Source organism: Magnolia sinica, chromosome 12 (genome assembly GCF_029962835.1).
Source record: "Magnolia sinica isolate HGM2019 chromosome 12, MsV1, whole genome shotgun sequence".
Lineage (NCBI taxonomy): Eukaryota > Viridiplantae > Streptophyta > Magnoliopsida > Magnoliales > Magnoliaceae > Magnolia > Magnolia sinica.
The window spans coordinates 15,318,024-15,378,971 of record NC_080584.1 but is presented as its reverse complement, the minus strand read 5'-3'; the positions used below and the strand labels follow the sequence as shown (position 1 = coordinate 15,378,971).

Genomic DNA, 60,948 nt, shown 5'->3' with positions numbered 1-60,948 from the left:
AATCAATAATGAAGTTTTTATTTTGTACATGTCAGTTCATGAATTAGCAATTGCATCCAATCTTCGAAAAATGCTTAGCAGCACAACACTTGTATTGCTCTCCCACGACCCCATTTTCATGGTTTAAGGTCTTTTTGATAACTCCGAAAATTAGTACTTAACTCAAAATTGAGAAAATGCTCTGTATCAAAAGCTGTTTGTTAACGCCAAATTAAAAGGTGCTAAGTGATTTTTCATTGAATTCTTTCCATGATAAGAGTTTGGCTTAATGGTGAATGTGGAAAGTCCTCCATTAAATTTTCTTTTAACAAAATTAAAAAATAACTTATAAAATTATCCCTTTTCAAGTTACTATGTGATTTTTCCCTTTAAATTGTTTGCGTAATCAAAAACCAACTTTTAACATATGAAACTTCTTTATACCCCACCATGATTTATGTGTTTGATCCACACCGTCCATCAACTTTTTCAGATCATTTTAGAGCATGAGCCCAAAAATGAGGTACATGTAAAACTCAAATGGGCCACACCATAGAAACCAACAAAAATTGAATAAAACTGTTTTCGAAACTTTCCTAGAATCCAATGTAATGTTTATTTCTCATATAAACTCTTCATAAGGTCACACGTACCTTGTTGAAAAAGGAAAAATACAAATTTCAGCATGATCAGGGCCTTCTATGGCCCTGAGAAATTTTCAATGGTAGGCACCCAAATTTCACTATTTCCTGCAATGTGGCCCACTTGAGCCTTATATCTACCTCATTTTTAATATTATGCCCCCAAATGGTATGAAAAAGTGGATAGACGGTGTGGATAAAACATATACATCAACATAGCCACCTAGAATCCCTAGGTGGAAACTTCCTCTCCTACTTTCTCTTTACTCACCTGCCTTTACTTTCCTCAATCCTGCAGTGATATTAAATAAATCCTAGCCGTACACATGTCGTTACTCCTAATGTATGTTGTAACTCTGTAAATAGGTTATACAAATGTGTTTAAACTCAATTCTTACTGGTAAAGATTCGAAATCATATAAATGTGAATTAAGAATGGAATGTGTTTCATTGCAATAAATAAGCTAGCTAGGTAATTTCTTTCTTGTTAATTATTTTTTTTGTTCTTGAAAATTTTTATTTCATCTCTTTTGTATGCTGCTAAATTTAATAGTGTCAATGGATAAGGCTCATGAGGCAAGCTTGGGCATAATTAACTTAAAATTAGGGTGAAAGTATGCTTATGAGTGCCAAGTACAACACTAACTAAAATTTATTTTTAACTAATGTGTATGGTTAATACTTCTAAGATAAGTATATGTTAATAATATTGGTTTAGAACCATCAATTTTACTAACTTTTATATTTGTTTATTTCTGTTACAGTTACACGTATCAAAATAATTTAAATCCAATTGAGACATTAGAGGAAACTAAAAAATGTATCTTTATTTATTCTTTTAATTCATTACAATATAATTTATACAATTTATATTTTATAGCTTTTTCATATTTTCAGTGAGCCATACGATATGAAAGTGGTAAATGAATGCCTCCGGTTGAAACCTTCCTAGGCTCCACCTGGATGTTTAGATGCCATCCAAACAGTTTATAAGGTAATTTTCATTGAGATGAAGTGAAAACACCAAAAACTTAACCGGTACAAAACTTTTGTGGCCATGTAAACATTTCAACAGTGGTCACTAAATCCCCACTATTTCCTTTGGCATGACCCATTTGAGTTTTGGATCCACCTTTATTTTTAGTTGAATGTCCTAAAATAAGCTCGAAAAAAAGATGGATAGGTTGGATTTCTCACAAACATCACAGTGGACGCCACCCATAATGCTTGTACAGAGACTTCCGGCCAGAGGCTTTTTGCATTAAATCCTCCCATGGGCTATGCTGTCAATAATGAGGGATTGGACAATGCTTTTTGTGCCCCACTATAATATATGTGTTTTATCTGTACCATTCATCTATTTTTCCAAATCATTTTAATGCATTGGCTTATAAATGAGATAGATCCAAATCTCATGTGGACCACACCATAAGAAAACACTGGTGATTGAACACACACCATTAAAAACTTTCTAGGCCCACTGTAATGTTTGTTTACCATCTAACTTGTTGATTAATTAGGTCAAACACGGATGAAGGGAAAACAAAAATATTAGGTTCATCAAGAACTTTTTGTCCCCAATAAGCTTTTAATAGTGGGCAATTCAATCAACCACTATTTCCTATGGTCTAGTCCATATGAAATTTAGATCTTCCTCATTTTTTGTATCATTCCCTAAAATGATACGAAAAAATAGATGAATAGTGTGGATAAAACATGTACGTTATGGCGGGGCCACACAATACTGTTCAATAGCCACCTTACTGTAACGACGTCCATAAGCAATCCCCGTCCAGATCCAGCACGCTACTGGGAAGTGAATTTCCTGTTAATGCCTTTTTGGAGGAAGTTTCTGCATCCTCAATGGGGGTAGTACGTAATATGTGCCCGTAGGATCCACCCGAGGTGGGCACTATTGTCTCACCATTTCTTATGGTGTGGTCTACCAAAGATTAGGATCTACTTCAATTTTGAGCCATGCCTTAAAATGAGATGGCCAGGGGGATGGGTGAAGTGGATATAAAACAAATACATTATGGTGGACTCCACGATACCCAACAAATCAAATACAACAGGAAAACAAGAGTGGTGTTCACCTTCTAGTTTTGCTAAAAAAAACAACAAGCCTCCCGATTCACTTCTCTATTGCTTCATTGTTTGTTTTTTTAAAATCTTTGTAGAAGATTAGAATTTATTTTTTTTTACTTTATTTTTTTATGGATAATGTTATTTTAATTTTCTATTTAGTACTTTAGGTTATTTGAATTAAATGGAATGATTTTATTTTTATTTAATAAAAAATAATTTCTTCATAATATAAAACATTTCCAAACATGAGAAAGGCCAAATGTCTCAAATTAACAGATTTCAGATATTTCAGATGTTTTTTAACAAACAGGTTGTTTCAAATTCAATACTTAATTTTGAGACTTTAGCCATGGTAATCAAACAAATTTTTTCACTTCAAATTTACACTTTGTGTTCAGATTTTAGATTCAGGCTTCACATTTCACTTTCAGGCTTTAGACTTCAGATTTAACAAACAGTGCCTAAGATGGATAATGCGTCAACCGAGTCACCATAAGCGAGAGAGCCGGATGCGACCCGGAACAAGTGATGTATGTGGGACCTTGATTGTGGGCCCACTTTAATGTATGATTTGTATAATCTAAGCCATCCATCCATTTTTAAGATCATTTTAGGTGTAGAGCACAAAAATGAATTAGATCCAAATCTCAAGTAGACCATACCACAAGTAACAATGGTGAATGACCATTAAAAACTTTTGTGGGCACAAAAGTTTTGTACTAAGATTTTTAAAAAAAAAAAAAACAGATATGGGACTGATATACAATCCATATATCTAGGTGGTGGTCCCAGGTCCACTACATTGCTGGTTCTAGCGGACTGGGTGCTGCCCTCACCAACAGCCAGCTAGAGACTGAGGGTGATGTGTGGGTTTTAAAACTTTTGTCCACTCGCCCTAACAGGCCCTACTCTCTAGCCAGGATGGGTATATTATGGGGCCCACCGTAATGCATATGTTTATCCACACAGTACATTCCTTTTCTCGTTTCATTTTAAGGTATATTCCAAAATAAGGTAAATCTAAAGCTTAAGAGGATCATACCAAATAGTAAGTTTGGGTTACATCAAATGCATAAAGCATTAAATAGCATTAAATGTAAGAGTCATTTGTTTAAGTGTGGAGTCGACCTTACTTTCACACTCATACCTTAAAATGATATATATATATATATATATATATATATATATATATATATATATATAAATGTGTGTGTGTGTGTGTGTGTGTGTGTGGTGGACAACATGGATAAACAAATACATCACCGCGGGCTCCTCCATATACCTGAGTTGGTGGCTTAGAGACCGATGAAGTATGATGCAATCCAGTTGGCTAGTGAAGTACTATGCTAGTACTCAACACTGATCTATGGGTCCAAAATGATGTATGTGTTGTATCCAAGTTATTTATTTATTTTTATTTTTATTTTCAAATCATTCTAGAACTTAAGATTAAAAATAAAATAAAAATAAGTGAATCCAAATCTGAAGTGTTCGTACAAAAATAAAATAGTACTAATTAAACTTGGTCACTAAAAATCTCCAAAAACTTATTATAATGTGTGTTTGCCATCCAATCTATTGATTAGACCACTATGATGTGAATGAAGTGAAAACATAAATATAAGCTTAATCCAGAACTTTTGTAGCCGTGATTTTTTTTAAGTGACTAGAGTTCAATTAACATTGTTTCCGGTGTCTAGAGTTCAATTAACATTGTTTCCAGTTGTGTGGTGTTGTGTGGTCTACGTGAGATTTGGATCTACCTTAATTTCTGAATAAAATGAATTTGATAAAATATATACATTGTTGATACAAAAATTTGATCCACCCTCTCTGAGCTCTTAGATCCGAGCACCTGCACAGATGAGTGACAATGGAGACCCTAGCTAGAGCAGGGGACCCTCCGATGCCAAAGTCAGGCCTGAAATCTGGGTCTAAGTTGTGTGTATAGGGGTTTGGGTGAGAGATTTTGCGTACCTGTTCTGTTAGATGAGTTTCCTACTTATATTGCTTGGCGAGATGTGAGCATCTGTTAATCTCGGCACAATCTCAGCCATTAGGCACGATCTACGCATGTAATTGTGTTGTCAGTTACCTCATGATCGGGGCAAGTCACTCAATGCTATCGTGCATTATTAGAATGAGCTCGGCTCAGCCGTTTTAACTCAACTAGTTGACTAAAGACGAGCCGATTTGATCTCTCCTGAACCGAGCCTGTGCTATGTTAGGTCGGTTGGGGGCAACCTAAACTGTAGTCGTCAAGGTATTATATGACTATTCACTTGTGGACAGTTTGGACAAATTTACCCCCACTCATTCTACGTCATTGCTCGAATTGGTCTTATTCATTGATCTCTTTCGATGACATCTCTAGAATGCCTGTTCGTTTGGCTGAGCAGATCTTGAAGACTATTCGGTCCAGCCATTCAAAACCGTAGCTAGGCCGAGCCAAACTTAGAGGTGGTCGGATCATATTTTCCCATAACAGAAGCCCCCTACTCCCTGAGTTTGCTATACAAGCTCGGGGAGTAAATTCATGAAGCAAAGACGAGCAGATGGGCTGGTTCACTTCCCTAGTAATAGTATCGAGGATGATTCGCAATAACGTCTTGTCATTATCGAGGTGTCAGACTTTTATGGCGACCTCTTCGTCTACTGGCAAGTAGTGGATGGACGCGTGTCATGGACTGAGGAGGTGAAACGGCAGGATAGCTAAGGCCCTACCACGTGTAAAGTGGGGGGCGAGTGGGCGGCTCTTCGTTCCCTACCATCATGGCCGATCATTAAGGGTAGTGCACAGCTCGAACAGTTACGTTGGTCGGGCTAATCAGGCTCCTCCACGTGCAATCAAGTGGTCGGCTGGATGACTCTTCGCCTGCGGCAATAAATGTCTGCCATGATTGCTCTTCGGCCGGGAACAATATAAAAGTCATCGCTCCATCCATTTGCCTTATTATTTGCCTGTCGTTATTCTGCTATTGTGCCTCCTAGAGTAAGTGAATTCCTGTGAGTCTCCCCGCCCTTTTCTCTTAGTTTCTCAGTTTTTTCCCTTTCCACCACCTACAATGTCGAACGGTTCGGATGATGTCCGTGAGGTGTATGCTTTCGAAGGCGAACCACTGACTGCAGTGCCTCTACGACCTCAAGCCAAAAAGGTCAAGGGCCCGAAGACCATGGCACGCTCTAAGGGTGTAAATAGGGCAGCTCGAGCTCCAGCTGGGAGGACGGCCACCGAGCCTGTAGGTGGACGGCTTATAGAGCTCGTCCCTGGGGATTTGGTCTTGGTAGAATCCCAGATGGTGGGAATCCGGGCAGAGTTCCAAATCCTAGATTCTGTAACCATCCGAGCCCCTACTTCGCATGACGTCCCCGGGGACCCAACTAAGGGGGACATAGTTGTCTTTATTTGCACCCTTCAATGTGGGTTGCAATTCCCGATCCACCCGTATGTGTGGGCAATGATTGCGCACCTGAAGCTGGCCCCGAGTCAGCTCACCCTGAATGCCTAGAGATCGTCGATGACTACTTACAATCTAGCATCAGCTTAAGAACAAGGAGCTGACCCCGTACGAATTTATGTTCATATACCAAGCCAAGCATGACCCCTAAGAGCCGTGCTAGTATTACTTCTCGATGAGGACATATCGCGGCCCGGGCCTCATCACCAGACTTCCAACCTCTAACAAGGATTGAAAAAATAAATGGTTTTGGGCCTCGGGAGAGTTGGAAGCACCTACTGCCGAGCTCAGAGGTCTTCGGGTCAAAGTGCCCACAAAAATTTCAACCCTAGGTCAGGATTTTTGCAAAGTCATTCTTATGTTGTACATGCATTCTTTGCGGTGCCTCCAATTGACTTATCTTGTTCTTCTACAGTTTACCCAAAAGGTCCACCCGAGCTCTCCTCTTTTCTTCGAGCCCAAGTCGATAAGGCAAGGGTGCTAAAATAAGAGTCCCACATCTAGCACCACCTCATTACTTTGGATAATCTTCACCAATCCAGACTTTACAAATTTAACCATTTTCCCTCCGCTCTTGGTAAGTGTTCATCTGTAGTTTTACTTAGGTTTCTGCTTTTGGTGTTTTTCTGAGCTGAACTACACTACACGGGTATAGCTGAGCCTTTGGGAACCAAGAAGAGGAAGCAACCTCCTCCTCTTAACGAAATGATCTAGGTGAAGGTCACTACCCGAAAGAAGGGGACCCCTCTTACCGAGTCCAGGCCTGTCATCACTCTCACCTGAGCCGCCGAGGTACCTCCGGTCGCCCCTGCCTATCCGCCCGGGATGGAAAGGGATGCGGTTGCTAGAACCGCTGCTCCTTCCATATTCGAGCTTAGGAGGGAAGTCGAGGCAGGCGCAAAGCACATCCCTCATCTCACGCCCGAATAAGTCGATTACTTACTCAGCAAGACTAGTTCACCGGTCAGGGGTGTTGATGCACTGATGGCTGAGCCCTAAGCCTCGGTCGCCAATAGCGTCGGGGAGGCTGCTGGCTTTGCCCCTTCAAGTGCCAAGGAGCTCCCACCCGGCCATTATATGTCCCGCTTGGTCTGTTGAGCGGTGAAGAACGCCCCGAAAGCAGAGATCACTAACCTCGCCCGTCGTCACAAGGCCTTCCTGACTGATATAATTTCATTCTGCTATAAGGTAAATTTTTCTCTTTGTTCGATCTGCTTCCTTTGATTCCAAGCTATCTCTTTCGATTCCGATCTATTTCTTATTCTGTCCATCATTCAGGTGGTCCCCATGTTCCTATCAACCCGGGAAAAGTTGGTGGAGCTGAGCGCGAAGGAGGAGGAGAATGAGGCTCTCCGAAAGGAGAAGGTCGAGGTTGAGGCACTTTTAAAGGCTGAGAATGAGGAGCGAGATACTTTGAAGGGCCAGTTGGTGGAATCCTGGGTGAAGGAGAGGTTGGTGATGGAGGAGCTCAGCGGGACCAAATCTCACTTGGACACGGCCAAAGACGAGCTTATGAGGGTGAAGGCCCGCCTTGGCTCTATTGGGGACAATGCCTCCAAATTAGTGGCCGATCTGAAGCAATCGAAGATCGACGCTGCCGCCGAGCTGGAGAAGGCTGTTCAGGTGGCCATTGAGAAGGCTCCAGCCGCACAGCAGACTGAGTTTGATGCCTTGGCTACGTCTATCGCTATTGCTGTTGTTGGAGAGTTCAAGTCCTCGACAGAAAGAACTGCTGAGGCTAAGAGCATCTATCATTGCAGCTATGACGCCTGTCTTGGGGACGTTAAGGACCTTTACCCCGACCTTAACCTCGACGCTCTTGCTGCTGAGAAAGCTGGAGAAGGACCTCCCGAGCAAGCCCTTCCTACTGACCAACTCCCTACTGTCGACCTTCCTCCTCGGGCTGATTAATATGCCCCTGAATACGTTTTTCTTTTTTAGTTTCTTTAATCGAATGTTGTGGCAATTTGATTTTTTTTTTGGTGAATATTTTTTATTATCTTAATGTTTTCATTTCATGATTGATTGTGGTAACGTAATGGTTGCTTGAATTATTGTTGATTATAGTTGACGAGCTGACCTCTTCTTTAAGGGTCGGGTCGTCGGAGGGCTGCTTCTCTACACTTGAGAGAAGGTCCTCCGTAGACCGCGCTTGTTTTTAATAAGTTGAGCCCTTATTTAAGGGTTGCTTCATTGAACGGGCTTTTTCTCTCATAGGAGGCCCTGCGTAAAGTAGATGGGTATAAGGCTTGTAGCGTCTGACATTGCCACGTCGAGGAATTTTTCCTAATTAAAGAGCAAGTTTACTACAAAAAGATGTCGACCTTTACAAATTTTGCTATGAGTAGTAGATCTTTAGGTGCTCGGCATTCCATGGATGCGTTAATGGTCGACCCTCAATATCTTTATGTCGGTAGGAGCCTGGCTTAGCCAAGCTGGTCACCCGATATGGACCTTCCTATGTTGGTCCTAAAGCCCCCCGTGTCAGGCTTAGCAGTATTCTGGAATGTTTTGTGGAGAACAAGGTCCAGCCGCCGAAAGTACCTCACCTTGACTCGAGAATTGTAAAACTGGGCCACTTTTTGCTGCCGAGCTGCTGTTCTGAGCGCAGCCAAATCTCATACTTCTTCAAAGAGGTCGAGGTGTGCTTCCATTTGCTCAACATTTTGATCCTCATCGAATGATCACACTCGGGCCGTAGGGAGCCCTATTTCGACCAGGACCATTGCCTCGACCCCGAAGGATAAAGAGAATGGAGTCTTACCGATCGAGGACCGAGCTGTGGTCCTGTAGGCCCATAATATGAAGGAAAGCTCGTCTGCCCAGGCACCTTTTGCTCTATGAAGCCTGGTCTTGAGGTGATTATTTATTATCTTATTTACTGCATCGACCTGTCCATTTGACTAAGGATGCTGAGGTGACGAATAAGCATTCTGGATGTCGAGCCTTTGGCACATTCCTCGGAACCTTTCGTTGTCAAACTGTTTCCCATTGTCGGATACTATGGTATGCAGAATTCCAAATCTGCAAATTATATTTTTCCATACGAAGTCCATCACCTTCTGCTCGGTGATCATGGCTACTGGCTCAGCCTCCGCCCATTTAGTAAAATAGTTGACCGCCATAATCACATACTTTGTCTGACCTTTGCCTAGGGGTAACAGTCCAATGATATCGATCCCCCATTGAGCGAACGACCATGACCCACTCGTGGGGGTCAGTTCCTCAACAGGTTATCTAGGAACAGCTGCAAACCTCTGACACTTATCACATTTTCGAGCGAAGCTCTTGGAATCCTCCTGTAGCGTCGGCCAAAAGTACCCTTGTCGAATGATCTTGTGAGCCAAGGCTCGCCTACCGGAATAGTTGCCGCAGATGCCTTCATGAGTCTCTCACAGGACGTAGTCAGCTTCTTTAGGCCGAAGACATCTTAAGTAAGGCATAAAGAACCCCATTTTGTATAGAATGTCATTGAGGATCACGTATTAAGCTGATTGTTCACAACCCCAAGTGTAGGGTCGCAATGTAGTAATAATCTTGGTAAGACCAAGGTTGAATCCACAGGGACTGATCTTGTGTGTTTCTGAAATTAACTAGAAGTAGAACTAGAAGAAGATGTAAAACTAATTCTAAAGTGATTGAGAGAGTAATTGTGAATTTAGTAATTAAAACTAATTAAAAATTTAAATGTGGGAACTAAGATGCTAATGATCCACTTGTAGTGATCAGGGAGCCCTCTTACTTGATTCAAGTAACACAATTAGAATTGGAGTCCTATTCTATCTAATTGAAAAATATATCAATAAAACCAAATCTAAACTTCCATTGACTTAATTCTCAATGAAAGATAACTATGATAATTGGCAGGGATTCCATCATCAAACCATGCCCAAGAGACAATGGCAAACAATAGGATTTACCAATCTCATAATCTCAAGGCAAGAGAATTGTGAAGATTAGGAAGGATTTCATCACATTACCATGCTCAAGGGACAATGGTGAACAACAAGACTTTTCACAATCTCAAATTAGGAAAAGAAGATACTCAAAGTTATTGCAGATCTACTGTAATTTGAGTTATAATAAACCACTAAAAACCGAAAGTATTCCTTAAATATCAATTAGAATTCATGGAGTTCAACATATGAATCAAAGCAATAGAAATATCTCATCATGATACGAGCTTCACCTCTTAGCCCTGGCTAAGAGGTTTAGCCAAACATAGACATGATTGGATCTAAAACCCTAAAAGAAAGCGTGAAAACAACTAAGGAAGAAGGAAAAGACTCTTTGCGATGGCTTTTCCATCCTTTTTCTCCACTCCTTAAACCCTATAAGATGCCTAGGAACATCCTAGGGAGTCTTATTTATAGTTTTGAAACTCCAACGTTCACACCTAGTTAGAAAACTCTAGAAACCGCCTCAAATTTACGTGGTTTACTGAAATAGACTTTACTCTGCGCAGTTTTTCAAAATAAACTTCACTCTGCGCAATTTCACAAAATGACCCAGAGTTTCAGAATATGCTTTTTCAGGACGATTTCAGGATTCCTTTTCTTCACTTCAAATATTTAATTCTCTTCATTCCTCACTTGGTTTCATTAGATATTTAGCATGTGAATTCTTCAATCTTGATCTTCTAAGATCCATCCCTTGCCTTGGTGATACTTGAGCATCAAATCCATGCTTTTAGTACCATTTTCAATCCAAGTTCTTAAATTCACCTTGCAACACAAACATTAGTAAAATAGAACATTAAGCATTATCATGTTCATAAAACTAAGATGTAAATGAGGGATAATATGTAATATTTGACCCTCAACACTGATCTGAGCCTTAGTCATCACGCTTCTAGTCTATCCTCACGGAGCTTCCCTTCTCGAATGTAATCAATGATCGGATCCATCCAACTCAGGGCTACTCGCACGGGATGGACAACCTCGTGGTTCATGTGGTCAATGCTTAGATCGGCAGGGAATTCTATTGGGATGACCTTCAGAACGTCCCTATCTATTGCAGATGCTAGCTTCGCGAGGGCATCTTCCCATGAATTGTTTGCCCTCAGGATTTGGTTGATTTTACAATTCTTAAACTTGTCGATCAGCTTTCGAGCTTCGCCTAGATAAGAAATCATCCAACCCTCCTTCGCTTGGTATTCTGTCGATATCTGGTTAACGACGAGCCGTGAATCACATCGAACCTCAAGTATCTGGATCTCATGGAGGCTGCTAGCTTAAGCCCGGCTAGTAGTGCTTTATGCTAGGCTACATTGTTCGAGGTGCAGAAGCCAAGCCTTATGGCATAGTGTATGGTCATCTAGTTGGGGGCTAGTAGGACAACCCCTACCCCTCCGCGTCTCGCGTTAGACGACTCATCTACGTAGAGTATCCAACTATTCGGATTAACCTTTTCTGCCGCAGGGTCCTTGACTGGACGGAGGCGTTGGAGAGTTATGTCCTCTTGCTCAAATGTCTCTGCTAGATCAGATGATCCTCCCGAACCACCTACAACGACCTCATCATCTTGAATGGAAAGCTCTATGATAAAATCAGTCACCGCCTGACCTTTGATGGCAGTTCTAGGTTGATATCGGATGTCGAACTCACCGAGCTCGATCGTCCATTTGGTCAATCGCTCCGACACCTCAGGTTTCTGGAGAACTTGACGAAGAGGCTGGTCGGTGAGGACCATTATGGTATGGGCTTGGAAGTAGGGACGGAGTCATCTGGATGAAATTACCAAGGCCAGAGAGAGCTTCTCTATGCTCGAATAGCGTGGTTTGGCAAGGACTAGCGCTTTGCTGACATAGTACATGGGATACTATTTTCCTTTAGATTCTCGGACAAGGGTTGAGCTTACGGCTGAGACAGATATGGCCAGGTAGAGTAGCAATGGCTCTCCTTCTACCGGCTTTGACGGTAGCGGGGGCGACCCCAAGTACTGCTTTAACTGTTGGAAGGCTCATTCGTAATCTGAAGTCCATTTTGCTTTCTTGTTGCCTTTTAGCTGCTGAAAAAATGGGAGGCACTTATCTGTTGCTTTGAAAACAAATCAGTTGAGGGCTATCACTCTTCCGGTAAGGCATTGAATCTCTTTCAATGTTCGGGGAGACACCATTTCTAGTAGAGCTTTAATCTTGTCCAGATTTGCTTCAATATCCCTCTAGCTGACCTGGAACCCAAGGAATTTACCCAAGCTGGCCCTGAACGCACATTTGGTCGAATTCAACTTCATTCGGTATTTTCTCAGGATAGAGAATGTCTTGTCGAGGTCAGTTAGGTGATTAGCCGCCTTGATACTTTTTACTAGTATATAATCAACATACACCTCCATTGTATAACCGTTCTACTGAGCAAATATCTTATTCACTAGTCGTTAATACGTCACTCCTGCATTCTTCAAGCCGAACAGCATAACCTTATAACTGTAGAGACCTTTATTAGTGACGAAGGTGGTCTTCTGTTTGTCCGAGGAATGCATTGTTGTTTGATTATAACCTAAATATGCATCCATGAACATTAGGAGCTCATGCCTAGCCGTGCTGTCAACCAGTTGGTCGATTCTAGGAAGAGGAAAGTTGTCCTTGGTGCATGCCTTATTTAGGTCAGAATAGTCGAAGTAGACTCGCCATTTCTCGTTGGATTTCTTAACCAACACAATGTTGGGGACCCACTCGGGATAATAAACTTCCTCAATAAAGCCTGCATCAAGCAGTTTACCGACCTCCTCGGCGATCGTTGCGTATCGTTCTGGCTTGAACATCCTTCTCTTTTGTTTGATAGGCTTGAAGCTTGGGTCCACGTTCAATTTGTGAACTATCACCTCGGAATCGATGCCCAACATATCCTAATGAGACCAGGCGAACACGTCTCTATTTTTCCAGAGAAAGCTCATCATCCAAGCATGATGGTCAGGAGTCAAAGATGACCCGACCTGTACTGTTTTGTCGGGGTTGTCGTCATTGAGTGGGACGGTAATAAGTTGTTCCATCGAGGAGCCTTTCTCTGGCGACTCTTCTCTAGGGTCAAATGAGTTGATCATCAGGGCTTGCTTGGACACGCCCTTCCTTACTGCGATTGAATAACAACGCCGAGCTTCACGTTGATCTCATCGGAGAAAGTCAACCCCTCCTATAGCGGGGAACTTCATCATCAAGTGGTATGTTGATACCACTGCTCTCATAGAATTGAGCGAGGGTCGTCCGAGGATGATGTTATAGGTCGACGAGTAGTTTACCACTAGGAAATCCACCATCAAGGTGACTTATTTTTGTCCCTCCCCGGCCCTGACTGGGAGGATGATCCCGCCCTCGAAGATGATCTTATCCCCCGCAAAGTTGTGCAAAGGGGTTTGGATGGGTCGGAGACGCGATCTGTCGATGCCCATCTTGTCAAAGGCCTTAGAGTATAGTATGTCAGCCGAGCTTCCTGTGTTGACTAAAATGCGATACACCTTCCAATTAGCCATGGTCATAGCCACTACCGACGCATCGTCGTGAGGGTGTTAGATGTCGTGTGCATCATCCTCGGTGAATGTTAGACTTCACGGACTCATCCGTGGCTCCTTACTCTGTCTATCTGCTAAGTGGACATAATGTTTAGGATCGGTGCTCCGGGCATGAGCCTTCCATGCGGGGGTATCATTAGGTCCTAGATCCTAACCATCGTTAAAAGCTTCTTAAGAGCTAGCGAAGTTTCGGATCAAGTTGATATTTGTTACGTCTACATGCCTTATGAATAGGTTGGGTGATTTTTATTTTTTATTTTTTTTTAAAGATCATGGTGTCCCTTAGAAAGGTTTCAACGGTGGGTATCGTTATCACTGCAACGTCCTTTGGTGTGGTCTACTGGAGCTGTGGACTTTCTTAATTTTTATTATTATACCTTAAAATAATCTGAGAAAAGTAATGAATAGCGTGGATAAAACAGTTACATCACGGTGGCCCCCACAGAGCCCTACCCGGACGGATTACTGTCCGGGCAGGGGTGACACAATCCGCGTCCGGTAACGGCCATCCATGGACAGATGGAAAGAAGATGATGGAAGGTCCAAATTTGGCAAGGTGTTAGGTTGGAGAACCACTTGGTGAACAGAACATGGCCCAAAAACCACAATGTCCGTCTAATTTTAGTCCGACGGTTCATACAATATTTGCCTTAAAAACATAGACCATTTTCACTATTTGCTCACCTTTTTTAGATGTTTAGTTGCATGCCATGAACTGATGGCTAAGATGGTCTAATTGTTTTGGTGACACATGTAATCAATGGTCTTAGAATTGTGGCCCTCTACTTCATTATTTAAATTAAGTTGCTAGTGTTAATTCACAATGTTACTACTTACAAGTTAAAAAAAGGAAGAATAAAAAGAGAGAGAGAGAGAGAGAACGCTTTACTTATAATATTGAATATTTTGATTAATTTTACTTTCTTTACCTACTTTAATAAAAGTAATCACGCATTGTAAATGCTTCATCTACCTCTACTCACCTATTTTTATTAATTTTTAAAATATCTTTATCATTCATCAAGAGACGCGTGTAATTGTCCAATAAACCTCTCAATTGACTCTTTTATCCTTGGCATTCTTGAATTCTTAAATAGGTCCATGTAAAGACCTAGACCACACAAATGTGAATAAAAAATTTAATATATTTCGATGAAAAAGATGAGTTGGGTAATAGCTTTCTTTACTTCTTTTTTTTTGTTAACTTGAAAATTTTACACTATTTATTATGTATAATACCAAATTTACTTTTAGGTAAAAATTTATAATCAATTACTTTAAGAAAGATAATTTAGTAAACAACTAAAAACAATTTCATCTTATTTTAGTTAATAATGGACCTCTAATATATTATCACAAAGTTATTATATATGACAGGCCAAGATTTCTTATACATAATTAATTAATATCAAATAAACTGGGATGAACTTGTTACTAGGCATCTATGAAAAATCTCTTATGCATATGATAATACTACCAATCTAAAGTTAATTTGTTACCATCCATTAAATGACTAACCTTTTATTTTTTATATATTTTGTATTATACATGCAGATCAAGGTTCTTTAGAGTTGATTGAGATATTAGAGGAAACTAAAAAAAGGTACGTACATCAATTTTTTGAATTTTATTTATAATATCACTTTTATACTTTAGTTATATTCATCATTGGACATTGGTTTACGATATAAATTTTACTTCTATTCATACATTACAAATTATGTATATAATAGCATATTATTATTATTCAACTAATGATATATGTCTCTGACTCTTCATGATAATTTGTGTCATGCTAACATTTTAGAAGCTTTTAATAATGGTTGTGTATTAAAGACAAATTATCCTCTATATTGTTTTAAAACTATTATTAAAAAATAAATAAATAAAATCTACTTTTCTCTCTAACTCTCATCAGAATGCTACAAAATCTTCTCAGAATGTTGGGCTATGGAGAATCTGACCCAAAGGAGTGGTGTGTCAAATCACCAGTAACAGTTGGGATGGCATGCACAATCGATATAACAACTTTGCCATGTGATCATATGGATGCATAAAAATTCAAGCTTTTCCATAACTCAAATAAGCCACACACGTGAATTTAGAAATCTGGGGCATAATTTTACATTGTTCTTTCAATCTTGGCCCACCTTGGGTACCTTTTCCATGATGGGTTAGTGAGGAAAGGGTAAAATCAGCTTAAGCCATTAGGTGTAGAGGTGGAATCTTCTAGCTTCTATGAACAGCAATGAAAATGATACAGTGGATGGGATAGATTGGATGCTCAATAGATGTGTAATCCACAATAGCCGATGCCACTACAAGTTAGGTTGGAAAGGGTTTCATACGAATTCGGCACTGTTGTTGTCGTGTGTACTGTCATGCATGTGACATGAACATGTGGACAACATGGATAAACAAATACATCACCGCGGGCTCCTCTATATATGTAGAGGAGCCCGCGGTGATGTATTCGTTTATCTATGTTGTCCACATGTTATATATATCTGAGTTGGTGGCTAGAGACTGGTGAAGTATGGCCCAATCCAGTTGGGCAGTGAAGTACTATGCCAGTACTTAACACTGCTCTATGGGTCGAAAATGATGTATGTGTTTTATTCACGTTGTTTGTTTTTTTTATTTATTTTTAAAACATTCTAGAGCTTAAGATAATAAAAAATAAAATAAATAATAAATAAATAAAAGAAGAAGAAGAAGAGTGAATCCAAATCTTAAGTGAACGTACAAAAATAAAATAGTGGTAATTAAACTTGGTCACTAAAAATCTCCAAAACCTTATTATAATGTTTGTTTGTCATCCAATCTATTGATTAGATCACTATGATGTGAATGAGGTGAAAACATAAATATAAGCTTAATCTAAAACTTTTGTAGCCTTAATTTATTTATTTTTAACGATTAGAGTTCAATTAACATTGTTTCCGGTTGTGTGGTCTACGTGAGATTTGGATCTACCTTATTTTTTGAATAAAATGAATTTGATAAAATATATACATCATAGCAGGCAATCTGCAATGGTCACCATTGTATGATATGAATGGATGGTTTACAAATGCTTCTAAGCAGCTCCAATTCATTTCGTAATATAAGATGGATTGGATGGTTTTAGCCTCTGATAAATAGACACTTCCGTAATGAAATCAAACGGTTGATATCCTTCTATCATTACAATTGGTCAGGAATTACTGATCGTCCATTTATGATCTTCGATTCACAGTATTTCAAAATCATCCATATGGACTGGTTTCCACGTATCGAACAGATTAATTGAGCTATATGTATTGCAGGCGGCAAATTTATGAACGCATGAATATAAACCTCACATCCGGCTGGAATCACTACAAGAAAACTGGCCTTTACCGGCGGTCAAAACCACCGGCAAAGCCTTTGCCTGCGGTCAGATAACAGCCAGTAAAGCCTGCATCGGTAAAGGCTTTACCGGCAGTCATGTACCCTTTACTGGCGGTTGTGCTGGCCGCCGCTTCATGTGGGATTTACTGACGGTTGTGCTGGCCGCCACGTCATGTGGGATTTACCAACAATTTGTACATCTTTTTATTGGTACGTTGTGGTATTTGAATTTTTGGATCCACATGCACGACATTGACACAACCAAAGCCGCATATCCAAGACATTGAACACATCTGGATGGACACAGGTCCTCTATCCAGGGTCCACCATATGAGCGGTCAAGATATTCTCCATGTGGGACACGTGTATGGGGGTGGAAATGCATAGAATCCAAGAAAAAGGAGGGTCTCAAACTAGATCCTATGCCAGTTTTATAATGCCTATGGATGGATGGACCTTATCATTGACCCTTTGATCAAGGCCCACCTGACTTTTGGTCAAGGCCCACCTGATTTCACATTCCTCTTAGGAAGTAGATTGTGCCTAGTGATTGTTTTCCTATAAAAAAGAATACATGCCTATGTGGCCCTTTCACATGCATCGAGCTGCCGCGAATAATATTTACAATAATAAATTAAATAGTTTCAAAAAAATAAATAAATAAATAAAGAAAATCCATCGATCTAGCTCCCATTCATCCATGCCTAAAACCTGCAAAACAAAATAGCAAAAAGAAATTAATTGGTATCAGAGTTAGAGATTGGATTTCAACTCAATATTGCATCAAAATACATATTAAAGCTACAAGTTCAGTACAAATGACAATTTTCAGATTACTGGCAAGAAGTAGCTACCACAGGCACAAACATACCATACAAAGGGCCATTGTTGTCTGGAAGAATGGCTAAAAGTAGCTCTAACTCTTTTCCTTTGAGCTTGTTTGTTGCTGCGTTATATACATATTTCAGGGCTTCTCTACTTGATCAGGCCTTGCCGAGTAGATTGGAATAACAGGTTCACGGCTAAATTCCTGCCTTGATCAGTCAAGGATATCAAGTTTAGTTCCATTGTTTTGCCTAAGGAATCAGGTTCAGTTCCATTGTTTTGCCTAAGGAATCAAGTTAATTTTAAAGAAGACCATTGAAGAAGGTTTACCATGCCAGAGACTTGGCACATCTGCGCCAGCTCCTGGCAAAAGCAACAAGCAGTACTTTCTTGAACACTCCGTGAAAAGTTGATACAAGCCCAGTAGTTTACAGTGCTTCCATTTATCATTTTCTGCATTGCAGTAAACATAATATACATAAAAGTATATCAAAATCTAGAACAGTTTATAATAATAATAATAAGTGGGTTAGGTTCTATATTTTAAAATGGGATTTCCAAGGTAGAAATAAAAGTACCTTGTTCTTCATATTCCACTGACCGACCTGAGGCAAACAACCTTTTTCTTTGCCAGTATCATGGTATTTCAGCTTTAGAAAACAAAGTAACGGAAACAAGCAACAGTCAAGAGTTTCATAATTACATAAAAACATGAAAGAATGTGATACATTTAAAAATGATTCTTCAAATAGAACATCTTATGTGACAGGTGAACTTAAATAATGCACAAATGTGCCACGGTGACCAATATTACATCAGTAACTATTGTTAAACCCACGAAAATTTGTACAAGGACAGTCGGGGTCAGTCTGAGCTACACGAATCCAATGGCAAGGCCTCAAAAGGAGGCAACGTTAGGGGCCAACTAAGTCGCGACTCGGGACTATAATCTTGATTGGCAGACCCGAACCCTCGTCCTTGTTCGAAGAAGAATAACTAAGCCGAGTCCTGATCTTCATTCTCAGCTTTGATCAGCGAACTTCAACCTCAGAGATCTATCGACGGGCTCCAACTATTATTACTCAGCTTCACGATGGTATGATTCGAGGTCAAGTCAGAGCACAAGTATTCTATATGCCGAGGCCAAGGTCAGGTCAAGGCATGTATGTATTGTGCACAAAGGCCTAGGCCGAGCCCAGGCATGGGTGTATCGCGTGCCAAGGCTGGGGATGAGTCCGTGATAGTATTTCGCACGCCGAGTATGGAGATCGACCTAGATGCAGACATGACTGGCAATCCCGCCCAAAGATACACGCCATTAAGAGACGATAAGTCCTGCGGTCCAAAGATTACGGACAATATGCCCATGATCACAATATCTTGTTGATTGAGTGAATCATGCCGAGATTAACGGATGTGGATCATCCAACCCACGGGTATAAATACCAGGGGACCCATTGCTACAGGTACGCAATATCTTGCACCCTCTCTCTACATTCGACTTAGACCCAGATTCCCTAGCCTGACTTAGGCATCAGAGGGTCCCCTGGCCAAGCCAGGGTCTCCTTTGCTCACCCTATTGTGCAAGACTAGGGTTCATTGAAGGTTCGTGGCATTGAGTGGAGGGTGGTCCAGATTTTGACCTCAACAACTATTATAACAGAAATGGCATAGTCAATTGTGCTTCCAACCATATATTAACTTTATTTTTAAAATCTTCAACCTCCGGGCCGTAGTTTCGTTTTAACAGCTCCGGTGCCATGTAATATGGACTGCCCACTATCTCCATAAACTGCTCCCCTGTAGAAAATCCCCAAAGTTTCAATGCTAAAATCTCCCAACATAATAACAAAAATTGCATGAAAAACATTTCAGAATGACAGCTAATGAATGGAGGATGAATCATCCATAGTGATAGATAGTTACAAGCAAGGAATCCCAAGGCCTTACCAGGTTTAAAGAACATAGACAACCCAAAATCAATTGCCTTGAGCAAAGAATCCCAAGGCCTTACCTGTAAATTAATGATTTCCTTAATCAAAACTAATATCATAAGTTTCAGGATAAGGAACCAATTATAAAATGACATATCATGAGAAGAGGGAAAATGACTTACATTGCCCACAAAGATATCATGGCTGGCTCGTTCCATTTCCTGGTCAAAACATAATATGTTATGGCAACAATGAAACAACTAGTGCCATAACTAGATAGGTCTTTTAACTATTAATTTAATACAATTAGAGAATAGTAAACTGATTCAAGTATTACTTAGAAAGTAAAAACATATACAGTTGAATCATAATCATCTCAAGGAAAGCAACTGGACTAAAACGCATTTTACCTTATTAGAATTTCTTGCAAAAGCAAGAGTGTCATCCCCTCCACAAGCATCAATAAGAAGAATTACACTGTCAGCAGAATTTTGGATCGACCCACTTCTCAACCTGTAGAAATGCTGAAAATTTCAACCTAGCACTACTGCATTAAAGAAATATGGAAGAAAATGATACAACTCACCTTGACGCCCTTCTCCCTCCTCCTTTACCCGGGCTTGGGACCGGCAATGCAAGAAATTGTAATCGGTTCAAACATGGAAGAGGTAATGCATTTGGACTTTTGCTATGTTTACGGTGTACTTCAGATAAACATGAATTCTATAGTATTTCAATGAAACATGGTGTCTATGGAGACATGAACTCTTATAGCATGAAGATTTAAAGCAATATTAGTTGTGATCAGTCCAATTACTCAAATCATTTTTTCTGTAAATGTAGATCTCGATCCTCTTACCTACGCATGTAGAAAATTCATGTGTCATTACATTGTTTCTAAAAAGGTATAAGGTGTAAAAGATCAAAGTATAAGGAAAAACAAACGTTCGTAAAGAATTTGATTTATCCTTTTCAGATTTAGAATAAATCAAAGAACTTTCTTATTAAAAAAAAGTTTTACATGTGCCAGTAAACTTTTGGATAGAAATTTTTAAAGTATATATATGAGCTTCATGAAGATGAAATGATCAAATTTGATTTTTTTAAAGATAATATTGATGAACTAAATGAGGTCTAAAGTGAAAGATTCTGTAGCACTTCCATGGGAAAGGAAGAAGTGGTAATAGACAACATGGCTAACAATTTTGAGTTCACAAAAAAAATATGAATAAAATATTGATATTAAAAATTCTCATCTATTCTAAAGATAGAAAAATAGAGAATGATGAAGTATTGAAAGAGATTTTGAAATCTTAAAAAGTGGCTTCCATGATCCTTAAATTTCAAAAGTGCTTGTCCCTAATTTAAAATCCATTGATTTTAATATGTTGAGTTCTGATTGCATCAATTTCAGCAAAAAATAAATAGTACCAATAGTGGATTGCTATGGAGAGTTTTGTGAAAAAAAAAAAAAGGATGAAAAAGAAATATTTAATTTAGAAAGTTTCATGAACATGTAAGATGTAATTAATTAATGTTTAGGTGATTAGCTGGAGGAAGCACAATATCTTAAAGTATGTGGTTTTTGTAGACTGGCAGTGGAAAGACCCATACAATGTTGGGGGACATTGAGGGAGGCACTCGAAGACATAGTGTTAATTGTGGGATGACCCCTCGAGTATTTGAATATTTGTTTTCAAGGATCCAAAAGGTAATCATCTTGTGATCTTTGGTTTAATGAGCGAATTAAGATTCCTTTGTAATTTATTGTGCAATAGGAGAACACCTTATAATGTGAAATGATCATAGTTCATATAGTTTTTAATTGATTAAATTAACCCTTATATTTTCTACATAATCTAAGAAATGAAGGGAAAAATCTCTGTTTGATGTCTAATAAATCAACATGGGCAGCCCTTCCAAAATCTGACCTAGCAGTCCTCTCCCTTTTGCAGCTCCTGTAGATTGGCAGGAATGCAGATCAATAAGTCAGCTTCATAATTTGATGCATTTCTTTTGAAAGAAAATGTTAAATTATTAAGAATGAAAACAGGCAAAGACAAGAAATCAATCCCATAACTACAAAGCCGCTAAAGAAAATCAAAAGAATCTAGAAGATTGGGCTTGGTCATTCGAACATTGAGGCATGATTGTATTACAATGAATGATGGAAAACTGAGTAAAAGCATCCACAACCAACAGTGCTTCCACCCACATGTTAGTGGCAAATGACATGTTATGAAGAAAGTTCCTACAACCACCAATAAGCGTTAAGTAGATAAGGCATATTGGGCCCTCAACAAACACAAGAACAAGAACAAGAGGCACTTTAAGTAGAAAAGGCATGTTGGGCCCTCACAGTCAAAAGGATAAACTGTTTGCAGAAGCTCGGTTTGAAAGCATTAGTGGACCACTAAAACTTGGGGCTTTCCGTGCAACACAGCTTACCCTTCTCATTTGCAGGCTGATTTTCGCCCTCCCACCTAATAACAGTAACAAACAGAAAACCTGATGCATCTCATCTTTGGAGCATATAAAATTGCCTGAACACTTGAACATGACACCAATGAAATGAAAGTAATGATAAAATAACGACAGATCACAAACAAGAAAAGTCAAGATCATCTGTGTAGAACCTTCTACTGTATTATAACTGAATCAGTAGTGCTTTTGTTTGGCTAGTTACATCAGTCACGACATAACAAACTTCAGAGTTTCCCAGATATGACATCCAGTTTCAATAGTGAGAAGGTAAGGTAGAAGACAAGATGATTCTAGTTTTGTAATTTGCTCAATTCACAATAAAGAACATAAAATCAATCTGTTATTTCTCACTTTTAGAAGGAAAAAGTCACAGTTTTAATAAAAAGGAAGAGAATGAGCTGATCCACTGGATCTTTCAGAAAAAAAAAAAAAAGTTGATCCATTGGATCTTTCAGAAAAAAAGAAGAGCTGATCCAATGGAAAATGAACTGCAGAAATTAATTTTCACAATGAGCAGTCTATACACCGGACGGTCTGGTTACATCAAATGTGCACAAGTTCATAGAGGAAGAGATTAGAAATAAATGGATAATGGAATAGTAAAATAAGCAAAAATTCAAAAAAGTTCTTATTTGGATAGCTATCCCATTCAAACTGCAGTGCAAAGAATGATAAAAAAATTTGTGCATAAGATACTGATACAGTAACAATATTCTGTATTTTACAGCTGGCTTTTGATAAGGAAGCCTTAGCATGGAATGGAGACATTTTATTCCAAATATCAGTTCAATCACTCAATCATTTATATCATTATTATGGACTTTCCTACTGCATCAAGTATCAGATCCACGCTAATGCAAGACAATCAGAAAGGTTCAGCTCCAAACAAAACATCAATGCCAACTGATAGATGCAATGAGAAGGAAAAAGGAATAAAACCCCAAAAGATCCCTGGGAATAGTCATCTATTGCTCTACATAAATGCAATACTTCCAAAATTCACCTTCGGTTACATATCAGATGATGAGAATTTTGTCCAAATTTCTTCACTTATTACATACAGAAGTACCAGTGAAGAAGCATGGAAAAAAAAAAACAAAAACAGAGGAACCAGTAAACCCTGTAAAATCATACCAAAATCCAATTTATTCATACATTTCTCCTCATAAGGCCAATCAAAGTAGCCCAAACCCCACTCTTGTTCCCAAAAAAGCTGGTTATGGGGTTTATGTGCTAATGTCAGCCTTAGCAAAAATACTATATTAATAATCTGAAAGGACTAACAGGCTAAATTGGGAAAGGCCATCCTAAGTACAGCAGTGTAGTTGAAAAAAAAAAAAAAAAACAAGGCTAATTTTGGGTAACCTAACATTGTTAATGGGGCCTATATCTGGTGGGGTGTCCAGCCTCATTTTCAGGACGCCACACATATAAAGGCCTTGGATTGCCTGCCAGATCTCACATGAAGTGCCACAGTTGGACAAATTTTGAAATCTAATTCTATTTGCTAAATCTTAGCAACTTAGAACACCAACATTTTTCTTTCTCTGATTACAGCCCCAGCCCATGCCATCTACATTCATCAAGTTATCATAGGCATGTCTCTGTCCTACCTGCCTGCAATGCACTTGAAACTGGTCACACACACACACACACACACACACACATGGCAGCCACTTGGCAGCTACAATGTACATCAAATTCAATCAAACATGGCCCTTGCTTGGTTAGTGAACAAGGATTAACAACAACAATCTCTCGACCAAAGGCATACTTACAACCAACTAAATATGTCTAAAAAAATATAGAAGAAGAGAATCATGAATTGAAGAGAATCATGACCTGCCATTCCACAAGATTAAAATCTTCACCGGCATTCCATCAAACACCTATCGAGCAAGATCGATGGACCCCTTGATTAGGTCTCATTAGATCCAGGACCTAATGGGATATCCAATCAAACACATGGTCTAAAGTGAATAAACAGAGGAGGAATGCCCTATCCACACAAACACATGGTCTAGAGTGGTATATGTGTGGGATAACTGCCTCTAATGAGGTGGATCAATGTTGATTGTTCCCCTAACATCACTTCCATTGAAATGATGCTAAAGGTCACTGAAAAGCCTCTCTGTAGTCTTCATAAAAAATCTAGCTCAAAGCGAACCAAGAAACAGGCAGATGGTTTTATCCAACTAATGAAGTGCAAAACAATATATCCTTTTTCCTAAATAGACTGATATGCATTGAGAACAGATCAGGTATTCCAGTAGCCACAATACAAAACTGATATATTGATTGAGAACAGATCAGGCATTCCAGTACCCAGAATGCAAGAGATATTTCCAGTGATGCCTTATGATCATGCTGCTAAACCATGAGATAATGGCAAAATAGTGTGAAGGCATCCCACTTTCTGACCGCCAAAGCATGCCTACCATAGTTTGAGCTTCCAGCTCCAAATTCCAAAGAACAATATACCATGATTAAAGTAAGCAGTAAAGACTATAACTAATAAAAGCTAATCAGACCAATATATACAAAATGAAAACTGCAAACATTAGAGAAAACATCACGAGTAAAATCATTTGAACACAACATGAAGTGCTTCTCTTTTATTAAGTTCATATGAAATTGGCAACAAACTACAGTAATGTAAAACAGCGGTACACCAAATCATTCCGGAAACCCTGCTGTATTCAACTCTAGTGATATATTTCTGGAAAAGAAAAAGATGATTCTAGCACATACAAGGGATAATACATCAATATGCAAAATACAAGCAGCATGAACAACTACAATCAACACAAGACATTAACCTTTGACAATATACCTGAGAATCCGAGATTCACGAGCAACAGAAGACCAAACTACAGCGGAGGGCCGAGGACATAGAGAGAGAGGAATAGGGTTTTGAGAGAGAGATAGATAGGGAGAGTGAGAGTGAGAGTGAGAGGAGAGCGAGCGGAGAGGGAGAGGGAGAGGCAGAGGGAGAGGAAAAGGGAGAGCGCACGAGAGGGAGAGGGAGAGGCAGAGAGAGGGACGGGAAGGGAGAGGGAGAGGGAGAGCACGCGAGAGTGAGAGGGAGAGAGAGGGAGAAGGATAACGTGCGAGAGGGAGAGGGAGGGAGAGCGAGGGAGTGGAGAGGGAAAGGCAGAGAGAGAGAGTTGGCGCAAATGAGGCTAAGGCTTTATATATATATATGGACCCTTTCCCTGCGGCCGTTAAAACTGGCCGCCAGCAAAGGGTTCGGACACGAATTCCTTGTCATAATAGGGCCATCAATGCACCTGTGTGACATCCACTCCGTCCATTAGATTTGCAAGGTCATGTTGGCAGATGATTACAAAAAATGAAGCATATACAATACTCAGGTGGGCCATGCCACAGGAAACAGTGGGGATATAATGCCTACCATTGAAACTTTTTGTGGGTTCAAAAAAGTTCTGATCAGGCTAATATTTGTTTTATCTGTTAATCCAAGTGGGAATAACCTTATGAACAATTTGGATAGCATATAAACATCACGGTGTACCTCACGATGGTTTGAACGGTGGGCATTTCCATCCATATTTTTCCTATTGTGTGGCCCACTTGAGTTTTGGATCATAATCACTTTTTATGACCATACTCAACCATAACATGGAGAAACGGATGGACAGAGTGGATGTCAAACGGATATTTTGGTGGGCCCCACGTATCTTACTGTTCCCGGAGCACACCCATTTCCCATGGTCTTCCTCTCAAACCATTTTAGTCCAGAAAAATTCCAAACCCTAACATCCTTTCTTACTCTACCCTAGCTTCCCTTCCTATCAAAACCCTAATAACAGGAAGCAGATCGGTTGGTGTACCTCACACCAGCTATATAACCGGTGTATTGATGTCAGCAAGTTTTGTGGTTTTGATCATGAGACGAAAAATAAGACAGATCTAACTATAAAGTAGCCCACACTGAAAAAGCAGTGGGAGATTGAACGTCTACCATTGAAACCCTTTTTAGGGTCACAGAAGTTTTCGATCAATATGAAATTTGTTTTTCCTCTTCATTCAGTTCTTTGTGACCTTATGAACAGATTGGATGGAAAATAAACATTATGGTGCGCCCTATGAATTGTTTAACGGTAAAAATCATTATCTCCGCTGCAATTTGTGGTGTGGTCTAGATGACCTTTAGATATGATTCATTTTTTGTACAATGTGTCATGGGCCTGTTACTTGTGGGCTTGGCCTGGGACGTGAGGCCTTATGCTTTGCTTATTTGACTTAGTCTATTCTGTTAGTAGTGGGGTTCTCCGAGTCTTTGGGTAGTTAATTATAGTCTGGTCATGCGGATGGTGGGTGGTTATCCGTGGGGTTGCTAGGTGGTTATGCAGTAGTTGTTATTGTGGGTTGTTACGTGTTGCTTAATTTCAGTAAGTAGTGGGTTGTTGGTTATTTGTCATGTTATTTAAGTTGCTGTTGTTAATGAAAAGTTATCTGGAAGTTTATTCATTATTCGTAATAGGAGGACTCGGCCCCCTCGAAGTGGCTATCTACTTACTTCTGATATCTAGCTCCTTACAAGTGGTATCAGAGCCGTTCGGTCCATTGCTGAAGGGCACAATACTCGCTTATCCCACCTTGCTGAATCGTTGGCTGCAGTTCGGCACACACAGGAAATTCAACACCAAAATCAAGAAGCCTTGCAACAGGCCGTGGAAAACTTGTCAGCACAATTACAACTGGTGGTGACTAATGTGGAGACCTTGGTCATTCAGCAAGGAAAGCATAAGGAAGACTCTCACATTGGGTCATCCTCTCAGCGGGGAAATCCTTTATTTGAAGAGCATGGTGGAATTCAAACAAGGGCTATTCGTCTTGACTTTCCTAAATTCGATGGCGACGACCCTAATGGTTGGATTTATCACGCTAATCAATTTTTTAATTATCATCAAACTAACCCTCATCATCGGGTCCTTTTAGCTTCCTTTCATATGGAGGGTAAAGCCCTCACTTGGTTTCAGGATTTGAAGGCTTCAGGTGAGATTACTAGTTGGGATGGCTTCTCTCAATCCTTACTCACCAGATTTGGTCCTTCCCTTTTGGATGATCCAATGGAGGCCCTTACACAGCTCCGACAAACTACAACCGTAGAGGCTTACAAGTCACAATTTAAGGTCTTATCTAATCGGCTTAAAGGGTTGGCAGAACCATATAAGCTCAGTTGTTTTTTGAGCGGCTTACGGGAGGATATTCGGTTCATGGTTCGTATGCTAAATCCCTCTAACCTCACAATGGCTTTTGGTATGGCAAAAATGCAGGAGGAAAATGTTGTCGCCTTCCGGCGGGGTGCAAAGGTGAGCTCTCTTCCCACACGCCCATTTATTACCAACACCACTTCGGATACAAAGGCTATTGTTCCGGTCCAACGTTTGTCCCCATTACAAATGAAGGAGCGACGGGCAAAAGGACTTTATTACAATTGTGATGACAAATGGGGGCCGGGCCATAAATGCAAATCAGCCCGTTTGTTTATCATGGAATGGGCTGACTCAGAGGAGGACGAGCCACGACCCGTGCAGCAACCACCACTTCTAGGAGTAGAAGTTCCCTTGAGTGGGGTAGAAGTTGATACAGAACCCACTCCTGAGATTTCTATCCATGCTCTGGCCGGTTCCCCAAGCCCAAAAACCATGCGCATTCTGGGCCATATCAACGGTTGTGCAGTAGTGATTCTCATTGATACCGGGAGTACACATAATTTTCTGGACCCCTCCATTCAACACCGGGCGCATCTGCAGTCACAATCCACAGCAGGACTCTTGGTTAGAGTGGCAAATGGTGACACTTTATTCAGTACGGGCAAATGTGAGGATCTTCAATTTCAAATGCAGGGACACACTTTTCGTGCCAATTTTTATGTTTTAACTTTGGGTGGTTGTGATATTGTGTTAGGAGTTCAATGGCTCCGTACCTTGGGGCCTATTTTATGGGATTTTGTCCTGCTACGCATGGAATTCACTCTCTTGAATATTAAGCATGTTTTACAGGGCATTACACCAACCGAGGTATCCATGATGGATGGGGCACAGTTTGGTAAGGCTATGAAACAAGACAAGCGGGGTTTGGTAATTCAGCTTCTCAATCATACTCCATTTAGCAATTCTACTCTTGAAAATGACCCTCTTCTTACAAGTTTACTTGAGCAATTTCAGGAAGTTTTTCATGAACCCACGGGACTTCCACCAAACCGTGATCACAACCACAATATTGTCCTTCATCCTCATTCCAAACCCGTTTGTGTTGGTCCATATCGGTACCCTTATTTTCAAAAAAACTGAAATTGAAAAACTTGTTAATAACATGCTTGCCTCAGGTATTATTCGTCCTAGCCATAATCCTTTTTCTTCTCCGGTTCTTTTAGTACGTAAACAAGATGGTAGTTGGCATCTTTGTGTTGACTATCGTGCTTTAAATAAAGAAACCATTAAGGCCAAATTTCCTATTCCGATTGTTGATGAACTCCTAGATGAATTGCATGGGGGCAACTATTTTTAGCAAGTTGGATTTACGTTCCGGGTATCATCAAATTCGAGTTAATCCTAATGATGTCCCAAAAACGGCATTTTGTACACATGAAGGACATTACGAATTTCTCATAATGCCCTTTGGCTTGACAAATGCCCCGGCTACTTTTCAATCTCTCATGAATCATATTTTAAAACCTTTCTTGAGAAAATTCATCTTAGTTTTCTTTGATGACATTCTTATCTATAGCACCAACTTGGAAGAACATCGACACCATTTAGCCAAGGTGCTGGAGATTTTACACCAACATCATCTTTTTGCAAACAAATCCAAGTGTGCTTTTGGGTGTCTTGAGATTGAATATCTGGGTCACTTAATCTCAAAAGATGGAGTCCGAGCTGACCCTAAAAAAATTGAATCCATGTTAAACTGGCCTTTCCCTTCCACTCTTAAGTCCTTAAGGGGTTTCTTAGGTCTTACGGGTTATTATAGGAAATTCATAAAAGGATATGGATCTATTGCTGCCCCATTGACTTCTCTACTTAGAAAAAATTCCTTTGAATGGAATCTTGCTGCCAAAGATGCTTTCACTGCCCTTAAAGAAGCTGTGACTAAACCCCATGTTTTAATTCTTCCTGACTTCACTAAACCCTTTACTATTCAGTGTGATGCTTCCGGTTATGGTGTAGGTGCTGTATTAATGCAACAGGACAGGCCCATTGCCTTTATGAGTCGGGCCATTCATGGAAAAGCCTTGCACCTCTCTACATATGAAAAGGAGTTGCTGGCTTTAGTTCTAGCAGTGAGGAAATGGCGGTCTTATGTGTTGGGGCAGACTTTTCGAATACAAATAGACCATCAAAGCCTCAAGCACTTACTTGAGCAGAAGGTGGGTACTCCAATGCAACAGAAATGGCTTGCTAAGTTGTTGGGATTTGATTTTGTGGTTGAATACCAAAAGGGGAAATACAATTTGGTGGCAGATGCTCTATCCAAGAAATTTGAAGATGCACCTAGCCAGCTGGATGCCTTGTCCTTTCCTTCTCCTAGTTGGCTTTCAGATTTGTGTGTATATTATTCCTTGGATCCAAAATTAAAGAAACTCATCTCTGATTTTTCAAACCATCTCCTTGATGTCTCTAAATATCATTTAAAGGATGGCTTATTGTTTTACAAGGGCAGGCTGTATATTAGTGACTCTACTGCTATCAGGGAGCAGTTGCTTCATTTGGTTCATGGGAGCCCTCAAGCAGGTCACTCGGGGCTTCATAAAACTCTTCATCAAGCTAGGGCCAATTATTACTAGAAGGGTATGAAAGAGGATGTCAAAACGTTCATTCGAGAGTGTGATGTTTGCCAGCGCAACAAAACAGAAAATCTTCATCCGGCAGGACTCCTCCAACCTTTACCTATTCCTACAAAAGTATGGTCGGATATTTCCTTAGACTTCATTGAAGGGCTGCCTCTTTCTAACAGTTTCAGTGTGATTTTGGTCGTGGTGGACAGGCTTAGTAAGTATGCGCATTTCCTTCCAATTGCGCACCCTTACACAGCTTCTAAAATTGCTCAGATTTTTATTGCCAATATTTTCAAACTCCATGGCATGCCGAGTTCTATTGTTAGTGACAGGGATCCCGTCTTCACTAGCCTATTTTGGAAGGAATTGTTCAAATTGCAGGGGACTGAGCTCAAATTTTCTTCCGCTTATCATCCACAGACGGATGGTCAAACGGAGATTGTTAACAAGTGTGTGGAACACTATTTACGGTGTTTTTCCGGGGATAAACCAAGAGATTGGTCTCGGTGGTTGCCTATTGCAGAGTGGTGGTATAATACGAATGTTCATGCTTCTACTAAAATAACACCTTTCGAGGCAGTTTACGGATACCCTCCGCCGCCATTGTTGGCTCATTCGCCGGGGACAGCGGCGGTTCAGTCTGTGGAAGACACACTGCAGCGTCGGGACGAGATTTTACGCCTCTTGCGGGGGAACCTACACCTGTCACAAGAAAGGATGAAGCGTTTTGCTGATTTAAAACGTATTGAAAGGCAGTTCGAAATAGGCGACTAGGTCTTCCTACGTCTCCAATCGTACAAACAACATTCGGTTGTGCAACACCGCAATCTGAAGCTTTCTCACCGATTTTATGGTCCTTATCAGATCCTAGAGAGGATTGGGAGTATCGCTTACCGATTGGATCTTCCATCAACCTCTCTCCTATATCCCGTATTTCATGTATCGTGTTTGAAACGGAAGCTGGGCGCTCGGAATGTGCTAGTCTCTACCATTCCTCTTGTGGCTGTTGATGGTGGGCCGCAAGCTGAGCCTGAAGAAATTTTGCAACGGCGCATGAAGAAGAAGCAAGGGCGAGCTGTGAGTGAACTGCTTGTCAAATGGAAAGGACTAGGGCTCGATGATGCCTCCTGGATGGACTTCCAACAGCTGCAAAAAGACTTCCCTGACCTTGAGGGCAAGGTCTTCTGATGGGGGAAGGATTGTCATGGGCCTGTTACTTGTGGGCTTGGCCTGGGACGTGAGGCCTTATACTTTGCTTATTTGACTTAGTCTATTCTGTTAGTAGTGGGGTTCTCCGAGTTTTTGGGTAGTTAATTATAGTCTAGTCATGCGGATAGTGGGTGGTTATCTGTGGGGTTGCTAGGTGGTTATGCAATAGTTGTTATTGTGGGTTGTTATGTGTTACTTAATTTCAGTAAGTAGTGGGCTTTTAGTTATTTGTCATGTTATTTAAGTTGCGGTTGTTAATGAAAATCTATCTGGAAGTTTATTCATTATTTGTAATAGGAGAACTCGGCCCCCTCGAAGTGACTATCTACTTCTTTCTGATATCTAGCTCCTTACACGCTGCTTTAAAATGATATTCAAAAATAGATGAACAAGTTTAGATATAATAAATACATCAATGTGGGATCATATAACTTTGATCTCCTTTGAACCGTTCGTACAACTCCGAGCTCGAGGAGCTTCAGTGCGCGTCATCGCACGACACGTAACTACAGCAGCTATATAGCTGGTGTGAGGACGCCGGTCAATCCGCTTCCGAATAACAGAGAGAGAGAGTCGTAGCAGCAGCAGCCATGAAGTACAATCCGCGCGTCTCAAGCTCCCGGCGCAAGTGCAGGAAGGCGCACTTCACCGCGCCGTCTAGCATGCGCCGGGTGCTGATGAGCGCACCCCTCTCCTCCGATCTCCAGAACAAGTACACCGTCCGGTCCGTCCCTGTCCGTAAGGACGACGAGGTCCAGGTGGTCCGCGGGACATACAAGGGCCGTGAGGGCAAGGTCGTCCAGGTATACCGCCGCAAGTGGGTCATCCACGTGGAGCGCATCACACGCGAGAAGGTGAATGGGTCCACCGTCAACGTCGGCATCCATCCGTCGAAGGTCATCATCGCAAAGCTCAAGCTCGACAAGGATCGCAAGGCCCTCTTAGATCGGAAGGCCAAGGGCCGTGCCGCCGAAAAGGCCAAGGGCAAATTCACAGCCGAGGAGGTCTCCGCAGCTGATGGATCTGGCCTCTCCCTCCAAGAGGTCGATTAGATCGACGGTCATAGTAATGCCTCTTCTTTCTCTCTCATTCTTTATTGAAATACCATCGACGGTTAGGATTTGATGCTGTTTTTCTTTTATATTTTTTGTTTTGTATAGGGGACTAAATGTTATGGTTAATGGCGTTTTTGGTAATTTCGGATTTTTGTTATGCTATCATGCGCGGAATGGATTAGACTGTTTTTTCAATTATCCTTTTTTTTTTTTTGTCTTTACGGTGGATTCTCTATTTTTGGAATTTCGGTTTTTTTGAATGCGGGTTTTTTTGAATGCATGAGCGTCGGGAAATGTATGCGTTGATGTTAGTTATAAGCACCCTATATCTATATGGATGTTGCACATTTATGAGTTTAGACCGTTCATCTGCTAGGCTGTGCTGAAGATGGGCCATGCCCCAACAAGCATGATGGGTGGATAATCATACACACTGATTGGACGGGTTTTGCTTATTGAATGTTGATATTTGGTTGGATCTTGCGCCCATTAAAAATGTTTTTCAATTCTTTGAAGGATCATACAATTGGTGTGATTTTTTTTTATCCATTCTAGGGCTATGCAGGTTAATGCTCTGGGTCTTGCATATTTGAGCCGCATGTATGGATATTGAGGTCTTGATAACTTAGGTTCTAAGGGCCTGTTTATTAACGCTGAATTTTTGCACTTAACGCGGAATTGGGAAAATGTTCTGTGTTTAGTGGTGTTTGTTAATGCGTTGTTAACGCGGAAGAAGGAAAGCGCTAAGTGGTTTTTCACTGAATTCTTTCCGTGATAGGAGTCTGGCTTAATGGTGAATGCGGAATGCGCTCAGTGAATTTTTTATTAAATAAAAATTTTTGTTTCCAAAATTACCCATTTTCAAGTTACTATGACAATTTTTTCTCTTTAAATTGTTTGCGCAATACAAAATCAACTTTTAACCTGTGAAACTTCTTTATGTCCCACCATGATGTATGTGTTTCATCCATTTTTAAAGATCATTTTAGGGCTTGATACCAAAAATGAGAGGAATATAAATCTCAAGTGGACCATACCACAAGAGAACAATAGTGATTGGATATCCACCATTAAAATTCTCCTAAGGCCCAATGTACAACACATTGTGACAATCTCCCGCTTAGAGGAATTGAGGGCCGTATGATGATATTTTAGTTTTTTATTAAGTATTTTAGTTTATTTGAATTAAATATAACGATTTTATTTTCATTTAATAAAAAATAATTTGTTTATAATGTAAAACATTTCTGAACAAGTGATAGGGGTAAATGTGTCAAATTAACATATTTCAGACATTTAAGATGTTTGTTAACAAACAATTTGTTTCAGATTCAGTACTTAATTTTTAGACTTCAACCATAATTATCAAACAAGTTTTTTTACTTCAGATTTCAGATTCAAGCTTTAGATTTCAGATTCAGGCTTCAGATTTCAGATTCGGTCTTTAGACTTCAGATTTAACAAAAAGGGCCTAAGTCTGGTTTTATTGTTGGGATGTGTTTGGAGGAATTGAACAATATGTTGGCGATATATATTCATCCGTGGTGGATGAGATATGGCCTAACATTGCAGTGGTCAAATGATTGTAGGCATCTTATCAGCGGACATGAAATGGATAGTTAAAAAGATAACTGGCCATTGGTCGAAATTCAGTGGGCAAAAGTGTGGTGACTGGGATCATTTGCTTATTTTCATTTTTGCACAATGCCCCAACCATATTGGATCCACCATTTGAATTGTGTGGATTAACATACATGTGTCATCAATGTTGTTAATGTTTATGTGCGTGTAAGTATGATCTTCCCCACTTCGCTAGACTATCATTAACAATATTTTCAAGGGCAAAGGTGAAAACAAAATTTGGAGGGCATAGAAAATAGATCATACCATACTACTGCCTTTAGGTGGAGTTCCCTTTTAGGAATGCGTGATATAAGCATTTCATTCATTCATATTGAGAAATATAGATGCAAGTTTGCAGCCTAATGCATGTGAGATATATTGAAGCGGATGATGGTATGAATAAATTAAAGTTTTTCCATCATTGGGATGGTAATAAAATCAAACTATTTGAATAAAGATGTGAGGTTGTAATCTTACAGCAAGGATTATCTTTTCAGAATGGTTGGTGTACAAAATTCCAAACAGCTGTAAATGACCATGCATATGTAGTTAGATTTTACATTCATGTGCATCTTGTACGATATGTTAGTTGGGCCCTGAGATTTTTTTTCTATCTTGGATCAGAACGAGGGTTATTGCGATGGTTTTTATGTTTTTGTTTTTGGCCACGAGATCTCCTATGGATCTTAATTTGTTTTATATATAGCTAAAAGCATGCGCAATGCGTTTACTCGTGTCTGAAAAATCCTCTCCAATCTGTCCAGTGAGGTGTATACAGTTATCTAAAGCCATGTGTTTGTAGGAAATGGAGCAAATGGATTGCTGGTCATAGTTTTATAAATATAACTTCACTATGAATATACCTTGCTAAATGATAGGTTTGAGGATAGGGTCTCATTATCCTAGTATGAGTTCATTGACAACTAGGGAGTATGACACCTGCAACGAATGTGGGAAGAGGAAGTGAGGGAGAAATCAGGGAAAGAATTTTGGATTGAGGAACATGCCCTATAACCCGAAGCTCTATGGGTCTGCCCAATGTTTGTGCGAGATCCACTCTCTCCTTTTCTGCCAGATCATGTTAGGGCATAGATCCAAAAAATGAGGCAATTGAACACTTAAGTGTCTCACACCGCAGGAACAATGAAAGATGGAAATGCCCACTGTTGAGACCTTTTGATGTCCACTGAGATGTTTGTACGCCCTCCAAACTCTTCATAAGATCTCCCACCTGGATGAAGTGAAAACATATTTTCCTGATTCAAGACTTTATTGTCCTCCAAAACTTTTCAATAATGGGCATTCAACTCCTCACCGTTGTGTTGTGGCCCCCTTGAGTTTAGAATCTGCCTGTTTTTTCAGCTCACATCCTAACATAAGCTTAGCGAAACTGATGGACAGAGTGACTATAACACAGACATCATGGTGGGCCCCATAGAGCTTAAGATTATATGTTGTAAGGACAGTAGGAGAAAAGTCATGGGAGATTTTTCTTTACTAGAGAGAATCCGGGAGAAGTTTGGCCTTTTCTGGGTAGAATCTAAGCTGTTGCTGACGTTATGCAGGTGAAATGTGGAATGTCTGTTGGACACTGGCAACATCTCTTTGGTTTCCAAAATACCCCCTTGACTTTGCCACAGCCTTCGAATTGTCTATTTTCTCTCCCATGGGAAAAGTAATTGCGGGAATAAATATGTCCACACTCTGTCCCTGTTATATACAATTATAGGTATAGATCTATGATCCATTCCTAAAAGGATTTAAGCTTCAAGTGAAGATCTGATTCTGATGCGGTTCTGAAAGTGATCTTGTTGTTTCAAGGCCTAAAGGCATTGGTTTGAAATTGGCATTGGCAGATCAACTTGGACATTTAATTTTTCTCCCAATTCCAGTTTTCTATATTTTCTGCTGGGTTGCTGTAAGAAATATCTAAGTTATTTCTCCATAAGTGAATTCACTTGTCAGCTTGCAAGTAGGTTTATGAACTGATGGAGACATCATGCGCACTCACGCCGCCCCCCTACGCATGTACGTATGTAGAAGGAGGACCCCACCATCGATCTGGCTCGATGACGACGTCCAGGGAGGGCCTCTTAGCTAGAAGTCAAGTTTTGGTTTAGAAAAGTGGCTCGATAGTCAAGAAAAGCCCACCATGGGATTTCATGATCGTGGCCCACTCATTGGATTGGTTTTATATTTTAGGTTTTACTTATTGTTATTATTTAGAACATCATGAACGCTTTAGATTTCCTTATTTAGTTTTTATTTTAGTTTACTTCATCGCCAAGTAATAGGTGTCGCACATGGTGCGAGTTTTTAGGTATAGGGTTCTCCCTATAAATAGGCACCCCTTGTAGTTCTTTTCATTCATTGAAGTTAATAAAAAAATTCCTATTTTATTTTTCTGCTCTCTTCGTGAGTTGTGGAAGAATTCAAAAGTGGGTGCGAAGCCCTCCCTTTTCGAAGGGCTAACTACCGTGGTGCGAAGCCACATCGATCCCCATTCACCCCCATCTTCCATCATCTTTTTTTCCATCTTCCCCCACCATCCGTACTTCGAATTTGTCCTTTTGTTGCATCAGATTTCTTCATTGAAGCAGGTTTTCAGATTTCGGCCCCCAGGCGAGCTGAAACTTCAGCGAAGCACCACGCACAAACCGTACATCGGATCGAGCTGAAATTTGGAGGTTTTGGAGTCCATCCCTGGCCAACCAGGGTCAAGGTGGCCTTTTTCCGAATAGTGGGCCCCACACACGTGCGGCTGAGATCACGCACACGTCCGTCTGGGCCATTGTTGCTGTCCACACGTGGGATCATCTTTGGCTCAGGTTTTTATCCTCTTTTATCCTCTCATTGCCGTTTTTCATTAATCATAACCCTAGATTACATGATCCCTAATTGATTTGCCCCTTTCTATCACCTTAGGGTTCCTTGAATTGAAATTAGGTTATCTCTTAAATTAGGGACTGATTTTTTATGCATGAGTAGTTGATTTTATTTCCCTTTGACATCGTTTGGTTTATAATTTTTATTGGTCCAGTCTTAGCCTGTGTCGGCTTGGACCCGCATAGATTCCCCTTTAATTGAATGTTTGGATTTTCATGTGGGATGTGGAATTTGCGTGATTGTTTCTGAATTGGTGTGATCTAAGCCTGAAATCTTGCATATCATATTTAATTTTTCATATCCTGCATCAAATTTGGTATCAAAGCCTAGGGTTCTTGTAGGGGAATTCATTACATGTTTAGGGTTTGGTTGTTTTTGTCCATTACACATCAATTCTCACCATATATGGCTGTTTAGAGGTCCATAAACCCTGAAATAAGCTGCTGAAATTTTCTGTTATCCCCTTATTTGAATTATTTTAGAAATTAACTTAGTTTTCTGTTTCTAGGTTTAGAAACTTTCCTTTTCTGTTTTTTTTATAAACTAATTTTTTAGAAACTTTCTTAATCTGTTTTTTAGAAACTAATTTCCTTTCCTTTTTCTTTTTTAGAAACTAATTTACTTTCCCTTTTCTTTTTTAGAAACTAACTTACTTTCTATTTTTAACAACTTTCCTTTTTTCTTTTTCTTTAGAAACTACTTTTTTTTTTTTTTTTTTTTTTTTTGAAACTTTTCTAATTTGTTTTTTTTTTTAAGAAGCTTTCCTAATTTGTTTCTTTGGAAACTTTCCTTTTTTCGTTTTTTAGAAACTAGGTTGATTCTTAAATTTTAAAAAAAAAAAAAAAAAAAATTCTCTTATAATTTGACAACTATATTGCTGAATTTTGGTTGGCACCCTACACTAAATATGGAACAATTGCAAGAGTTACTAAACAAGTTGTCCCAGAAGTTGGAGTTTATGATTAAGCGCTTGGAAATGGACCAATGCTTTGAGCAGCTTGATGAACGCATTGCCCGACTAAAGACCATCGCCAGGACAAACCCCACCATTGGGGTAGATGTCCAATCTCAGGCAGGTGGCCTGAAGGATAGACCAATGAATGTAGTTGGCCAATGAATCAGTTATGGGCGTGCACCCGTGTACCCACCCCATGAGAGACATCAAAACCACTATTTTGAGGGGTACAACATGTGCAGCCTTGTGATTGGAGAGAGTGCACCAGATGTTAGTGTGAAGTTACCCACTGAGGTCATTCCGGTAGTGGATGAGTTTCGTAATGTTTGTCCTGATGATCTACCGGATGAGTCCCCTAGGAGGGATATAGAGCACACCAGAACATGGGACACCGTAATACCTACAACCAAGTTTACGTTGAATAATTTTGTCGATAGGTCCACAGGTCTAAGTCCTCGTGAAGTCGTTACTGATTATAAACCTAGGAAACTTATTGATCTTGTTCCTATATCACTGTTCTATAGGTCGTCAGAGTCTGCAGAGTCTTTTGCGCATCACATTCATTTATGGCATCAAGAAATCAGGCAGAAGATCATGACTAATAATGAGCATTGCACATTTTCTACAGACCAATATAAATGTTTCAAAGGATTCAATATTGGGGACTCTGTGATGGTCTGTATCAGGCCCGAGCGGTATCCTTCGAGGGTCGTTCGTAAATTACACGCATGTAGCGCTGGACCCGTCAAAATTATAAAACGAAACGGTCTCAATGTGTATGAAGTAGATCTTCCACCTTTCATGGGAATTAGTTTCACATCCGATGTGGAGGATTTAGTTACTTTTCAGGGGACCACTGATACTTTGTCCGGCCCTTCGCACACCATCCTGATTCCCCATATTTATCCCTTGAACCATGACCCCTTCGCAACCCATTTTTCCAGCCTCTAAGTCCCATACCTACCCTTCCCGACCCATTTTTTCAGCCTCTACATCCCATACCTACCCCGTCCCGATCCATTTTCCCAGCCTCTACCTCCCATATCTATCCTTCCCAACCCATCTTTCCAGCCTCTACGTCCCAGACCTACCCGTCCCGACCCATGTTCCCAGCCTCTACCTCCCATACCTACCCGTCCCGACCCATCTTCCCAGCCTCTACCTCCCATACCTATCCTTCCCAACTCATTTTCCCAGCCTCTATCTCCCATACCTAACATTCACACACCCAAAAAGGAAATAGAGGACTGGACCATCAGATAGTTTCAACGTCGGACAGCGGGTTTCAGAAGTACGTAGTTAAATGGAAGTCACACCTAGCTTCAGACAGCATGTGGCTCACTGAGAAGGAGCTTCAGAGACTTGATCCTGACATCCTGAAGCGGTTCAGGAGTTTTATTTTGCCAGTGGTGAAATCTTTGCAGCCGGGGAGAATTGATGGGGACATCATGCGCACTCACGCCGCCCCCCTACGCAAGTACGTATGTAGAAGGAGGACCCCACCATCGATCTGGCTCGATGACGACGTCCAGGGAGGGCCTCTTAGCTAGAAGTCAAGTTTTGGTTTAGAAAAGTGACCCGATAGTCAAGAAAAGCCCACCATGGGATTTCATGATCGTGGCCCACTCATTGGATTGGTTTTATATTTTAGGTTTTACTTATTGTTATTATTTAGAACATCGTGAACGCTTTAGATTTCCTTGTTTAGTTTTTATTTTAGTTTACTTCATCGCCAAGTAATAGGTGTCGCACATGGTGCGAGTTTTTAGGTATAGGGTTCTCCCTATAAATAGGCACCCCTTGTAGTTCTTTTCATTCATTGAAGTTAATAAAAATATTCCTACTTTATTTTTTTGCTCTCTTCATGAGTTGTGGAAGAATTCAAAAGTGGGTGCGAAGCCCTCCCTTTTCGAAGGGCTAACTACCGTGGTGCGAAGCCACATCGATCCCCATTCACCCCCATCTTCCATCATCTTTTTTTCCATCTTCCCCCACCATCCGTACTTCGAATTTGTCCTTTTGTTGCATCAGATTTCTTCATTGAAGTAGGTTTCCAGATTTCGGCCCCCAGGCGAGCTGAAACTTCAGCGAAGCACCACGCACAAACCGTACATCGGATCGAGCTGAAATTTGGAGGTTTTGGAGTCCATCCCTGGCCAACCAGGGTCAAGGTGGCCTTTTTCCGAATAGTGGGCCCCACACACGTGCGGCCGAGATCACGCGCACGTCCGTCTGGGCCATTGTTGCTGTCCACACGTGGGATCATCTTTGGCTCAGGTTTTTATCCTCTTTTATCCTCTCATTGCCGTTTTTCATGAATCATAACCCTAGATTACATGATCCCTAATTGATTTGCCCCTTTCTATCACCTTAGGGTTCCTTGAATTGAAATTAGGTTATCTCTTAAATTAGGGACTGATTTTTTATGCATGAGTAGTTGATTTTATTTCCCTTTGACATCGTTTGGTTTATAATTTTTATTGGTCCAGTCCTAACCTGTGTCGGCTTGGACCCGCATAGATTCCCCTTTAATTGAATGTTTGGATTTTCATATGGGATGTGGAATTTGCGTGATTGTTTCTTAATTGGTATAATCTAAGCCCGAAATCTTGCATATCATATTTAATTTTTCATGTCCTGCATCATGAACCAAGTAGCAGAAAGGTGACACACATCATGAGCATGAGAACTTCCGCAGGCTCTTTTATAGATGGTTGAGGAGGTTCTCAATGATTCATTTTTCCCTTTGGCATACCAGCACTACGCATTGGAGGAAGTTGTGTACCATGTACTCATTCCTGAATGTACTGGAGTGACCCATGATCCAGGTAATGCTTTTTTCCAGATATTGGTTGCGGGTTTGTTCTGGTGTATGAATGGTACTGGTTTTAGGTCTTTCTTTAGGTACCCGTACCCTCTCTTTGCTTTACAGACCAGTGCCAAGGTTCCACCACTGTCTTGATAAGGCATCCCGATTTTTAGGCTCCTACCACTTGTCAGCGTGCAAGTAGGTTTGTGGTCCGGGTCTATATCTCTTTCCTTATACAAGAGAAACCTCCACCTTTGAGATAGTGTAGTCCCCCTTTTTTGCCATTAGTGTTTTTGGCATATACCTTATCTTGAGGAGCTATTTCCAGCTTGCTTCTTATTATGTAAGTGGTCATTCCAACAATATTTATTAGGCTTCTGTTTCAGTGGCATGAATTAGGGTTGATCTGATCATTTCCCTTCTTTTTTTTTTGGGTGTTTACCATTTTTAGCTGGAATCAGTGACTTGTAGGTTGGTAGTTACATCAGGGTAATGATTATGTAAGATTTTTTATTTTTTATTTTTTATTATTTTTTTGGTTTTTTAGGTGTGTTGGAGTCATCTGGGGAGAGTGTTTCACTCGTTTTTTTGAGGATGGCTGTGGAAATTGAAATATATTTCCACACCTTTTCTGTCTTTTTGCAAACAGGCCAAACCGTCATTTCCTGAGTTCTTCAGAATTTTCAACCTATCCAAACAGCGCTGATAATAGAATTATCTCAACTATATATTACGGAAGTACCAATGGACACTCCCAGTAATTAGTCTTGAGAGTACCGAAATTTTGTATTTGAAAGGACATTGTGGGCTCGTTTGGGAGCTTGTAAATGGATGTAAATGGGAAATGGAATTGGAGGTAGATGAATTGAGAGTAAATTGCTTACTCAGTATGTGTTTGGATGGGGGTAAATGAAATGCATTTGAAATCCAAATACTTTGTTTGGATAGGAGTAAATGGGAGGATTTGGAATGCATAGGAATTTTTCAATATATTCACGGTGACGTAGCTGATATCTATCTCAAATTAGTGTATTCATGTGATATTTAATAGATTGATTGTAATAAGCCCATTGAAATATATAATTTAGCCAAAAAAAATCTTGAGCCTTGGTTGGGCCACAAACGGGGAGGATCACAAACAAGCAACTTGCCAATGCATTTTACCTGTCCATTTAGAAGGCTAACCTTTAGATGGTTTGGATCATTTTATTGGAGTGATTTTTAGTTATGTAGTTGATATTTGTATGGTTTTGGAGCATCACTATCATCTCATGTGTATGGTGGACATGTGCGTAGCAGCGCTACCTTTGTTTAGACACCCTATTCTCCAAGTAGCCTAAAAAGGGGGCATGCCACCCCCATTTACTTTCAAATTCTCTCCCGTGGGGAGGATTTCAGCCCATTTTATTTCATTTGCATGCATTTACTTCTATCCAAACACACTTAAAATACCATTTACCTTCATTTACTCCCAATTCCTCCAATTTTAAAGTAGCTGAGAAGGTACTTAGCAGAGTTTGCAAATTGCAAATTGGGCCTGCTTTGCAACAGATGGCTCAGATTTTACCTTCTCCGTGTGAAGTAATGTGTTGAATTTTTTATGCTAAGCCCACACACTACCCCTTTCCCGTCTGCACCCATTCTCTACTGGTTGTAGCTGGCACACATTCTCCGCTGCATGTAGCTGGCACCCTGTGTGCGTGCAAGCCTCTAGCTCCACCTTTTCCCTGCATCACTCTAGCCACCTAACTCTTCCTCTCTCTTTGTTTCTGAGTTCCAGACTAGCTTTTTAGCATATACTCCTGCCTTTAACCGAAATATTTTATTTTTATATTTATGTTCACAAAAAAAAAAAGCCTTGCATGGACTTCTTTCCGTGTGTATCTCACACCTAATTTCTCTCTGCATAGCTTGCACCCTTGAATATTTGTAGCCTCTCTCTCTCTCTCTCTCTCTCTCTCTCAGCAGCCCACACTGCTTTTTGCATGTAGCCTACTCTCCTATCTTTCCCTCTCCCTTCTCTCCACATTCGTTGAGTGTGCCATATAATCTCCACCATGTATGTGTGGTGACCCAAAATCATGATAATAGATCTTGGTCACACTCAATTGAGATACGAAAATTTTGAAGGCCCAACGTAAAAGAAAGGAGCTATGCTATGGAAGGCCCCACCATGGATGGTAAGGGTACCCTGCCTCCATCTTCCCTTGCTTCGGGAGATCCTCTCAATCATAAATCAGGACCGTACAAAATTCAAATCATGGTCCCCATTTGGATGGGCCATAGGCTTAAAGGTCTGGCCTTTACGGAGTTGGCCATTTCATTCTTAAATGCCCCAGATAACCCCACCTTGGTTGGCTGTGGGCTCATGTTTTAGGCCCAATAACTAATTGGGCTGGGTATGGGCTTATGTTTACCAAGACATGAGATGAGTATGCCCAATTCAACTGACCTATCCAACAATGATGGGCTGAATTTTTTTGTTGGGCCTGGTTTGTAATTACATATCAATGCATGCAAGAAGAAAACAGCTCATCCTATCCATCACTTTTCTACTGTATATAGACAAAGGTATACACGTTCTATATGTTGTCTTTAGATGAGGTATATACATGTATTATGGCCCAGTCCGGTTGGTCCAAGGGACAGGTCTGGGCTTGAAATCTAGGCCTGGGGTTCGCATGGAGATAGCCTTGGGCCAGTGATGAATGGTCACCTTGGCCCGTTCGCCGGACTCAATTAGAAACCTTGTAAGGTCCCCATGCATTATACATGTGTAGTTTAAAAGCACTTTTGGACTTGTGGTCATATTTCTATGATCAAAACCATGTGATGGTCTAAAGCGAAACCCCAAAACATTCTCAGGTTTGGACTATTTCAAACTTATGATAATTTCACTCTTTTCATTGCATGGCCAGCCCTTCAGGCCAGGGCAGGGCCAAGGCCATCATAACCGAATGATGATCTTATGTTGGAATGTCAGATGGATAATTAGCAAGTATTTATCATCGTTTTTCAGACCTAACAATCCAGTTATCCTTGCAATTGTAAGCATTAATCCACTCTAAATCCTGAGATTTTCAAATATATTCATATAGACTTTTGTGAGGTTGGTTCTATTCAGCCATTGATATCTAGATTTGATGGTTTTACTAGAACTATAATGCTGAATCCAATTACATCTCTTTGTAGATTAATATATGCTATTCTTCAATTTAACTCTCATCAATTCTTATGAATGTAAGTAAGATATTTTTATCATTCTCCTCAATTTAACTCTTGTCAAATGTTATAAAGGGAAGTAAGATGTTTTTATAATTCTTGCAAAATGATAAAACGGAGTTAGTTGAACTGTAATAAAGTAATGCACCAATAAGCACATGTCATGTGGCATTCTAAAAGCATTTTGAAAATTATTATTATTATTTTCTTGAAAAGTAATTTTAGAGGCCAATCATGATGTCCTGTAACAATTGTTAATGGCCATAAAGGCCGTTACGTAAAAGTAACATTGGCAACCGTTACAGTTACAGTCGTAATGGCCGTTATGGAAAGAATGACCTATAACAGCCAGTACAACCAAGGGCTGAAAGTCGGGTGGGTCGGGTTGTTCTTCAACCCCAGCCCAACCCAAGGATCTTATACCTCAACCCTAACCCATCCCAACCCAACCTCGGGTTGGGAATTCTCAACCCAAGCCCAACCCATGAGGGCTTGTTCGGGTTGGTTAGATGGATACATGCTAATATTTTTGTTATTACATTAGTGAATTATATTTCAATACATGTCTTATTTTTTATACTAATGATTTTATTAATCGTATATGTAGTTATTTATCATAAAGAACTTCATTTTTTCTAAACAAACAAGCTAAAATATAAGACTACTCCTTTACAAGTTATGTAGCACACAATCTATTTGGGAGAGAGAAATCCAGTATATTTTGTTAGCTTGAGTCATCGGAATGAGTGGACTAATGAGACCTGACGGCACTAGAATTTCATGTGCCTTCAACACAGACAATCCCACTCAATTATAATCTATATGTAACTTGTATATCAATCGGGTTCAAGTTGACTCGGGCATCCCGAGACCTCAACCTAAGCCTGACCCAAGCTTTATTGGGTTGGTATTCCCAAGCTCAAGATCAAACCTGATACATCCTTCCCGAACCCAACCCAATGTTAAGTTGGTCAAGGGTTGGTCGGGTTGAACCCGCCCGACTTTTAGCCCCAGTACAACCCCATGTAATGGCCCATTATGCCCCCTATAAAGGCTCTAATGGCCCTATAACGGCTTATTATGTCCCCACAGAGTATAACGACCTCATAATAGTTTATTACAGGGCTGATATAGGTTTTTTCAGATTTTTTTAATTAAAAAAAGAGACTATCATAGTCAGTACAGGGCCACAACGGCCATTATAATCCATATTGTAAAGATAACAATGGTAGCCGTTATAAAATACCTTAAGACCAATTGTCCCTCTCTGATTAGTGGACCAACTTATTATGATTCAATTGGCTCTATTGTGTCATTTCCCCTCATTCTTTCCTCATTAAAAGTAATGAAATTTGGCCATTTTATATAAAGTTGAAAAATGAGTGGGACTATTTACAAATACAGAAAAAATAGTGGTAGGATTAGGGGTGTACATCGAGTCGAACCGAGTCAAGCTGGCCTCAACTCGACTCGGCTCAGCCACTAGCTGACCTCAACTCAAACTCGGCTCAGCTCGGCTCGGTCCTCAAGCCTGACTGGCCAACTCGGCTCAGTTTGGTCAGCAGGTCAGGCCAATTCGAGCCAAGATCGAGCCGAATTCGCACAAGCATTTTCACAAACACCTGGAACGCACCTTCAAAATCTCTTTTTTTTTCTTTTTCTTTTTTTTAATTTTTTAAACCGACTGTCAATAATAACTTCTGGATTGCACGTTTCAAAACCTCAAAGCAGAAGCGAGGGAAACTGCTACACGGCAAGCAGCCAGCGTTGAGCAATTCAATGTATCTGACAACACGCATTAGTAAAAGAAACTATATTATACACTTCCACCGAGTTGCATCACGGAAATCAACCAACTCATCTATGTCAGTCCTGAAGATGCTTCTGAGTATTGAAATTGGGACAGATCTGGAGCCTGCCATCCTAGCAGTTCCATTTCCAGCTCCTTAGCTGTATGTAAAATAATAGCAATGATTTTATAGGTATTTTATCAAACACATCCTAAGCAACATAAAAATCAAGAAAAAAGGGTATTTTTTTCATATACATACCTTCCTTGCCACCAGCCCCACTTCGTTGAGTCATCTCATCAAACACTTGGTGAGCAACATCAATATCAAAGTAACTAAGTCACCAAACTGGTTCGATCCGAGTTGAGTCAAGCTAGGGCCAACTCGAATTCATTTTCGAGCTCAAAAAAATCAGCTCAACTCGGCTCGAACTCAGCTTCGAACGTCAAATCAAGCTTTTTTGAGTCGAGTCGAGCGAGCTAACCGAACTAGCTCGGTTCGTGCACACCCCTAGGTAGGATGCTGAATGATCCTACCATTGGCCAAAGATGTATTTTTGTCCATTTCTTAATTAGGATGCTTTATTGTTTTCCCACAGTTGTGTGTTATACTTACATCCTGCTGCAACAACTAAAGTAAATAGGGCCAACGGCATGCGCCGGGCCATTCATCATTGCCCTGGGCTCGGCCTGGCCCAAGCATGAGCCCGGATTTCAAGCCTGAGCTTGGCTCTCATTGTATGCCAAAATAAATAAATAAATTTAGGCTTCTACTATTGGATGGCACACATGTTAAAGATCTAGGCCATTCATTAGGTAACGTACAAAGTGAACATGCCTTAATTTAAAATAATAATAATAATAATAATAATAAGAAACTAATCAATTGAATAGGCAGATCACATTCATATGTGAAAGAATGGCTGCTTACTATAAATATCCAACAGTCCGAATTCGGCATATAGCCTACCTTGATCCAGGCCATTCAAGTCTCACTTGATGAGTGTCCTACCTTGATCACACATGTGCCATCTGTGAAGGTGGGCCGCATTCTATCAAGATCCATGAACAAAATAGTTAGGTTCAATATGATAATTAAGTATATGGATTTTCAATAATAACATGGCCTTGGTCAAGGATCCAGATCATTGGTCCATCGACTCTTCTTTCGAAGTAAAATGGCCCAAAAATCTCCACATTAGAAGATCCTAATAACAAATATTTGGCCCATTTTCCATTTAATTCATTCAATTGTTTATATCACTACAAATTAAAAGGTGTTGTCCTATCAAGAAAATTTTAAAGGCACGGCAAATCTGTGACCGTACAACAAAACAATGGTCTGGATTACCAAACCAAATGTCCCACTTGTTAGAACTGAAAATACATGTTTGCAAAGGCAGGGGCCTACAGAGCATTGTTGGAAAGGGATGTCTCTGATGCAATCTGGTAATTAGGTAGTAACTGCTCATTTTGATTAAGGTGATAGCTATATGAAATGGATTTCGAAATTCAGCTTTTGAAGCATTTCTAATATAAAATCTAATAAATGAAAACTTTAGAAAATCCATTATATAAAATGAGAACTGTTATTAATGACATACACATGGTGTACTCAACAGTGCATATAAGTAATACAGCAATTTCTATTTTCTAAGCTGTGGACACCATATGTATGATATAAACATAAAATAGCTGGATAGAAAGTAGGGTTCAATTCGCACACCTTCATGTTCGCTATCCATTTGGGTCTCACTTTTTTTTTTTCTTTTTTTTGTTAGCTTGTTAGTACACCCACTGTCTGTTCACACTTCACTGCTAGCCACCCTCTCTAGTGAATCAGTACCAAGACCTCAACGAGGTATCTTTCACTCAATCTACCACTTGAGCTATGGATCTGGGTGTCCATCTAGGTGTCCATCTGGGTCTCACTTGAGTTCCACTCTCCCACATGTACGCACCTTTGCACACGTGTCATGGGCGTCTAATCCAAACGGTCCATGCGATGCGGTATCCACTGAAACCCTAAGAGAAAAATTTTCACCTTGATCTTAAATTTTAGTGGGCCATAATAAAGAGAAATGTAAATCAAGGGATGAAACTGTTTTCATTTTTCATGGCACACCATAGGTTGGGTGAAAGTAAAATTGGGCGTAGGGAGTTTCATGAGGTGTAGGGGCTCTTCATTAAATATTCATGAGTCGCAACTCACAAGTAGTAACCATGTTAGAAAGGTCCTAATCATCTACAACTCTTTCTATTGCAGTCCCATAATGTGGGGCCCACAATATTGTATTTGTGACATCTACTCTCTCTCTCTCTCTCTCTCTCTCTCTCTCTCTCTCTCTCTCTCTCTCTCTCTTGTACGGTGATTGTAGACTTTATTTTGGTATGTTATTTTACTAGTTATATCTGTTACTTTAATAGCGTTATTTGATGTTATATTTTTTTTTATTATGTATTAGTTTATTGATTGCAAGTGTTAACCTAACTTAATCTGATTTAATTGGGCCCAATGCAATCCAATCTAACCCGGCCCAACCCAAATTTTAGTAGGATTAAGTATTCTATGCCTTGGGTTGGGACGGTTTAGGTTGGCTAGCTTTGGTTAGGCTTTGGGGGCTCCTCTTAAGGTTGGGCTGGGTTTGGGTTTGGGTTAGCCCTTAATTAACTTCACCCAAATTGCCAAAGTCACACCCTATCATCAACTATGGATGGAGTATTTTCGAAAAGGTATATTGCGATTCATCCCACCCATCACCAACTTCAACATTGATCAAAAGATAAAAGTTATAGGTCAACAATTTAACAAGTTCGCACTATTTTTAAGTTTCAATGTAGTGTGATTCGATGCTATCATCATCATCAAAGTCTTATTCCAACTAATTAGGGTTAGCTACATGAATCATGTTGCAACATTTCACTCTATTTGAAATGTTATATTATCTAAATTCATTGAAGGAGTTACGGTAAAAAGTTTAACACTGAATTAGCATACCTACATATATCCATGTTTGGCTAAGAAATCCGTAGTTATCTGTTGCATGAGAAGGCTTTCACTCCATTAATGATAGCATATATCTATAACTACCAAAATTATATATTAGTTTAGCTTGGAATAGTCTACCATCTATTGGTTGCCTTCATGACCATTTAAGGGGCATCTGGATTGTAACTTATATAAGTTGTTTATGCCTCAAGTAGCTTATTTTGGTTTCTACTTCTTCAATAGATAAGTATATTTAGTAAACAGTATATTTATAGCAAAAAAGTATAAAATCATGTTTGGTTCACCCTTAATATGCATTGGTCCGCCCTTATTATACACGGTCCATCATGTGCGTCTAACTTTTGATGTGGATCATTCATTATATTGAGCTCACCCTAGCCTTGTTTTAATGTGAACCATCCACTATGAACCATCCACTATGTGGGTCCTACCTTCAATGTGGACCATCCACTTTGATGTGGATTATCCATCATGCAGGGCCTATCTTGGATGTGGGTCGTCCATCATGTGAGCCCACCTTTAATGTGGATTGTCCATCGTGTAAGGCCCAACTTCAAAGTGAGCTGACCATCAAGCGGGCCCACCTTAGATGTGGGTGATACATCATTAAGGCCTGACCTTCGATGTGAACTATCCTCATGGTGATCCCACCTTCATATAGGTCATCTATCATGCGGAGCCCACCTTTAATATTCATCATCCATCATGTGGAGCCCAACTTTGACATAGACTGTCCATCGTGTGGGCCCATGATGCGGAACCCGCCTTGGATGTAGGCCATTCATTAGTGCGTGGCTGACCTTTGAGGTGGACCATCCATTATATGGGGCCCACCTTCAATATATCCACCGCCCCTCATGTGGATCCCACCTTTGATATAGACCATCCATCGTGTGGGCCCCACCTTCAATGTGGGATGTTCATCATGTGGGCTCACCTTAATGCAGGTCATTCATAATGTGGTTCCCACCTTTGATGTAGACCATCCATTGTGTGGGTCCCACCTTTGATGTGGACCTCCCATCATGTGGGGCCTCCTTTGATATGGACCATCCATCGCTTGGAGAGGGAGAGAGAGAGAGAGTTGAAATTTAAAAAAAAAAAAAAAAAAAACTTAATGTGATAAATAAGTTACCTTTACAAGGAACTTGCCAAACTAACTTAAGTTAAAAAAGTTACTGGTTGGTATCCAAATGGCTGCTTATTGACCACACTCAGTGCTGCTTCAATCACTTTCATACTTCCAAAATTATTTAAAAAAGATTATACTCTTATAATTTTCCCTATTCAAGACACCTCTCGATGTGGTCACTAAGAACCCATTTGGATACCACCAAATAAGTTACTTTTTCTACTTAAGCAGTGGATAAGTAAGTTTGATTTATGATCAGTTATAAAAGTAACTTTTCAAAAAGAAAATAAAATTAAAGTTACTTAATCACTTTAGTTTAATAATTAGAAATCGAGATAAGCTACTTAAGTCATAAGTAGCTTCTCTTTACGATCGGTGTACATCAGTACTTCCATGTTGATCTCCACCCATCCCAAGTCCAGATTTGACCATGTAAAGAGTTTCTAGATGTATCACTGCTCTGTATTAAAACCTCACTTTCTGTATGTTTGAACTTAAGTAGATCTTCATAACGTTAAAAGAGTCCAAATCTGTGGAATGTGGAAACTTTGAAAACAACCTAATGTTAAGCTAAGAGAGAAGAAAATCAGGTCACTTGATTCAAAAGTCTTCATAAACCATCAATGTTTTGATGATCTGTCTACCTTAGAGAAAATCTTTGATACTGACACTTATATCTAATTTAATAACTGACCACTCCGTTCCTACACATTGGACAAGTAATTCAAATTTAAATTGTTCATTCAATAGAGCTTCAATCCACCAATTTTAAATATTGATTATTTCAAATGGTTGACTACTAAAGTTTAATAAATAGTCTTGTAATGAGTTCCATTCTAACATATATTTTGTAATTTAAAATGTCTATCAATTGCAAATATGGAAATTATAATGAAATCTGGCGAATGTGTGTCATGTACATGGGCAAACCCAAAACTAGGTCCTCTTCTCTCAATTGCAAATCAAACATGCAGGTTAAATATAGACCGTTGATTTCTTTTAGTTGTTCGTTATATGTTTACGTATTGCATTTGCATGGTGGTGCTATCATGAGCGTCTATTAGATATTTCATATTAGACAATCTTCTATACTAGATTTTTAGCAATCTATGATTGTATATTATCTCTTAACTTTACGTGTTTTTCATATTTAGAAATTTTTGTTTTAAGTTATGGGTTCGAAAATGATTTATGAGATGCATGAGATGTTGAATTTTATGTGGAAGATTGCCTAATATTCCATACGTCCATTCACATGCAAAAGCTTTGAATCCAACTCACGCTCACTAGATGGAATGTTTGTGTAGTTGTCACTCTTGTAGTTGAAGGTAGGCCTTATTTCTATATATCAAAGAATTATTTAAGTTATAGGATGGGTTTGTTTGACTTTCTCATCTAATTTTTTGTTTCTTCTCCATGTTTTCACTTGCATTCGAAGCACATTGAGTTTGATTATTACTTGATTTGATTGATGGGCAGGCACTATATCGATCCCCGATTGTCAGTGCTTCTAATCGGTGGATGTGGGTCTGAAAACATTACATCAATGGTCCAAATTCAATTGAAAAGAATGGAGTGTTGTGATCTTTCAATTGAGGAGATTTGGGGCGTCGGTGACAAGGACCAATGAACATTTCCCTTGACTTCCGGAGGGTTGTTCACATCAATCTAGATGGGCCACAAGGTTCCATACATTGAGTGCATACATGATGCGTGCGTAGGATCGAAGCCATCGAAGCGGCTGTTAGGTCCCACCATGAAGATTATTGGGTGCAGGAATCAGGGTGATGCATTCATCAGATGGGCCATGTACGCATCGGCCAATGGTTATCATGTACGGCCAACAAAATTACTAAACTCGTGTTGTGGCGTGGATCTGATTCTTGAGCCCAATGATCAATGTGGGGCCCACCTTTTTAGCGGATGCTTGCATGTGTTATAATACAATGTTACATGACGGTTATACACACTTAATGGACGATGACCCTTTGATTTGTTGAGATAGTAATCGAAGATGGAGGCAATTGTCTTTAAATTAACTGTGCTGACTTGTCAGATGTGTGGCTCATGTACACCCTAATGTCGTACTTATAAATGTGGCCCCCGGTTCTGAAGACAATTAATAAACAAGTGGGCCTTGGATTATGTTTCATAAAATCTCTTCTACAACTGTTTGTGCTAAGCCTGAGAATGGGCCTGAAATCAAAGGCCTAGTAACTAAATGGCCCCAGCCCAATTAATAAACAAGTTAAGCTTGGGCTGACATAGGGCTGCCATTGTCTGGGTGCGAGAATGGTGGAATTAGATTGGACCACATGCCATTGTTAGAGATGACTCCGTGTAGGGCATGTTTAAAAGTTATTTTGTCCAGCACGGAGCCTTTAGACAGCGACATTGGCCCAATCAAAATCCGGCATGAGAAGGGTGGGACCCACCAAGAAGATCATCAGGCGCATCGAGTCACCAGGTGAGAACAGATTACGTGCCGACAATGAGCTGAACGACCTTTACCACCAAAATGCCACTTGAGTAGGAAATCCGTACCATTAGAAGGGTGGGACCCACAAAGAAGATCATCAGGCTCATCTATTCACTAGGTAGGCCACACCTATATTTGAAGTCAGTGTGTCGGCTGTACATTGATTCCAGCTGTGTTGCTCATCGGATGAGTTGAGACGCCTGAAATTCTGTGGATGTGATATTCATGGTGGGACCTACACTTCCAATGGTACGGATATCTTTCGTGAGTGGCATGTTGGCGGGAAAGATGGTACAGCTCCATAAGTTGTGGTGCCTTTGTCTGCAGGTGGTCAGTTTTCCCACCTGGTTTTTCTGGGCTTGTCAGAAAGCCAGTGTTTCTTGGGCCCTGGCATGCTCCATAGATGGTCCTAGTTTCCACATCATAGTACACAGATCGAGCAATCTGAACTGTTGAAATAGTGGACCACCATGTGGATAAGACACCCTCGAAAGATCACAGTGGTTTTGACAATCTTAGCCATGTGATTAGAGAAATTTCCCACCGATTGATGTGGTCAATGCTCATTTTCTGCTCAACAGTACTTTTTTTTTTTTTACTTCAATGGTCTGATTGTGGACCACCACAAGATAAGTTAAACTAGTCAGATCACTATGACTGTTAACCTGTGGCCCATTCTCTCACTGGGCCATCCATAAGCACCTTCGATTTCTCTCCTGCTTCAAACATCTGCTACAGAAATTGATACTCTGGCAGAGTACTATGCCTGATATGCAGGCACTAGGAAATTGTACACGTCTCAATCATCAACTCAATTTAAACCAAATAAAGTGTAGGGCCCACTAACACTAAGTCACAGTCCTAAAATCAGATTGGTTAAGAAATCTTAACCTAACTTCTTGAAATAGGTCCATTGGATATTTTTAAATTTCAACCTTCCAATAGATGCCCACCAACACCAATGATCAAATAGGCGTAATTTTCGGTTCATAATACATCTAACTGGTACCCCCATACATCTAAGTAATTTTTAAGGGCTGTGTATCATCCATCACATTCTTCATAGTATCAAAGTTTTTCACTATGTAATACTTTCAAAATTGCATTTACCAACATGGAGTTTATCTAATACTCCAGCAGAATATGATTATTGAAGCACTCATAAATTGTGCAAGTGGTATGAACTAACATAAAGTAAATTGTTCTTTTTGTGGGACCAATCATGGAAATGATAGAGTGGACATTTGCTTGTTGAATCAAACCATTGACTATTTTACAATTTAATGGTCCACTAATCACCACCAGTTGTCTAATTATCAATTCTAATCAGTGTGACTTTTGATTTATCGTCAATCTATGCTAAACAGCCTGAATTAATGGCATGTGAGGTGATTGATATCTTAGGGTTTTAAAAAAAAATTATTATTATTATTTTAATACACGCACACACACTCACGCCGTAGTGGAATTTCACCACCTATGGGTACTCGAACCCTTGACCAGGTGTTAAAACTCCCGAGAGTCTACCACTGGAGCAAGAGGACCCATCTTAGGGCTTATTTGATAAGTCATAAAAGAAAGGAAAAGAAGTACATTTTTTAAAACATTTTTTACTGTTTGGTTGATATGGAAATTTGTAGATTTCATGATACAGTCATTATACTTTTTAACTTTTATAATTCTTAAATACACAAGTTTTCACTTTTATAATTTTCAAGTATAAAATTGAAAGTAAACTTTCCAAGATTTTTACTTATAATTCAAAATTACAACTTATATGAAATTCTTTGGAACCAATTTCTTAAGGGGTCTTTGGGATGGCTGTAAATGATTTAATTTGTAAATAATTATAAGGAAATCATTTACAAGTGTAAAATAACTTACAGCCTGTCTCGTTTGGCTTTAAGTTGTAGATAATTTGCGGGTGAATAATTGTGTTTGGATTGCTTGTAAATTATTTATATTCAATAACTAAATATTTAAAAGTAAAAGCTGTAAATGAAGAAGCAGTAAATGACATCCCAACTTTCTTTCTTTTTTCATATATATATATATAAAAACTTTATAGGCATTAATCAACATCTAAACATAACTAGTAAATAATTCCCCTGAAAATCATTTACAAGTAACCCTGTTTATAGGGATTCAAACAAACTCTAATAATAACTTATGATAATTAATTATGAATTCATTTCTTTTCTCATGCACTGCTTAAAATTTTCCTCTCTCACCTAATGGGAATTACATGTGCAAATGATAAAGACTCACCTGTAAATAACTCAAATTAAATCATCTAATTGTGTAACCTTGTCACTAAGTCACGGTTCCTAAACTTGATTAGTCATACAACCCAAACCTCTCATTTGTAGACACTTGTTAAAAAATGCCCACTATATATATCATTATTTAACCATCTAATAAATGTCCACTAATCTAATAATCAAATACTCAAATATTTAAGTCCTTACTCATGCCTCAATGGTAGACTCTTAAGAGTGTCGACACAAGGTCATGGGTTCAAATATCCAATGTAGTCTTAAAAAGCTACTCTGAAGCGTGGGTGTGTGAGTACACATGTGTTTCAAGTCTCTTATCTGGTTTGAAATATGCACGTTAACCATTTAAAGAAATGCTTCAACCAAGATCCCTTTCAGTTCTTTTGAGTATTTTAGCTAAGTTGTATATCAATCTTTTGCAGTATGCATGCCATTAGATACCATTGGAAAACAAATACTCTGTGGATCCTCTTGCATTTGTCAGGGTTTGATGCAATTACAGATTATTTATGTGATGTGGCATGGTTCTGAAATACAGTGATTCAAATTTTATTTTAAAAAAAAAAAAAAAAAAAGCAATGGACTTATTTTAGTGGTTTTATTAAAATGTTTTAACATTCTCTCAAACTACAATTTCTTCCAATCAGCAAAGTCTAGTTGCCAAGGGAGGATTTAGTTGTAGTCTCTGCCCTCTTTTGTTTCATCTCTTGTATATCTTTTGGATTTGAACTGATTTAAGGTTGGGAATTTACTTTTCTGGTTCCAAGTAGTTGAACAGGTCCAGGATCTAGTGTTTTCAACTCATTTGTGTTGATTTCTGGGGGTATTTGTGTTATATAATATTTTTGCTGCTCGGCCCAACTCTGATATACATTTAGATTTGATTATTTTTTTTCATTTTTTCTCTGCATATTTTTTAATAATAATAACAAGATCTTGTTCATGTAAGATTTTTTTTTTTTTTTGGATTTTTGGATTTTCATTGTTGTATTTGTTGCTGCGGCTGTTGTTATCTTGGTAGGTGTTGAATTGTTGAATTGGGTTGTGATTTTTTTTTATGTATACATTTTTTATTTGAGAGTTTATTTATTTATTATTTATTTTCTTTGTTTCCTTTATTTTTTATCAGATATATATTATCTTTTATTATTTTATTTTTTACTGATTGATTTGGGTGCCTTGTTTTGGGATCTACTGTTTCACCCTTCTAACCATTCATCAGTTGGGCCCCACTGTGTATGCACCGTGATATGAAATTTGGGCCAATCCGATCAGCAGGTAGGCCTGGTAAACGTAAAATCTGGACTTTTGTTCAACTATTGTTAACTATTTATTAGTACGCTTATGGTCCACCAGATGACTGGACTGGCCAAATTTTCAGATGATGGTAAATACAAGGTGGAGCCCACTTGATGAACAGCCTAGATTGGTCACACTCATCATTTGCATCTATGGGTGATTATTATTGTTGTATTTTCCTATTGGAAGTTTCAATTTTTATATAGCATTAATTTCTTTTATTAGTTTTTGGTATATGAACATAGTTGAATGAACTTATTTCTATAGAAGTTGGATGTTTGGGTCTTCTCTTTCTATAATATTTATGGGGATTTTTCATTCTCTTCTTTTATCTTCAATATCTACTGCATTATCGTATTTACATGGATTATTTATTTATTTTTACTTTTGATAACTGGGTTGATTTGGGTAGCTTGGTATGTTTGTGTTGTTAGTTCATTCATCGAAATGGAGTGTAGAGTTGTAGAATTTCATTGGCATTGTTTAGCTTGCTCTATATAGTGATTTTTGGAAATTCTACTATGAGTAAAAAGTCTGAAATCACATATTATTTTTCTCCGTTTCTTAAATGTTCATGAGCCAAACATGCCCTTAATGTTGTACTAGAGATCCAATAAAACGGGCAAGTAACAAAAACTTGTTTAATTTTTTCTAAAGATTTTTAAAGAATTCTCCTTAGTTTTCTTTTCTTAGAATTAGTATTTTCTAATTTTCCGAATTCTGGAAGTGTGATACTGATTAGTGCCGCAGTCCTCACTCATTTAAAGAGGAAGTAGCTCTTAACTTCGTTAAACATATCTTGATTGTAGGTCAACCTACTTGAGTTTCTGAGAAATTCCACGTATTATCAGTTGTCTGAAGGCCATGACCATGTTATTCTCATGCATGGATGCTTTCAGATTTCTTCAGGATCAGGTGAACACATCAATTCTTGTTGTTGCAGCTTTGGTTCACAACAACAGGCTTTCAACTTACAACTTTAACTTTGGAACTGAGGAGAATTGCCAAAAAAGTAAAATTTTCTTCATCACATGGTAACCTTTCTTTTACCTAAAGAATTAATTTAGTTTCTTGATGTTTCAATCTTCAATTACGCTGCTCAACTTTAGCTGTGATTCATGAGTCATTGTAAAATTCTCTCATTCACATATCTTTTACAATGTATAAAATTTCTTAATGGATCTCTTTATCTACATGTTGAATGTGTAGAAACCATTATTGAAACTTGTGTTTGTGCAATCATATGATGAAGGCATTACAGGATGTAAGCATTACTCATCCAGTGCAGCTATGCATGCAACACATAGACATAACTCGTTTGAATACCTTGACATGTCATTATGCTCACAGTCTAGCCATCAAGGAATGAGGAAATACCTTGACATGTAGTAGTTTTCTTTTTCTTTTCTTTTTTTACTTTTTTTTTTAATGATTGAGTGCAGTGTTTTCAGTCCTTTGAGCTCGTGTTTTTCAGGAGATGGTGTTTTTCAGCATATGGGCCGCCGTAATGGCAAGGACCTTCAATACCTCTTGTTAGGCCTTTTGCAAACCTATATGATGCACCTAAAATGATGCCCTTTGATCGCACCATGGTGCCAGTCACACCTTTTGCAATTCCTCCTTATATGCCATCAATGTATACTGGCATGCCGGTACCCTGGTGAGGTTTTTCAGTCCACATTCCATCCTGTTTCTTTTTATACCCCTAGTGATGAAAATGGCCAACATACAATTTAGAGTTTGTGTATCAATAATCAAAACTGGCATTAAATGTTCAGAATGGACCTGATTTCTGTGCCTGTCTGGCGGCAAGATCTGAAACATTCATCTGGTATGACCTACCACAGAGGGTACATAGATTAAAGATCTGGTATGACCTACTAAAGATGGTACATAGGGCGGTTTGGGGTGCAGCTGTTCTCAGAGACAAGGTAATTTGAATCCACTTCCACAGTAACGAAATTGTGGTGGAAGTGGTGATTCCTTGAGTGTTTAACTGGATAGTGGGAGGGGCTTTTTCTTTTGGTTGGTTCGGCCCCTTTTTCAAGAGACTAGATCTTTGTCAACAAGTGTCAAGTGTTTCATTTTCCTTGTCTGATGAGGCTCTGTGGAGCCCACCGATTTGTTTGCACTCTATTCATTTAACAGATTATTCTAAGGCATGAGCTACAAAGGAGGCATACCCAAGGCTCAAGTGGGCCACACCACAGCAAGCAGTGGTGATAATGACGCCACCATTGAAACCTTCCTAGGACCCACCATAATATTTATTTGCCATCCAACCTGTTCATAGACCTGGATGAAGGGTAAACACAAATATAAGCTTGATCGGCCCCAAGAAGTTTTCAATGGTAGGCATTCAATTCCCACTGGTTGCTGTAGTTTAGTATACTTGTGCTTTGGATCTTCATTATTTTTGGTCGCATTTCCTAAAATAATCTAGCAAAATGGATGGACAGTGCGGATAAAACACATACATTACGGTGGGTTCCACGGAGCTCTACTGAGTCCATCCTGGTAGTACGATGCAATCCGTGTCCCATTTCTCCAATCAGATTGGCCTTACTTTTTAGGCCACGAAAGCACCCATGATGTGGTGTATGATGAACGGCCTGGTCACCAGAGGTTACCAGACTGCTAAAAACTGATCTCATGAACAAAATCTCTTTTAGATACAAAATTGCAGTTTTAATGTTTTATACAACACACCATCAAAGGTTTTCATGTAATCTGCATCCAATACTCAACAAATTAGTAATCCAATTACGTAGGATTCATCTCAGCACTAATATTTGGCGCATAGTATTAGATGGGATTAGATGGGATTACGTGGGACAGAATTGCATTCGGTCCATGCCAATTCCACCTAATGTTTGGGGAGAAAGAAAATGCTCGGAATTAGATGAGATGGAATTGCACCTGGTCCATGGCACTATAGCTTTTTACCCTGCCTGCTATTGTGGTAATTTTGAAAAGTCTTGTTGTATGTTAGCAAGTTGTGTAGGTCCCACCATGATGTGTGGGCTATATCAACACCATCCACCCATTTTTCAAGATCATTTTAGAGCATGGCCCCAAAAAATTAGATAGAACTAAAGCTCAAGTGGACCCTACCACAGAAAGCAACGGAGATTGAACGCCTATCATTGAAAACTTCTTTGAGGCCACATAAGTTTTGGATCTGCCTCATTTTTAGGCTCATGCCATAAAATGAGGTTGCAAAACAAATGAACGATATGGATATAACACATATATATTATTCTCAATGGTTCCGAATGATGGTGGGTATATATATTCAATGGACAATAAACCAAAGAATGAATGCCACCGTGACACAAACATAGCATAGAGTTAGGCTTGTCTAATGGTATCACCTAACGGCGTAACAGGAGACAATCCCATGCTAAGCATGTGCCCCTTGTATTTCTTGTTTGGTTCACGCATTAGATGAAATTAAACATCATTATTAAGAATAATTGAATTTCTACGGAATACGGTGATATTTTGATTATCTATTCCCATATTTAATATCAAATTCTCTGTTTAAGAATAATGATGTTGTTGCACTCTAATTCAACCGGAGCACTGGCATGACCGAGAATTTAGATTAGATTGAATACAAGTGTGTGAAGAAGATACACATGTTGCTAGAGTCTGTCTAACACAAGGGTTGATTGAATTGTTGATTCCCCTACACTAAGACATTGATTGAAGATCGGGTTGAATGGAGTCCTTTCGACCACCAATATTGCATTTTGTTTGGGTGACTAGTGAAAGGAAATAAGATTAATCATTTAGAATGAGATTCTTTTTGGCTTATGACAATAGGCACGAGTTTACGGCCACAAGGGCTTGTTCTTTCACAATCACTTTAAATTCAAAACACTTCTCAAATGAATAAAAATACACGTTTGAATAAAATAAAATAAAATGTTGCCAATTTCATCAAGTATTATAAAATGATGCTTACTACAATTAATAAATTACAAGACAATCAAATGAATAGACAAAAATAAAAATGAATAAATACCTGATACGCTTGTTGGAATAGACAAATCAAGGCAAGTGTGATCAACTAAATCAAAATCCTTGTAGTCACACCACTCTCCTTGGGAGCAGTCATCCTGGCTGTCACTTCTAGAAGGGACTCTGAGCTCACTTGTAGGAACTGGCAGTGGCTCCTCGTTCAAATACCTGTCATGAAGTAGTTCCATTGCAGTAGCTCTATTCATCCGGTCGTAGCAAATGAGTCTCTTCACAAGATTGATTTCGGTGCCAGAGCAGTTTGGTATACATGCTTCCAAACTAACTGTTTCCTTTTTCCATGGCCAACCAGAGCTTTGTATAAGGCTGAAATTGAGATTCTAAGGTTTCAAGGGGTGCTGCATCATGTGGACCGTCAGATTCTGTGCCTATGACACTTGTGCAAGGTGCTCAGTGCTCACATAAGAAGGTGCCCAGGTGAGCATTCCTCGTAATACACATAACACATAGCCAAATACGCACTAGATGGACCACAACACTATCATCCAACCACTTGTATCTAAGTAAAATTGTGATTAAGAGTGTTAGGAAGGTGGGCCAATCAAAACCATAGTAATTTATTTTTTCCAAAGCCTAGATTCTAGGGCCTATTGCTTTCTTTTATTTAAGCCCTGTAAAAGTCCCAAAGTCGTACCAAGATCGAATTTTTCTAATCAGGTGGGCCATGTGCCATGTTACCTCCTAATCCTGTTATCTTGTTTGATAAAAATATATAAAATAGATGCTTTGGAAGGTGTGATAGAGAATAAAGGAGAATTTCAACAACCCTTTTCTCATAATACCATCTGCAACAACAATCACAGCTTGTTCCCAACATGAAGATGATTGGGCCCATATCCTTGCATGTGACCATTGCAGATCAACTGCAGATATTGCACCCCAGACAGGGCACATATATGTGGTGATCCAAAACATACATCACATGGGTTCATCAGTTGGTTGGATCTTAATTAATTTTTTATTTGATTAGATCATATCAACCATCTAATAAGTGGACCTTTAGTCACTTTAATGACAGCCGTTTCTGGCTTGTCTTTTAGTGATCAGTGGCGTACTTGCACTTGTG

At 39.5% G+C, this 60,948-nt stretch overlaps 1 protein-coding gene and 1 long non-coding RNA gene across 5 annotated transcripts; one reads left to right on the top strand and one right to left on the bottom strand.

Moving 5' to 3' along the window:
* Positions 1-17,535: 17,535 nt before the first annotated feature.
* LOC131220987 (uncharacterized) lies at positions 17,536-24,749 on the bottom strand. Of its 3 annotated transcripts, none has more exons than XR_009158931.1 (8): positions 20,390-24,749; positions 20,214-20,316; positions 19,986-20,024; positions 19,820-19,883; positions 18,448-18,519; positions 18,200-18,322; positions 17,899-18,074; positions 17,536-17,755 (listed from the first exon to the last, which is right to left on the bottom strand). It is a non-coding gene; the product is annotated as an uncharacterized LOC131220987 (long non-coding RNA). The 3 variants fall into 3 exon arrangements; XR_009158932.1 differs by having other exon boundaries at positions 20,214-20,280; XR_009158930.1 differs by having other exon boundaries at positions 20,214-24,749.
* A 7,107-nt stretch (positions 24,750-31,856) lies between these two features.
* On the top strand, positions 31,857-32,954 carry LOC131220986 (large ribosomal subunit protein uL24z-like). 2 transcript variants are annotated; one of them, XM_058216037.1, is made up of 2 exons: positions 31,857-32,368; positions 32,735-32,954. In XM_058216037.1, the coding sequence occupies exon 1, from the start codon at positions 31,894-31,896 to the stop codon at positions 32,353-32,355; it is 462 nt and encodes a 153-aa protein (XP_058072020.1). In that variant the 5' UTR covers positions 31,857-31,893; the 3' UTR covers positions 32,356-32,368; positions 32,735-32,954. The 2 variants fall into 2 exon arrangements, with proteins under 2 accessions (XP_058072020.1, XP_058072019.1); XM_058216036.1 differs by lacking the exon at positions 32,735-32,954 and adding an exon at positions 32,464-32,556.
* Positions 32,955-60,948: the final 27,994 nt, after the last annotated feature.

Excerpts from the sequence above, each read along its gene's own strand:
- LOC131220986 (XM_058216037.1), top strand. The coding sequence starts at position 31,894 with ATGAAGTACAATCCGCGCGTCTCAAGCTCCCGGCGCAAGTGCAGGAAG.